At 39.4% G+C, this 72,089-nt stretch overlaps 3 protein-coding genes across 5 annotated transcripts in view; all 3 read right to left on the reverse strand.

Annotated features, from left to right (window-relative positions):
* Window positions 1-16,513: 16,513 nt before the first annotated feature.
* On the reverse strand, window positions 16,514-30,547 carry RBM46 (RNA binding motif protein 46). Its single transcript, XM_064712250.1, has 6 exons — window positions 30,410-30,547; window positions 28,026-28,187; window positions 23,959-24,426; window positions 22,005-22,787; window positions 19,331-19,390; window positions 16,514-17,954 (listed from the first exon to the last, which is right to left on the reverse strand). The coding sequence occupies exons 1-6, from the start codon at window positions 30,438-30,440 to the stop codon at window positions 17,929-17,931; spliced, it is 1,530 nt and encodes a 509-aa protein (XP_064568320.1). The 5' UTR covers window positions 30,441-30,547; the 3' UTR covers window positions 16,514-17,928.
* Window positions 30,548-40,992: 10,445 nt separating this feature from the next.
* Window positions 40,993-46,052, reverse strand: LRAT (lecithin retinol acyltransferase). Its single transcript, XM_064712251.1, has 2 exons — window positions 45,431-46,052; window positions 40,993-44,961 (listed from the first exon to the last, which is right to left on the reverse strand). Exons 1-2 carry the CDS (start codon window positions 45,971-45,973, stop codon window positions 44,809-44,811), a joined length of 696 nt encoding a protein of 231 aa, XP_064568321.1. The 5' UTR covers window positions 45,974-46,052; the 3' UTR covers window positions 40,993-44,808.
* A 4,003-nt stretch (window positions 46,053-50,055) lies between these two features.
* The window catches only part of LOC135446667 (uncharacterized), a 57,458-nt gene continuing 35,424 nt past the window's right edge, over window positions 50,056-72,089 (reverse strand). For 2 of the 3 annotated variants that reach the window (XM_064710806.1, XM_064710805.1), the window contains exons 14-20: window positions 70,909-70,948; window positions 69,867-69,918; window positions 64,297-64,408; window positions 59,512-59,595; window positions 57,855-57,978; window positions 52,919-53,009; window positions 50,056-51,979 (exon numbers count right to left, since the gene is read on the reverse strand). In XM_064710806.1, the coding sequence (XP_064566876.1) occupies window positions 51,905-51,979; window positions 52,919-53,009; window positions 57,855-57,978; window positions 59,512-59,595; window positions 64,297-64,408; window positions 69,867-69,918; window positions 70,909-70,948 (578 nt within the window). In that variant the 3' untranslated portion in view covers window positions 50,056-51,904. Of the gene's footprint in view, window positions 51,980-52,918; window positions 53,010-57,854; window positions 57,979-58,865; window positions 58,906-59,511; window positions 59,596-64,296; window positions 64,409-69,866; window positions 69,919-70,908; window positions 70,949-72,089 lie in introns of those variants that run through there. The other variant, XM_064710807.1, reaches the window with a different exon arrangement.

Consider the following 72,089-nt stretch of genomic DNA (forward strand, 5'->3'; position numbering starts at 1 on the left):
ATCTTATTTTGTGATTCAATTTCTTTCAAATTCTACCATCTGTTTTAAAATTCATGTTTCTCTTAGGACGCTAATAAGTACACGTGGTTTAATGCTGCATGCTAGTCACCAGTAGCTCTTGCTGATTTAAATGAAAATTGTATTTTGCCTGAATCTCGTCTGCTAGATTTGGTCCCTGTTGGAATTAGAGTTTCTGGAAACTGCTGGAGAGAGAAAGATTTATAGCAAGATATGTTTGCATGCCTCTTCTGCTTTATTTGGAAATGGTCTGTCAAAAGTGAGACTGAACTTGGTTATGTTTGAAACTGTGTTTTGGGCCAGGGGACTCATTTATGGTAGGCCAGTGTCTGGCTTTCTTCATTAGCTGCTGCATGGCAGTTTTTGTGATTAAAAGTGGCACTGTTTGGGTATTTGTTTTATAAGTGAAAATTTATCTGGCCATTACTAAACACAAGTCATCCAAAAGGGAAAGACTTGTGTTTAGTAATAGCCAGATAATTAAGTTGTTGAATGTGAAGTTTCTTCCCAAGCAAGGAAGGAAGTCAGTGGTTTTGAACAGTTTTGTGAAGCTTTTCAAAGAGGTGGGGGTGAATGCTTTGCATTCAGGTTTTATACAAAACTTTTAATACCTAAGACCTTCGATGGCTGTGACACAAAACTAGTCTGATGGTGGAAGTTTGCAGCAACATCACACCTCCTCCCTTGAAGCTAAGAGTTTTAAGTTTTCATTTAAGACTTTTCTGCAATAAAAGAGCTTCTGTGAATTTGTGTGTGAAGCATTTATTTAGGCAGCTGTTCAAACTGATGGCAGGGAACAGGAGCAAATATGGGGTCCTCAGCTCAGCCCCACAACAGGAACAGAAATAGAAACTATTTTTTTATAGCCATATGAATGGCCATCACTTTATCTAGAGTCTTCAATAAGCAAAGAATACAGTCAAATGCTGAATTTGGCTGGTTCCTGCAGATCTCTATGACTCACCTCTGCTAAAATTAGTTAATCTTCATTTGTAACTTCTTCTTGTAAACACAATTAAAAACCCTAGAAGACCAATGAACATCAAAGACTTTTTTTTTTCTTGAAAGCAAACTTGAAAATTAATGCCATTTACTGGTGTCTCTGGTAATGCAAAAAGATGGACTGTGGATGAGCAAGCTGCAGTATTTTGTGTCTCTCCCTGGTGTCACCTCAGACTCACTGCTGCTGGGTCATGTGTGAGAAGATAGAAACCCTAAACAGGAAATTTGATGCAGGTTTAAATCCCAGTAGACAGTGCCTTTGTTCTATAGCCAGAGTAAAAATGTAAAAGTTAACATTAACCTTGCCATTTGAACTCATAGTGACAGACATAATCATTATTTAGTTTAACTAAACCAAACAAACTTCAACAAATATATATTTTTAAAGTTTAGGCCTTTCTTTCAGTTGTTTTTCTGTAAAGCCTTTCTCTCTTTGAAGATGATTATTGAGATAACAGTATTTTCATCTGAAATAAACACTGTACCAGCCAAGAGATTTTTGTGCTACAGAAAAATAGACACATCTTCCCAAAACTGTGGATTCTTTTTCCTAAAAGAGTGACCCTTAACTCAATTTTAGCTCAGTTCAATTCATAGTTGGACAGTAATATTAAGCAGCTGAAGAAGATCCCAGGATTTGCATTTTTGTCTTTTTTTAGTACCAAAAAAATCATCATGAATAATTTCATTTTGAATGTAGTAATAAAACTTAATCAGAAATAACTGTCCTTAATTCTGAATACTAGAAATCATATACAAGCCTTACATCTTAAAAAACCTCATTTGCTAAGAGGATTAGATGGGATCTTCTCATTCCATTTAATCTGCTTTACTAATAAAGTATAAATACTCATTTGAATTATGTCAGGCTCACTGTGCACCTCATCCCAAGGGATGCTGAGTGTCTGGGCCCATGTGGACCACCACAGATGTCCTGCTCCAGCATCACTCCTGCTTTCTGAGCTGCCTGCTTTGGCCAGAGCTCTTCTGCTCTCTCTAGTCCTGGCTTTGGTTATATGCAGTCAGTGTTTCTTCCAAGCTGGCCTCCAGCACACTGCAGTTCTTTTGATGTTTGTGCTGGAAAAGGATGCTGCAGCAGATTTCACGGGGCATCAAGGCTGTGTGGGCATGTCTGTACTTGGGTTTCTACTCTGTGTATTCACTTGGGCCTTATAATTCTGTGTTTCAGGAGGCATTGTATAACATGAAGTGAGATAAAAACTGCAGGTGTTTGTGTCCTGCTGGCAGTCATGGGTGGGTAGAACAATCACATGCACAGAAAAATCTGGGATTTCAACACCAGTACTGAGTGAGTCATGCAATGTAACTACAGCAAAAATTTGGCCACTCAAGGTGTCACCAGCCCCCACCATTTGATAATATAAAATGTTGGTGGAAAGGGTGAGAACTCTGCTTTGGCATGTGTCATAGTCAGGGGTTTGCAAATTATGACTAAAAATGATACTGTGAGGTGAGAATTGAAATGGGTGTGGGTGGGGAAACAGAGGAAGAGGACAATGTATTGGGGCACCCAGTGCAAATGGGACAGTGATGACATGAAATTGCTGCTGCTGCCTCTGCAGTGAATTCAGTGAAGTGCACTTTCATCCAGTGATCAGGAGTACAGAAACAAGCTGAAAAGCATATTTTAGGTAGCTCCATCCAAGCAGTTTTCCTTTTAGTGGTTTTTACATCATTACAGTGCAGCACTGTGCCAATAAATGAGATTGATAGCTGGTCTCCTGGAACACAGTGCCTCAGCAATTATCCAGGATAGCTTGCCAGTTTTCCTGGGTCTGCCAGAAATAGGCTCTGAGCCACATGTGGCACCTTTGGAGCAACAGGACACCCTGGAGGCATCTGACTGTACAAACAGAGGGGCACATCCAGTCATGGAGTGGGGAAACTGAGAATGTCATGAAGGAAGAAAACAGCTGGAAATTGTTTGCACTGAAGAAGAGCTCACCTGATATACCATTACCACCAGTCTCCCCTCGAGATTTTCCTTAAGAAAGTGGGAGTCATCGCTTGAGATGAGATGGGCAGCATTGCTGGAGAAAGTCTGCAGCGTCACATTCATATTTTCTGAAAAATCCCTTCGCCCAGGATTTTTCTCCTGGGAAGCTGAGAAGCCTCAGAGAAAATTGAAAACAATTTTATCTCATTTGATTCTTCTGTGTTTTGCTCCTTTGGAATGTGTTTGGAGATTGTTTACCAAGAGGTGGTTGTTTCATTGGTTTCTGGTGTGAGTTGTTTTCACTCATTGGCCAGTCAGTGCCAAGCTGGGTCAGGACTCTGGACAGAGTCACGAGTTTCCATTATCATCTTTTTAGCCTTCTGTAAGTATCCTTTCTGTATTCTTTAGTATAGCTTAGTATTCTTTAATATAATATAGTATCATAAAATAATAAATTAGCCTTCTGAGAACATGGAGTCAGGGACAGGCTGAAGGGAGTCATAGGTTTGGAAAGTCAGAAGCAGTGCCCTTGCTGACTGGGGCAGGTTGAGCCTGGGAACTTCCTCTGTGTTTGTGTGTCTCTGCTGCTACAGATGGCTCTGCTCAGACAACTTGTAAAGACAAATAGAAACAGTCTTGGAAAAGGTGGGAGGAAAACTAAATGGATGAAAAATGCCCAGAGAGTCCTGTGTTCATCAAACCATGCACCTACTGCAATATTACAAACTTCTGAAACACCTCAAATTGCATTAAGATAATATACAGCATGCTTGATGAAATTTTATTTCTCTTCTGGTTTTTGAGATGCCAGAGGCATATTTACAAGTTTCCTTTGTAACTAGTTCAGTAGGAAAACATTCCTTAATTGGTAAGAGAGGTTTTTTTAGCTTCAGTTGCAAAAACTCAAAGCAAACCCCATGAAAAAAGTTTCAACATATTGATAAAAGCTAGTGGTGTTGGGGTTTGCATCAATTATGTATGTATTAGGAAAAAAAAAATTAGCACTTTTTTTTTAGTAAAGGGGGATGGGGGCAAGATTACTGCCTGTGAAACTTCAGTGAATAGACAGCTATGTAAACTGCCTCAGGAAGAGCACAGAGGAGTAAAACTGGCCATAATTAAACCTTGGTTGGAAAGTGTGAGAAAGTCCTAACTCAGAAGCACTCAGCTCTGGGACAAACCCTTGTCATGGTAACTGAGCAGTGGCCAGCAAGAGGAAGGGGACTTGGCTCATGGAGGGAACAGATTTGGGTTCACTCCCTTCACTAGCATCCTTAGAGCTTTGTGGTCTTCCTTGAAAAAAGCAAAGAGCTGTTAAATCAATTCAAAAATATTTTAATTGTCACATTTTATCTCCATAGTAAGAGATTGAAAGTTTCCTTGAGATACAAACCAATAATGATCTATACAGTACTTAACTAGGTATCTAATAAAAGAATTAATTAGTTTTTTAGATTGAGCCTTTTGTTAGCATGTCCCACATCATGCTGGGATGTGATCAGGAGATGTGAAAAAAACCAGAAGAAAAATATTTTTAACCTGTTTAATTGTAGCTTTAATTGTATCTCTGTTGTTGTTCTGTGTTTAAAGCATTAAATACTTCAAAGATTTCTTTTTTTCTGGTCATATCAAACAAATATTCTTTGGTATAGCCTGTGAAAGGAGAAAATGGATTTCAGCTATGCTCTCTAAATGAAGACTTGTACAATCACTTGCTACAAATTTGAGTGTAGTAAATGGAATTAATATTGTGATCTGGCTCAGAAGTGACCTTTCCCAGCCCAGCACACAGGCTTGCTCTCACAAATGTACTGCTCTGAAAAGCTAATGTGTGTGCTGGACACACTAAAATGAAAAATATAAGCTGATTTCTCCTCACCCCAAGCTGTCGCCAAGCTATAACAAGTTATTACAAAAAGTGGTGCAGGTCTTTGAGCCTTCAGGGTTGAGGTGCGCAGCTTGCTGGTGTGCCAGCCTGCTGCAGGGACACTCTTGCAGCTCTTTAGATTGTGTCCTCCACCGGAAAATTCCACACAAATGGCAGCACTTCCATGTTGCCAACTCTGCAGCCCTGGAGCACTTAGTCAGGAATGCAATTTATACCTTTCAGATACATTTGGAGGAGTACACAAATGCTATGTTACATGGTGTCTTGATTTTAAACATTGTGAGACTCATTTTCATTCAAGCCAGATTAAGGTTAAAGCAAACAAATATTTTACTTATGAAGCTCAGAGTTTACAGAGGTTTTGGAAGATGCAGGACAGAAAGGAAACTGCATGCAGTCAAGATGCCACATGAAAAAAACTTTAAAGGTTTCTGTTCCCACAGCCCAGTGAAAAGCAGACTTACTCCACATGCATTGCCAGGACTCCTGCTGTACCGAGCATCCTTTGTCCTTGGGCGGTATCTCCAATGGGGGGCAAAGGGATGCCTGATGGTTTTCCTTCCTGTGGCTTGAACTGAAGGGCAGGATGGAAGGATATCCCTCTGTCTCACACCTTTCACAAATGTTTTTTATTTCCAAACTTTGTTACCCTCTGGAAATGCTGGTGATGCTGGTCATGACCAGCCACTGCCATCCTCCATCTGGATAACCAATGGATTTTGATTGGCTTTTCTTCTGTGTTTGGTTTTTCTTCTGTGTGTCCTCATTCAAGTTAGATGGGAGCTCTGGAGATCTGTAATTCTACCTTTGCTCCAACAGGACCAACATTTAAGTCAAATCAGGCACTTAGGATCTTGTCAAGGGGAGTTATGAGTACCTGCAAGGATAGATTTGACATGTTCCCCAGGCATCCTTTTGCATCCTTAACTGTCTGAAGATGCATACTCTTTATAACAAAAATAGCACTACTTTTAAAAACTCTCCAGTAGGCTTCTCCTGTTTTGTTTTGTTTTTTTTGTTTGTTTGTTTGTTTTTCTCCATAGGAAGTTTAAAACAGTTGCTTGTTTCCTTTTAGGTAGGGGCAAAAAAAAAAAAACCCACCAAAGGGCATATTTCTGACCCAATACCTCTTCAAAAATATTAAAAATAAAATTTCAACATTGAAATACCAACTCACTGAAGTCAATGGCAGCAATTTTCTTGCTGAACTTTTTTACACTCCTTTTCCACTAAAGGGATGAGGCTGAATAAGACAGAAATGTGAGTATGTTGCCTGTGGGGAATTTAGTTTAATTCAGTGAAATCCTTCCCTGCGACAGAATAATGTCTTCCCTCCTCTTTTGAACCCATTTTTCAGCCTATTTCAATTGCATATATGATCTGAGATTATGCAAGTGTGGTATCAGAGAAACACCTCCACAGTGGCAACACTTTGACTACAGGGTGCTTCCATTAATAAACTTGGCTGTCACCACTGGGGTGGTTCTATCAGGCTGGAAGTATCTTTTCCAATTCCTTTAATGAATCAGAGGGGATTGCCTGGAGGTAGAGAAATAGTGCAGGATGGATCCTGCCACAGGAAGCAATCTTCCTCTCTTTCCTTGTTGCTTGCATCCCATGAGTAAACTCCTCCACGCTGTAGCAGTGGCTGTCTTCTGCCACTACTGGATGGACTTCAAGCCTGAGGAGAGCAGGCTGTGGACTGGGGAAAGGAAAAGAGGCAGGGGTAGGCTTTGTCCCTCAGAGTATAACAGCTTGGATAAGTCTTTGGTAACCTATTTACAGCAGACTACACTTGTAGAAGGGGAGGTAAATTATTAAGGGCACAGAGCTATGACTCGCCAATACTACTTACATCTAAAGGCTGAATTTGCAGCATCTGTGCTAAAACTTATCAATCAAATCCTTCTGGCTTGGGTGAACACTCCTGATGAAATCTGAGGGGCAAGAGGCACAGGAGATGGTGCTCATGCTGCAGAGCTATCCCTTGGGAGCTGCTTCCTGCCCCTGACCAGAATAAGCTGGCACTTTGAGCACAGTGGTGTCCTGCCCAGCACCCAGGGCGTGCCTTATTTTTCACATCCCAGGCTACTGCAAAATCACAGTTCATCTGTCTGGGTCAATTAAGTCTGATATTTAGAAGACTGATAGGTTTTTGTTTTGTTTTGTTTTCTTGGTCAGATGAATCTTTTAGCCAAAGAGTTAGAATTACTACTTTTCACATTAATCTTTTAAAAGTTCGTTTTCTGTGCTTGTGTGTTGAGACTTCAGTTCAAAGAAACAGCAGTGTAATAAGTTGTTCCTGCTGGAGAGAAGCCAGGGCAGTTATTCAAAATGTAGTGAGAACTGATAGAATCTGGCTGCCTTAGTGCCTTGAAAGGCAGTCTTAATTTCTTTTAAAATTGGAAGCTAACCAAATCCCTACCTTTTGAGCATTCATTTTGCAGTTGCGAGGTTTTCCATATTTATTGTCCCTGGGACTCTCACTAAGGCAGGAATTTCCATGGAGCTGCCTTTGGCTGCCTTGGAGACCTGGCAATGGCAGCATCCCCAGGCCCTGCTTGGGAGGGCAGCACCCTTCTCTGTGCCCTGGGTTTCACTTGTGGAAGGACATTGCTGGCACTGTTCTTTCCCTTAGCCTTTCCTAGTAAACTCATCTTCAACAGAACAAAAAAAAATTAAAATTATAAAAATTCTTCAAGCAAAGCCTTGTTTCTTTGCCCTTTGCCTGGATATTTCAGGGTATGGAAATATGTCTGAGGTTTATTAGGTGTGCACATTTTTTGAAACCACATGTTATTTTAAACATTTGACATTGAGTTTTGGCTTGGGAGGTGTTCTACTGCATGTAGGCTCTGGTCCATCACAGATGAACAAAGCCATGGCAGACTTAAGACTGATTCTGTCATACTTTAGGATTAGTAAATGATAGACATTGAAACTTGATTCAAAACTTGCTAAAACTGATGAATTAATTGTAGAACAGAGTCTTTGTCCAGTGAAAACCTATTCTGAAATGTTATCCATGTCTTTGATTATTGTCAAAGTAATCAAAGTGTCTTTGATTACTTTGTCAAAAAAAAAAAAAAAAGAAACATGAGCTTATATTCACATGAGTCTGTTTCTTGAAAGCCTCTAAAATTCTTCCTTTAGTATCAGGTATTGCAAAGTTGGAGAGAAAAGTAGCCAGCATTAAAAAAATAGACATCTTTCATTTCATAAAGCTGTATGTTAATTGAAAAATCAGAGCTTTCACGTCTCCCTAATTGAAATTACCATTTGTCATCCTGTCAGCATTGGCTGATATGAGAAATGGCTGTTACATATTGCTCTGCCTGCTACCTTGCAGGTACAAGGATTCATTATGGTTCCATGTTTCAAATCTCACATAACTGCTGCTTTTAGTCCTGCCACTGAGCTTAGCTACCTTCAAAGCCTACCTTGAGCTACTGACTTTTTGCCATGATTTCCATCAGGATTTTTTAAAATAAGAATAGCGTGGTCATATCAGAAATTCAGTTTAATGGTAACAAGGTTTTGAAAGCTATGCTGATGGAAAAAACTAAAAGATGGGCTTTTCCCCTCTCAGGCTTGCACACACATTCTTCTCAGCTGAGGTCTGACATGCTTTTTCAGCACGTGGTGTGAAACTTCTAGTTCCAAAAAAAAAAAAAAATCCAGTAGAAATTTCTGGAAGAACCTAACACAGAAGTCACAAGCAAGCCTGTTTTCTAGGGTTTTTTTCCTCTATGTTATAGGATAATTGCTCAAGACTTTAGGACATGATTCAGATGGGACTTTAGAACTGGCTTTCATGTTTGGATGGGATATGTAAGAAATCAAAATCTTCATTTTGTGCTCCAAAATTTTGATGTGTATCTACTGGAAAAGACAATTGTAGAATTATCACTTTATCTCTTACTAAATTAATGTTTAGGCAAACATTCATGCTTAGCTTTCAAAATCTTTTCTCTAGTCACTCTAGAACTACCACTCCTTTTACACTTTTCTCCAAGCTATATATAAATGTCTTTGTTTTGGATTATTTTTCCTCAGAGATAACATTTTCATATTTTCAGGCCAAGGCATCATGTTACTGACTGTCCTGCAACCTTAAATTTTTCTCATTGATGATTGGAACATTTCCAGGCTGAGGGCATTTTGTAGCCCTAATAATGCCTTTATTTTATCATTTAGGACAGGATTTTAGATGTGTGTTACAAATAAATAAATGTACCAAATATTTACTTCTGCTTTGGGTTGGTGCTTGCTTTAAATCTTGCTTGTTTGCAGCCCTTTTGGTTCTCCACTGCCTAGCAGAACAATTACAGAGGCTGATCTACCTTGAGGGCTGGCAAGGGCTTTGCTGGCCCTCTGTTATCTCTTTCAGCAGGGGATCTGGAATTATCCCATCTCCTTGACACCCTGTTTTTCCTGCAGTCAGATACTTGAAACCTCTCTCTGAACTCCGTGGCGCATCACACACTGTGCTTAACCAGATCTGGGTAGTCCAATGCCTCTGGGCATCAGGAACCATCAGGCTTGTCCAAGAATACTAGAAGCTAAGAAAGAATGAAAATGCAGAGGCAAAACCAAGCATATTTTAGTGTGTATTGAATTCTCAATTCGTACATTAGACATAAAGTCCATCTCTGACTGACTGGACATAATGAAGGAATGGGTGTGAAATAGCTCGGAGATAGAGAGTGTTGCTGCTCTCGCCTGGGCTGAGCAAGAGACCAGCAGAGGCATTTACACTGTGCCAGGGACAGCGCAGGCAGGTGAAGCTCTGCAGGATGGAAGTCTGCAATGAAGGAAAGGAAATCACCACCAAGCTTTCCCTCTTCCATAACCAGGAAAGATCTTGCCCTACTGTCCTAGCCCTGCATCTGCTTTTGAAAAACATCAATTGACTATCACTTAGAGGTTGATTTTATAGGAGTAAAGTTCAGAATATAAAACTAAATGGCAACTTCTTTCTGTTACAAATTCTTTAAAGCCTGACGGTCCTCCATCAAGTTGGTTCTCTGGAGAAGGGATTTCTGTTGTGCAGCAAGAGCTTTTTATTGAGAGCAGCTAACCTGAACATTGTGGAAAACGAGGCGAGTCCTGGGTTAGGGAATGTAGCCTGGGACTGTTAGCAGTGAACTGGACTTGCATGGTCTGTGTCTTTCTGCTTGAAATCTTGAAACAGCTTTATTTCAGAAAGCTGTTCTTCACTTTGGGGATTTTTACCCAATATACCTCTGCCACTTGGAGACCAATTTAATCATGAACTTTCATATACTTCCTCTATACCTTGATTCTAACTTCTTGCAATTACCTACTTCATTTTCAGTAGAGCCTTTGGCTGCCTTTGATCTGATTTTAAGTTTTACATTCCTCCATCCACTCCTTGTATCTTCCAGAACTGTCCAGATAATGAGCACTGAAAGTTCATCAGGTGCTTAATCAATTGTGTTTGCACACTTAAAATAATTCTACAGACACTGTACTACCACAGTACCTGTTTATAACGTACACTAATACAAAATACATGCAAATATCACGTGGGACCATTTTTCCACTTACCAAAGACTTGCAGAAGTGGTAGATGCATTAAGCTCTCCATTTGTAAAACAACATCTGTAAAAATTATTCACCATGAGAACTAGATTACATCCGATATTTTGCAGAAATTTGTAATGAAATCTTCCAACAGCACTCTGTTGCAGACTCTCAAGGATATGAGAAAACATAACAAGCAATAGGCACAGCAGAACTGGCAGGAGCCCATGTGCTAGTGATGCAGAATTCATATTCAAAGATATTCTGGTACCTTATCTCAAAAACACTCTTAAAGATGGACATAGTCTGTTTGAATTAGTCTGAGAGAATATTTAGATATGAAACAGTGTAATTAAGAGACGTTTACACTGGTTTAAGTAAAAGAATCAGAATACATATGCTTGAGGATATGTATACATATGCTGGGGTTTGCTTTTCTTTTTAAAGAAAAAAACAATGTCAGTTGACAAGGGAAAACTATCAAATAGTTTTCACTTAAATACAGTAGTTGAGAGAAGCCCATTGTGAAAGGGTAATTAAGGATCAAGGTCAGGCTGGATGGGGGGCTGAGAAACCTGATCTAACTGAAGATGCTCCGGCTCATTGCAGGGCAGGGTGCACTAGATGACCTTTGAAAGGTCCCTTCTGACCCAAAGCATTCAATGAATCTATGACACAGAAAAATATCTGAGGGGGGCAAAAATGCCAGGAAAGGCCCACAGAATTGTGAATAGCAATGAGGAAAGGAGAATTTAGAGAAAGCTGATCAGAAAGGCAGTTTGGGGTTCAGCCTGCTGAACTGTCTTGGTAATTAGGCCAAAAAGAGAAAACGTGCAATACAGTGAAAAAGCTGATCATAGTTCAATTTTAGAAGCTGTAATATATCCAAGTCTTATCTACACTGACTTAGATTGTTTGGGTAGGCTATTCTCATTTATAGTCAAACATCTGCTTTATCCCAGCATTATGAATCCTAATAATCCAACAGGTTTTCAAATGTTATGAAATAGTTATCCATGTAATGCAATTAAAAAGGCCTAGTGGTACTCTAGATTTTTATCCCTACTTTTCTCATATTCTCTGCAATTCCCCCTCATTCAACAGTAATTAATTTTTTTAATTAACTGTTAAACTACCCAAGAATATGAGTAAACTTTAATTAAAGTGGAATTTTAAAAATGTTTCCCAAAAATAATTCATAACATTTTAAATACCATTCTGACATGAAGTTTCTTTGAGTTACATTGGTTGTCCTCCTCAGGCTGCTAGTACATATATTTTTCCTTGATTAGATGCCTCCCCTATCTCTTCTGATCCCTGTCTGACAAACAGTACACTAGGATGTTAATACACAAAAAAGAAATCTTTTCAGCCTGGCAAACAAAAAGGTTTTTAAATTACTGATGGTTAGCTTTTAATAATGAAATAATGAGGCTGTTAAAACCTTGTGGGATGTCTGATTAGGTTGTCCTCTGTACTGAAGGCTTTCACTATCCAGAATTGTCTGACATCTCCCTATCTCAGTGGGTTCCTGAAAACTTAAAGAATAGCTTAGAAAAAATGAAATCATACCTCATACAGGAGAGTGACTTCTTTTCATTACAAAATGGTGGTATATCAAGCAGTTGAAATGGATTTAACAAGCTCAAATTCAGCATGAAATGGAACAACATACTTTTCTGGCAAAGAATTCTAGGGTAGGACAGCAAAATTCAGCAGACTATTGCAGCAAAAATCTTCTGCTAGCCTTACACCAGCCCTAAAAGCAGCCATGCCTGCTTGATTTTATCAGGTTTTATAATATGGGTGAAGAAAACTGGAAGCTGAGCTTTGAGAAGGCTGCAGCACTAACCCATCAGCCAGCTGTGTACAGAGGCATTTGAGGGTTCACTAAATGCCTGCCCTAACTGGCACAGCATGCACGGTACCTCCCTCACCCCCTGGCATTAGAAGAGCCTAAATAATAATTGTTTGCACAAATGACAATATCTGAACTCTTAAAGAATTCCTCTTCTGCATTAGGATGAAAATATTTAATATTCTTAGATTTTTCTTTAGTACACTAATTTGTCCAGATGCCTTTCTCAGGCAGCCAGGCATTTTGTCCTGTGAATGCCTGTATCCACACTCACCCTGAACCCTCCAGTGAGAGCACCTGGCTGCATTCCTCTCAGAAACCTGAGACCAGTGTTCCCACCAGCAGCTCAGCCCCTGAGGTCTGGTAAATTGGAGGCCACATCCCTCCTTCAGGTGAGAGAAATCAAAATGAGGGGAGCAAGCTCTGCTAACACCCAGCTCTCACCAGCACCAGTTTATGAACTCTGCTGCACAGGTTCACCAGGGCTAAATAGATTTGAACTCTGCTCCATGGCTTGCTGGAGTCCCCCTATGGTGCTATTAAGTTATTCACTAGTTACTTATCTAATATTTTGAGCCACATGTAGTGGTGAAAAGGAAAGAAGGAAAATACAGCTGATAGCTATTACCAGTATGTAGAGCCAGTGGTACTAACAGGTGGTTTAGAAAATTTCTTAAGCTCAAAGCCAGAGTGCACATCAAGAGCTTAGGAAATACCCTCTGAATGCTAGAGAAATCAAGTATTTTTTGCAGTAGTGTGCCTGTTTAAGTTAGGACACCCTGATCCAATTTATATTGCAAGATTCAACTCCTTGTGGACTTTGACGCCTTTCTGGAAGCACTCGGCCGTTACTGAGCTTGCTCCCGGGCTGGATGTGAAATGGGATGGTGTGTTTGGAGTGCTGGACAAACTGGATGATGTGACTGCTTCCTCTGGCCTCATTCTACTGCTTCCATAGCTTAAATTCTTGACTACAATGAATGGATAAAATAAGTATGATTTCATGACAGCTGAAAACCGTACAGATTTTTTAAGGAAAAATATGTAGTGAAAGTTTCATCAAAATAGATGATGCCTTAAAGAATGTTCAGGTAGTTTTCTCTCATGAACACTGCTTTAGATAGCCAAGGTGAGCTTTTTCAGGATGTGGGGGTTGACTTTTTTGCATTTTTGTCTACTTTAAAGAAAAAAACAAACCCTTTCATCAGTGCTCCTATGATCATTGTTTTCACCCTAAGACTTTGAAAGATGCTCACCACCCCTCCTTACAAGGCTAATGCTACAAAACAGCTGTTAAACATTTTCTGACCTATCTCTATCTCTGGCTTAAAAACCTCACATTAAAACCAAACATTTTGGATTCCATGAAGAATATGACCATCCATTTTCTTCAAAAGTTACCTGGAATTTGGCCCTCAGACCTTTTTGTATGGTCCTCCAAATCTGCTGTCATCCTGTAGAGATCCTGAGATGGTTTGCTGTTTTTCACTTGTGCCCAAGGTCTTCTTTGCTATCGAAGTTTCTGAAGCATCTCCTCCTCAGTCAGAATTAATTCCTGGAAGATTGATTGTGATAGCTTCCTGCCCTCAGCCCAGATACACTTTCCCAAGAGATGCTATTCTTCCTTAATTATCCTGAAGTTGCCAATGTTAAATCAGGTACATACAAACAACACAATGTCTGAATCCACCCTCCTACTCCTATCCTTCCTAGGAATGTGCCGCAAATACTAATACCTGCAAAAAGGTATTGGGAAATGTCTTCACCTCCCTTGCTGTCAAAGCTGTAGAGCAGAGACAGAAAGGCCTGCAGGGACCAGTATTTGCATGAATGGTTTTTTCATATACTAGTGAATACTTCCCTCTGCAGGAAGCTTTAAGCTGATAGCAGTCACAGCCTCTGGCAGTGTAGAAAAATATGCTCAAAGCCTGAAACAGGTTCTTATAGAAGATATTTGTGTCCTTATATTCTTGAAATTTCACCCACCTTCAAGCAATACCTAAGATTTTCTCTCCATTCCCATGAGCAGCTACTCGTATTCTAGAATCCTAAAAATTTGACCTTGTTTGACAGTTGTTGCATTGTTAAATGCTTCTCCATGGTAGTTGTGCAGCATCTGTATTTTTGGAAAAGGCTTGTCCCATCTGGGTCATTCCTGATAGCAGGTGCCATCCTACTGGCTTGAGCACTTCTTTCATGGCAGCATAGACCTGGCTCCTGAGGTTAAGGGTTACTGATGCTCTCTTTGATTAAGCCATTCCACTCTTTCTGTCTCTTAAATCTGCCACAAACAGCTTGGAATGACTTCTAGCCATGGGGCTCCTTGTCAGTATGGTGAACGAGTGGCTGGCAGAGAAAGGAGCTCTCAATGGCTGCTTTAAGCCTTTGCCTGGCTGTTTGGGGCCTGTCTTGGCTCTAAATGCAGGAAAGCTGTATTTGAGACTGCTGGATTTTTTTCCTTTCATCTAGGTTGGACACTAAAAACAGTGTGAAGAGATGATAAACTGATCGTTCTTTGTTACACATGGCAACAGCTGTCAAGAAATTTGCTGAAAGAGAGTACTTAAAACAACTGACTTCTTGGGGATTGCTTTTACCTCAAGAGTGGGCATTAACCCAGTATCTTCCAGGTGACTTGCTCTTTAATGCCGTTTCATATTTAGCGTTTTTTAATTTCCATTAATTTATTAACTCTTGTTGATTGTTATATAGGACTCTAACTTTGGTTCCTCCATCCCAAACAAGGTAGTAATAATATTAGAGGGAGGAGGAAAAAAAAAGGCAAACAGATGAAAATGGTAACTGTAAGAATAATGACCTCCTTTTCTTATTTAGGGCAAGATTTTGATGCAGTGGGTGTAGCTCAAAGTAACAGAAATTTGCTTCACCAAAGTCAGTGACCTCTGCTTTCAAAGAGGGGCTTTTAGTTTCTACACCAGTTACAGAACAGGGTCATACACCAATTTACTTTTTACATTATACAAAAGTATGTTAAAAAAAAAAAGGCAACACTGTGTTCTGTCACAACCTTTTTAGAAGAAATACATGGTGGTTTATTTTCCAAAGGTTAATAAGCTCCAGTGAGATTTTTATAAGCATGAAAAAATATGTTTGCAATTTTGCACACTGATTAGAGATTTCTAATGATGTGTTCTATATAAACTTCAAAAAGCCTGAATTACAGCAACTGTGTGCTACTGCTGCTTCAGCTGCTCATTCCTTTCACCACTGTTCTTAGCTGTAGAACAAAGACAAATTCTGCCTGAGGGTTGTATTTGACTGGCATCAACCTAGCACTTATTACACTCAAATACTTGATAATGGTTTAGTACTCACATATGTTGGCAATATTGGAAATAGTTGCCACAATAAATGCTCATGTTAATAATAATGGATGGGATTTCCTAGTTTGTAGCAAAACTGGGGTTTTTTTTTTGTCTCAGTTGGAAATCTGATCAAGAAGGACGTTACACACCTGAAAAATGCAATCCCCTGGCTTTCTACAGTACTGGGCATACCTCCTCTGTTCACTGAGGAGACACTTCTGTTTGCATCTCTCCTTCTGGTATTCACTGGTATTATACAATCTTTGTGCACCTTGGGCCACAGCTCCCTTAATTAGCTAACAGTAACAATTTTACCTTGGTTTGCTGGGTCCAGATTTCCATCAGAAATGCAAAAACCTAAGTCTTCATCAAGACACTTGAAAAATAAAAGGAAGCTTATTTCAGCAGTCTGTAGACTAGAATTCTCAGGCTGCCAGGAAAACACTTTTAAATTACCAACCCTGTATCTTACCAGCCTTATACTATATAATTCTATCTCAAACTGATTTTTCTCTTGGCCTTAGGAACCACTCGATTTTAAACATGGATTAAACAAGTTCCCTGTTGCCTTTCCTCATGAGTTTTTTAGGAAATCCTAACCTTTTAACAACGTTCACACGCGATAAAAGCTAATCAACTAACTTGCCTTCCAATAATTACTTTTCTTTTTTAAGTCCTCACTCAGCCCCTTAATCATCCTTTCTTTTGTTCAGAAAAGCACTGGAGCTCTGGCCAAAGGTTGTTATTACAGAAAGCAAAGTGAATCCTGCAAAGTAAGTTTGTGAAAGTACCATGTGTAAAATAATAATTTATTTTTCTTTTACACACACCAAGTATGAACAGCATAAATTTAATATAAATGTTAATTCGCATACAGAAGTCAAACACATTATTTCAACATTAGAAATTGCAACATGTAAAAGAATTATTAGGTAGCTAATATCAAATGCAAATGAAATGAAACTGCTGTAACTGCATCTAAATTAACAGCAAAAAGGACAATTTAATATGGTGATGAAATACACTGAACCAAAATACATAGTGGACCACAACAGTTGATTGCTTTTAAGAAAAATTATTCAACTTGAAATCTTTCCATTGCATTGTTTTCTGTCTACATAATATTCCTTTCTGACAAACAATTTTCAGATACAACAGCTCACAAACAATACTTGCAGAGGTGAGGCCCTTAGACATTTTAACCACCTGGTCCATTCCTTGTCAATGAACTGAAACTAGGTATAAAATTCCAAAAATAAGAATGGTCTATAGTATTAGTTTCAGATTGTTAAGAAGGTTAAAAAAAAGGTTGGTTTATTTTGTCATTCAATAAATAAAGCATTTGACTGAGAAATGCCAAATAGTCACAATAAAAATAAAGATGGCTCACTCAAAATGAATTACATATATCTGATTTTAAAAATCAAAAACTATTTTCAGTTTAATGCTGAACAAGGTTTTTTAAGAAGAACACGGCCTGATTAGAAAGTGAGCAAGCTGCTGTTCCACATGGCTACCACAGGCAAGCACAGGTGCTGGTTTCAAGGGACAGCCTGGATCAAAGCAAGGCCTTTATGAATATGAAAGCACACGTTTGTCCCAACAGGGAGGTGCTAACAACAGGAAACACAACCTAGTGAGCTGTACATAAAAGCACATGTAATCTCTATCTGTCAAGATTTTTTTTTGCCTGTTTTTGTCTCCAAGAATTAAATAAGGTATTGAACCTTAGTGCTACGACTACAGCAATGTAGCCTGATGGTACAGTCATGTAAAGTCCTTCAAATACCAGTTTTCCATCAATGTACTGCTAGAGCAGATGCAAAAATTTTATTAGACATGTTCTTCCTATCAAATTTTGCATCAAGTTAATGGAAGCAAACTTGCAGATGGTGTTTAAGTCTCATGCAGGTTTATGATTGCTAGAATGGTGTTCATTGTTTTGTTGGTGGGATTTTTTAAGATTTGCTTAAGATTTATTACATACAATAGAAGCTGAAAAAGTTCTGTGTGAAAATACAAGAATAGGAATTGTGGCAAATTGTTTCAACACTAAATATAAATTACTGCTGTATAGGCTATTACAGGTAATAAAAATCTTTTAAACAAATTATATTTCAAAACCCAAATTTAATCAAACTAACCAAAACAATTTAACATTCAATTTCACTAATCTTTAAATTGAAATGCTTAATACACATGCTTTGAAGAATTATTCATCAATAAACATGGAATGTGAATTTCCAGTAATTATGTATCAGTGGGGTGTTCTTTTTCTTTTCATTACAAGATCCAAAGCAATAAATTCCAAACTCCTCTTCTTCAGGGATATTCAAACCAAGTAGGGTGTACAGTTGGCTGTGGAAAGAGAGGGGAGGGGGGGAAAGTGACTTTGATTTCAGCAAACATATTGCATTATCAGTTTCAAGATGGACTTAATAGTTAAGATAAAGGTACAATGAAAGCATTCAGAGTCTTATACCAATCCTGTGCTCTTCCCTTTCCTCTACAGCACTAACACTAACTCAAAATAATTAAGAAACTGTTTAGTCAAACACTCATAGGGTTTTTTTTCCTGAGAGCTTTATAGTTTTAAGAGACCCCATTCTTCAGTAGTGAATGCATTTTCTCCCCATATACACACACACGCACACTTTTAAGTGAACTAAACTAATAACCCTTTGTTTCACCTTCACTGAGTGCAAAATATTAATGCAGACAAGTGCAGATTAGGTCATTGTTCTGAGCTATATTAGCTACATACATTATACATGCCATAGCAGCTGTCATTCATATTGCATATTTACCATATTTAGATCAGAGTCTGCACTCAGCTAAGCACCAAGTTCTGCCTGATGTACTCTGCACAGACAAACCCCAAATTCACTGTGATCATCAGTGGAGTAGAAGAGAACATGTTAATTATATCCTGGTTTGAAGTGACTGACTCTACGGAAGGCAGGGAAGTTATTTCACAGATAAAGTCAGTCCAACATTGTTGTGTCTGTCTAACTTATTCTTTTCCAAGTTCTCTTACACAGACCAAGATTTCCAAAATCTGTCTTCCCTGCCCGCTAGCAGCAGCCGAAAAATAACTGAACCTTTGGGAAATGTTTTGTGTGCCTGGGATTAGAAACTTCCAGCAGTAAAGTTAACACACATCCATTAATCCACATTAAATGGATTTAATGCCATTTTCAAACTGCCTTGTAAGCTTTCAAAAACCATTCTCACAGCACTCCAAAAAAAAAAAAGAGGGACGTCTCAGAAGTGACAGTTATACATACTTAAATTCATCCACAATAGCATATTCAAAAAAAAGTCAGAGGAGACAATAGTCTCTTTTACATGAAACTGTGTACCACTTTTGAACATAAACTTATGTACAGTTTATGTACATAAGTTTATGTACCACTTTTGTTCATAAATTTAAACCCAAGCTGGAAAGGCAAATAATTAAGAAATGACTGAAAAAATAACTCAAGAGTCATTTTAGGAATAAAAGCCATAGCCTTCTTTGTGCTGCACAACCAACAAGAACATCAGACTGCGTGATCCATCAGCAGGTATAGGAGAGGTATGGTCTCCTTTGGAAAAAGCAACAGAGACTCTCTACAAGCCACTTTAGAGCTGTGTCTGTGAGGAAAGTACAACTTCTCTAACAAACAGTGCAGCTAAGACCATGTCTCTCAGAGGGTAAAAAGCCACAATGAACAATCCTGAGGTTTACTCACCTTTACTATCCCACCATGCTGCATTCAGGGACAGCAATGTTATATATGCTTGCTCAGGGGCTGTAAGAAAAACCATTATGTGTAAGTCATCTGATAAATAATTCAGACTTCTAAATTCATACTGTTAAAAAACTTCTTATACTACATTCTGAGCTTTTCTAAAGATCACAAAAAACCTCCAAACCATGAATTACCACTTATTATCTGTATTAAACAAAGCCTGCAACTTCTGTATTCTTTTCAAACATCCTACCATTTGTGGCTGTTGACTGTTCCCTGACAGCACAGTTTTCTGCTGTCAGGGAACAATCATGTTTTCTAAAAACTATCTTTTTCAAAATATTCAGGCGACACCAAGTGGTTAGTTGTTGTAGTGCTGTCTGCTCAGGTCTGCCGTGTACCAGTACTATATAATACTTGGTAAAACTCCAGTATTCTGTAATGTGTGAAAGGAAATACAGAAATACATCCCACAAGAAGAAAAATTTTAAAAAGCCAGAATGCCTTGAGATTATTAATCAAAGCAGCCCTTTCTCATTTACTTACCTTAGAACAGCTATATTCTTTAAAAAGAAAAGTAACAGCAAAACCCAACCTCCTGTACACATCATCAAAAATTAAGTGGCCAAAAAATTAGGCTCCTGTAAGAGAAGTTACTTACCAAAAAGAATTAACCCCTATATCATCTTTGTACACTCATGTTTATAGTAAATTGCTTCCAAGAAACACATCTAGACTTTTCTCAAATCACTGCTAGTTATCAAAAAACCCACCCCAGACAAAAGCCCCAAACCCCAAAGAAAAACCACAACCCACACATCCATCAGCAGCATCATTCAACATTTCCAGGAGAAGAAGGACTCTCACATCTAGCAAATCATCTTTACCTGCAGATATTCTTTCAACACAGAATATATATTGAACTGGAACAGAGACAACTTCTTTAGATTAGATTGGGAAAGGAAATTGTACTTTTAGACTCCCTAAGGCTATGTTTCAGCATCATAACAATGCCAAATCAAAATTTTTTTTAATCAACATGAAAGATGTGTATCTTTCAAAAGTCAGCTTTGTACACATTTGCTTCGAATCAGGGCTCTGCATACTCTTTGCAGGCCCAAATCCTCACAAACCAGAATGCACAGAGGCCATCAAAAGAAAAAGAAAAAGTGTTATTCAAAGATAACATGACAGCACTACTAGCACTAGGCCATTAGGCAGACAGCTGTTAAAAGCAAACCTGGTATTTGGGAATTCTGCTAAATACAAATTCACATTAACTGTGATTGTATGGCACAATCAAATGCTAAAAAGCTTTAGAATTCTATTAATTTAAATCCACTTTAAAACATTTTCCCTACAGTTATAATTTGTAATTATAACTGAGCAGATAAAAATCTCAACACATACTTTCTTCATTTTTTTAAATGGCCTCCATCAGGATTTGCCCACAGCTGTGAATAATCACTCCTAATCTAACTTTAATTGTTCCCTTGATTCTTTCCCACAGAAGTACCGGAGAGAAAATAACTTTAGGTAATGAAAGAAGCAAACTGGGCAGGTACATATGGTCAAGAACAAAACCTGCAACTGTCCTTATTCTTCTTTTAAGAAGAGCCTCACATCACTATTTTTTGTTTAGTACCCTTTTTATCTTGTGTTTAGGATTACATGGGTTATAAAGATGTGGCCCTAATTTTCCAAGCTAGAAAAATATGGAAACAGACACTCAACTAGTCAAATGCTGTATGTACAAAACCTGACACAGATACTTAGTCATTTATTATTCAAAATCACTTTGTCCATCTGAAAGAATCACCTTCTAGAGGTGTCCCAATAATGTAAACCAAGTGCTGCTGAAGTGGACACAATGTATAAGGCTTTGCGCTTCAGAGCTTCTTCTTCCTCTAAGACCTTTTGGCCACACCAAATCCAAACCCAAAGAGAAGAAAGAATGTAAGCAAGAAGAAAAATCTTGTTTACATTTTAGTCATGCATTGCAAAAAAAAGGCATCACAGCCAAGCCTGAAATAAGTCTGCTGTGAACTCATCCAAAGGAGCAAAGGAGAAACCTCACCACAGCCTACGTACATCTCAAGAGACCTGAAGGACAAGTGTTAAGTAGCAGTATTAGGAAGAGAAGAATGGTAACACTATTTTAACAGTGTACTGCAATCACTCTTACAATTCACCAAAATTAGAACAGGTGAGGGAAAAAACCCAACCAAAGAAAAAAAAATCCCACCCCCCTGCCCAATTTTATAATAGAAAATCTTTCCTTTTCTAGTAGTTGCATTCTGATTTTTTAAAAATGCAACACATATAAATGAAGATGCTAGAACACAGACTTTCAAAAAAATTTTCAGCACTGTAATCATCTCACAGATGACCTTAAACCTAAGTTACTTATATGTCATCCAATTCTTCCTTATACATCATTCCAGTAGATGAATGTAAGCAAAAATTACCCTGGCATTGGACTGTTTACATACTTTGAGTGTTTTCTCAGTGCTCTCATCTAATGGTCCAGACTCAACTGACACAAAACCAAGCATTCTGCAAACTACTTTATACAAAACACACATGTGCACCAAGATATGTATGCCAAGAACCATTTAAAAGTAACTTTTCTAGCTCCAGTTCTTCATATATAATCAAAAATATTTATGCTTACCTAGATGTAAAAGTGTGAACTGTGCTGCCAATTCCTTTGCATCTTCTACTGTTGTACAGAGTTTTTCTGGCATGAAATAACTCTGGGAATCGTCTGCAATACTAGAAATAAGCACCTTGTACACCAAGAGTATTTTCCCATCCTGACTTGTGGTTGAATACAAGCAATATTCTGGTGGTGCCCAGCTATTTTTATGGCAAAAATAATCCAGATGCATTACTGCAGAACTGAAGTGACTCAGCTTTAAAGAATACATGCTAATTGGAGTAAGCTTTATTCCTGGAAAAATGGGATATGTACTTCTTTCAACTTCAGGAGGGCTTGGACTGTGCTGACCATTCAGACGAACTGAAAGACTTGCTGGTTTCCCCAAGGATTTTTGAGTACCATCTTCTTTGTTAGGAAACCCTAAGAGGTTTTCAGAGCTGGGACTTATCTGACCATTAAAATGCTGCTTCCAAGAACTTTCTTTGTTAACTGGCTTTGCCAGTGTTACCTCAATGCTAGCTCCATCAATGCACTTTCCATTCATTATAGACATAGCAGCAACTGCATCTTCACGGTGGAAAAAATGAACAAAAGCATAGTCCCTCAACTTCTTCACACGTTCAACTACTCCTGGCTTGAACTTGTTGAATTCAGCTTTGATCTTGTCCTCTGTAGTAGATATCATTAGATTTCTTACATACAAGACTTTGACTCTCTGCATAGTTTCTTCATCAACTACTTTCTCAGGATCTGCCCAGTCTACTTGAATAGTATGACCCCAGGGCTGGAATGTTCCTACAGCAAAGAAGCATTACATAAATAAGAAACATGCAAAGGAAAGCAGAATTATTCTTATCACCTATCTCCACAAAAAGAAAACATGATGCATACCACTAGAAACTGGGTTTTGTTGCCTATATCTACTAAATTTATCTGAAATTGTTAAAGTAAATGAGACTCTGCAAAAATGCCAAGTGCTCTGTTACTTTGGGTTCATTAAACACCATAAGCTGTCAAAACAAAGACTTTGTGACATGCGCATAGAGACACACAAAAGGAGACCAAAAGTAGCGGATTTAAAAAGCTACTGAACACAGCCTCTTCAATAATACTACCACCTCAAAAAGCATGGGCAACACCTGGAAATGGTAATGTAAATGTACAGCTTCAGCACAACCCTTACTCTATGTTGCAGCAGATGCCAGAACCCAAACTAAAAGAAAAAAAAACAAAACCAAATTTGCTTTGTTACTCATGTCAACCCATCATTTCGTGTATCATAGTGGTTTATTTCTCCATTCAGTGATCTGGAGGTATTTCACCCATCACTTTGCAGATATATAGATATATTAAACATACCAATTACATGTTGAATATATTCCATATTATTACAAGTATTATATTGATACTTATTATATATTTTATATTCTGTATATTGTATATACTTTTGAATATTTATTTTCTTTTTCTTTCAAAATTATTTTCTAGTAAAATATTAAAGACCTTTTTTTAAAATATGAAACATTCATGTATTCCATAGTGATGAAAATAACATTACTCATGACAACCCACAGAAAATACGAGGCACATTCAAGGCATTATCCTTTCTGAGCTCACTTTTAAGAGAATTTGAATGCAGAGCCTTGTGCATGTAAATGAAAACCGAATGTGTGCCCATGCAAATACATACTGGCATAAACACCTAAATTATATTAAACTGATGTCTATTTTTTAATTGTCAGAACTACCTAAATTACAGCTTCTTTAAAAAAAAGCTTAAAAAACCCCACAACTACAAAACATAAAAAATAAATTCATCCTTAGCCAAAAGGCAATACTGCAGTTTTGTAACTCTCAAAACACCTTACAGAATAGAAAACAGATATGATCCACCATCTCATCATCCCCCCCAGTATGGAAATAGTTACTCTCCATAAAAACTCAGTTTAATCACAAACAGATTTACCTGGGATTAGTCGTCTTCTAGCCATTGCAGCTGCTCTGTGAGATTCATATTCTACAAAGGCAAAGCCACGATTTTTAGTTTTGTCGGTGGCATTTGGATAAACAATGACATCCACCACTCCTTCTGTAACTTTTTTCATTTCATTCAGTATTTCTTCTTTCTTCTTATCTTTAGGGATTGCTCCAATAAACAGTCTGCAGTTGTCCAAGCTTACGCAGACACCGATGAACTTCCCTGGACGAATTTCATAATTGTTAAGAATCTTGATGGCCAGCTGGGCTTCCTCCTTAGTGGTGTACATGACAAACGCATAGCCTCGGTTCTCCCCGCTGAACTCCATCATCAGTCTGAGCTCGTAGATCTTCCCGGCTCTCTCAAAAACAGGCACCAGTTCATCTTCATACATATCACGCGGAATCTTACCCACAAAAACTTCACAGCCACGAGGTGGTGGAGGACCTTCCCAACCTTAAAATAAATTGTCCAACAGCAGCCTTAGTACAAATGCACATTTCCCCCATATCCACTTTGAATGTGGGAGTTATTTATTTTTGGTCTCAGTAGAAAAAATTCTCAGCACATTCTATTACATCTTATTTATTTTATGTTTAAATTTTTAAAAATGCGAGAAACCTAAAGTTTGCATTTCTTTAAATTCCATCTTCTAGGCTTTTTTCCAATGTAATCTGTATGACAACACACTGAACATGTTTATCAAAAACACTGACAGGTTTACCAAGAGTCTCTATTTCAATAATTTTATGCCACTTACACTTTTATTTCAGATATTAATAAAACTGATATACCTAAGAAAGATACCTAGGTAAGAACTTCAGTTTTATTTTCTACTACAATGCTTTAAAGTTATAAAATGTTTCTCTCCACTTCTTGCCCCATATTTTTATAAATTTTACTAAGGTCCCCATTGCAGCACTTTTTTTTCTTCCTTGACATCATTCAAAAACTCCATTTTTCTCCCACCTTCATTCATCCAATAAAATGAGACTCCCTAAGAAAAGCAGGATACAGAGCCAAACTTTCTACAACAGCCAAAAATATGGAACACTTTTACTCTAGAAACAGACCAGAGTTTTCACAGGCAGTAGTGGATGATAGGAAAAAAAGAAGCAAAAAAAAATTTCCACAGAACAAGTCAGTCTCTGGTTGACACCCAAAAGCTGCAGAACATCTGTGCTTCTCTCCTTAAGCCAAGGACATTTAAATATTCTTTCATATCTCTGCCATATATACTGAAAGATATGTTCAAGAGATAATGTAAAGGTGTATTTATGCATTTAATACTATGGAGCTACGGTCTTCAAATACAGCACTCCATTTTCCCAAAAAAATAATAAAAAATTTTAAAAGTTTGTTTGGCTTTGTTTCTTTTTGTAAATTAGACAAACAACTCCGGTAGAAGGTTCAAAGGCAGACACTCAAATCATGACTAAAAGCTTTTTCTAAAAGTTTGACAAGAAAGGTTTTCTACAGGAAAAAGCAAGGAGTCCAAAGATGGTAGAAAAAACTATACTAGTGTGAAATGACAAGCATAATGAGGCAAGGTGAAAAAATAATTACTCTTGACAAGTTAAGACAAGAAGATAATTAAATAATGTACTTTGGTTTGAAGTTCAGAAAAAATTCATATTTAGATTATTTTGTAATTAACACTTTTTCCTTAATGTATTGTCAGAGAGTCTGTAATTTACTTTTGAAAAAAATTAACAGAATTGAAAGATTTTTGCCTTCTCACAAAATCATGTTTCATCTATAAACTGCACAGAAAGAACTACATGGCACACAGGGAGGCTCCCAAGGCATCAGAATTGACATGCATTTTGGAGTCACATTGCCACGACCTACCTAGGATAAAGCCTGGCTCTGTTCCACACAGCATTCCAGACTTTTATCATTTTCACCTTTATAAATATCTCTGACCACCTGAGCTGAGGTCTGACTGGACATGGCAGCTAACACCATCTGCAGGCCAGTACTGCCATCACTTACATTGTGCCAGTCCCTTCCCACATAAAAACAAAAAAACAACTGTACACCATTTAGGAGCTCCATGACAATGGCAACTGCACACCTCAGTAGAGCAAAAACTGTGCAGGAGTAATGAAATTAAATAACAATCTTTATTTATTTATTAACTAGATAAACTTTTACCATCCTTCTCAGCCCAGTAACTGATTGAATAGTGATTCTCAATAAGCAAAAGCCACTTACCACACAAAAATCCCCCTTTCATTTTCAAGCTGCATACTAACCCAGCAGTACAGCACATTACTGCCAACTGGAATTAGCCTCTGACTCCTGACTTAAAAAACTGGTCTGTGCCACATTTGCCATGAGGGACATGTACTTAGCAGAGCACACATGGAAAGTCAGTCAAAAGCATTCCCACAAGTAGCTGACAGAGCTTCCTTGACCAGGTACTTGATTCGTTGCTGGACAACAGAAAATGGGACTCCTATTTTTGCAGCAGCTCAATCAACATTAGACATAATCCTCCTACTGTTGGTGTCCATGTCATCTTAAACTTCCACGTAATTCTAATGACTCACATGCCTAGTGACATCACTGGGTCCACTGCTTAGATGGCAGCAGACATACAACTATGAAAATTCACTTTCAGCTTTTTTTTTTTAAACACTGTACAGATACATTTTTCAAGTGGCATACACTAAAAAAGAACTGTATCAGGTAAAAACCTGCAAATTTTTAGGGCAATTTTCAGCCACATCTGCTGAGAACAGAGCTGATAGGGAGACTATACTTTGACAGCAACAGAAGCTTATAGAAATCACATCTTAAACAAGGAAAATTCATACTGAAACCCTTCATTTATAAAGATACTGCCATTTCCTACAAGCCATCTCAAACATCTAAGCCTCACCTGGCCCACAGCCATTTATAGTAACTCAGAGTAATTGTGCACTTAAAAAAATGCATTTTCAATGTCCTATGAAAATACATGAAGATTTGAAGAAAATATATATGCCTATATAAGCCTAATGTCAATGATTGATGGAAGAGGTACCTTCTCAAACCCATCTAGTTTCAGACTATATTAATAAAATTAACTTTGCTAAACAAACACACTTAATACTGTCTAATGCTCTAATTAAAAGACATTATTAAGTAGAAGATGTATAATAATTTAAGAACAGGCTGAAGTTAGTGGTGTCCTGCAGTTCTTTTTCCAGTGCCATTTTCAAAAGAGTTTCACAGGGCTTTCTTTTGCTATTTTATATGGGCTTAGTAAAAGTACAGACAAAATGTAAAACAGAAAAACCCAGAGAAATAATTTTGAATTAATTTCCAATTTTAATGCAGCTCTAACTTAAACTCCATACAGCAATGAGTAAATAAAATCCATGCTTATGAGCATAACTTATAAAGACCACAAGTGAGAATGAACTGAAAGAGCAGCACAAAAATTTTCCTTCTTTCTGCTTATCTAAGTGCATAATCTGATTCAGAAAGAAGAGTTATTGTATTCCATATCATACAACCCGGCTTAGTAACAAAATTCTTGTACACTGCTGATATCAGCAACACTGGAAAAATTATTCAAAATAAAAGAAATATTTTATTGTCATCTCTGAAACAAAATGAGTTAATCTTCACTGGTGCTCTGTCAGAGAACAAAAGTTTAAAAAAAAAAAACTGCTTTGGCCAATGCAAGTGGTGAGGTGTAAGAGAGGACAATAAGTAGGTTAGGCCTCTGTCAACAACTTGCTTTTCCCTTCTATGTCCCTAAATGTTTCAAAGCATGTTCTCAGTCATATGGAACACACTTGGCTTTGTGAACTCCACATCTGTTGTGCTACCTGCCAATTTAAGGTAGTTTTAAAGGTGTGATTTTTAAGTCCAACAAAAGCAAATGTTCCACACAGTCTAGCTCAAGAGATCTTAAATTGTTGAAAATTGTAAAACACACCAGGACCCTTCCCATACGTGTTGGGTTTCTTAGACTGCTTCCTTAAGCTTCTCCCACTGGTCACTGTCAAGACACACAACATGAGGCTCCACCAATTTTCAGTCTCAAAAGAAGTGCTTACCTGGTGGAGGACCACCAAATTTTCTTTGCCCATTTTGCTGAACCATGCTGTATCCAGTCTTCTCCATCAGGGCAAGTAAAGCTGCCCCATTTTGAGCACCGCTTCGGATCTTGCCGCATCCATTTGCTGCAGCTTTACTCTCCTCATGCATATCTGCAACAGCTTCAACAGAACAGCACAAATATTCCAATTCAGCAAATGCTAAGTGGTTATGTGCATACAGAAGCTACCAAAATACAGAAAACCGCTCATGCTATACTTGCCTACTCACTGTAACTTTGTTTAGCATGCAGCTTCAATCCTACACCCAGCCACTATCTCCTGGGTACTTGCTCTCAGATCTTTGTTCTGTAGCTGGGATAATCTGGAACTTTACCCAGCTACAGAAATATGTCATGTAATCGATTATTACACGATCTGTGCTCAAACTCTCTTAAGTGCTATCACAGCTAGCACAACATCAGTAGCACAACTATTTTTAAGAACGCTGCCCTTCAAGTAGAAGAATGAATTCTTTTATAAAATCTGTCATCACAGTTGTGTAAGGGACCAAAAAGCTACTCGAGGTGACAAGTTCCAGTTTCTTATTATAAGAATTCTTATTACAAGAATGCCAACTATTTCAAAATTGTATTTTAGTATTGATACACTGGAGGAACGCCTCAAATCCATGCCAAGTCACTATAAAGAAGTAAAAGAACTCATGAACATAAATAATTCTGTTAATACCAATATAAAATAAAACTAGGCAGAACAGTCTGGCAAAACTAAAGATTTGAAATAATCCTGACTCTGGGATCCCTGTTTTCATGGCTTTATCCATTTTCACAATTTCAAAAACTAAACCTTATCAATATGGTTGCTGCTGCCCTATCTCCAATTTCTCTGGTATGCCAAGATCCCACCCAACAGCTTTAGGTTTCTGTCACCCAAGTGATGAAAACAATCACACCACTTGGCAATTACTAATTTTACTAGTCAAGCCAATAAAAAAATCTCAAGTCAGATGTTTCTTTCATTGCCTCTTTTAACTTCTTATTTACTCTTTTCCCAAAATTGTCTGCCCTAAGGTCTGGTTAGGCAAGCAATCTTTTTCATCACGTCAACCCTTTGTTCAAATGCAATTTCCAAGGGCTATGCCACTTCTCGAGAAATGCTGCCCAAAAAATCATCACCAGAAAAATAAAGGTTCCACTGTCTGTTCTTCAGTGCCCCTTACACTTTCAGCTTTCTTTATCTGCAGGCTCAGGCTCCAAAAGACAATGTCCTGAGATATCAGCAGTTTAGATTTTATAAGAAAAAAAATTAAAAATAGCTTAAAGCTCACACAGACATTTTTTAACAACCCACTACTACTTGCTCAACAAAACTGAAGTTTTTAAATATATTGTAGACAAAATTTATAGAGTGATGAAGTGTCTGTTCCCCTACTACATTTATGGATGTTATGCAATGATATTACTATTGAGGTGGGGCTGCAGCTTATTCTCCCCCTCATGCCCCAGCTTTAACATTTCAAATATGCTTTAAATCAATGTCATTACTTTTAAGTGGATTTTTTCATAACAGCCTTCACACGACAGACCTCACAAATCCTTCAATTAGAACAGTGTTAACAGTTATTTTTCCCACCCTAGGAAAAAAATACTTTTGGTAGGGATATAATTTTTTGTCTTTTCATCAAGCTAGTATTCACTTCGGGGAAGGAATCCAAGCAAGTAACCACTCTCAAGAAGTTTAAATTGTATCTGTCACAGGGCACTAAAAAAGCCAAATTTTTAACAAAACTCCTGGCTTCATCAAAAGTAGATTCCAGAAAGCAGCAGGGTAGAGCACAAAAAAAAAAAAAAAAAAAAAAAAATTTAAAAATCCCCCACAAGCTCAAGCAAAAAACAGTGTCCCATCTCCTTTCAGCAAGTGAATTACACTTACTGTGTTTCACAGCCTACAAGCTGCACAGTGATTCCGTAATTAGGAAATCTTTCGGCAGCTTCAGGCCTAACAAGGTATGGAGATGACAACGAAGCCGGAGCGAGGGGGAGGCAAACTGATTTACTGATTTTCCCTTTGTCGTCGTTATGTGCAAGGGCAGCACGGCGGGAGCTCAAAGGAGCCAAGCGGCCCTGAGGAGCAGCAAGAGGCCCATAAAGAAGCAAACCAACCTCGGGCACGCCTGGGGCACAAACGCCAAGGACGCGAGGAGGCACGGCTGCATGTGGGACACTAACGGAAGACAATAAACTCAAAACACACACGCACACCCCACAATCCCCCCCCGGAATCTCTCTGCGCTACTCCCGCCGACTCGCACTTTCTCTACACCGCTTCACCCTCATCACGCTGCCTCCGCCTTTCCCCACGGCACGGCAAGGACCCGAACCCACCACTATCGCCAGGCAGACGAGGCCAGGGCATGACTCCCCGCTGTCCCGTCGGGAGCCGAACGCCACAGAGCGCTGCCCGGCTGCCGGCGCTGTCACCGCCTCATGCGCCCGGCCCCGCGGGCACGCATGGGGTTTCCCTCGCTCTCAACCCGTCCGGCCAATCAGCGGGCGCGGAGGGCGGGCACGGACACAATTGACAGGCGGCGCCAGCCAATAGTATTGGGGCAAACGTGCCCGGCACGCGAGAGCTCTTTAAAGCGGGCGACGGTTGGGCGAAGAGGGGGGTGGTGTGTCCCCCGCGCGCGCGCCGCAGCCGCCGCTGGAGCCGTTGGGACGGCGCGCGCAGCTCCCGCCCTCAGGGCGGGCACGCGGCGCCGCCTCACGGCCCGGCGTGCCATTCCCGCTCCATGGCAAATGGGGGCCGGGTCGTGAGCGCGCCCTTAACGTTTTCAGTACCTAGCTGGTATATCTTTTTTTGTGTCCTGAGGATTTTATCTACTCCGAAGTGGCATATTTGGGCCTTTAGGATGTGATCTGGCATGCACTCGTTCTTTAGGGAGTGTTTAGTCTTGTTCACATCCGTGTTGATAATTAATACCAAAGTGAAGTATCACTGAATTAAAAAAGAAAGAGACCTCTGGAAAAGCCAAATCTAGCCTTGGAAAAGACCTCTGGAAAAGCCACATCTAGCCTATGAACCAGCACCATCATGTCCACTTGACTGTGGCACTAAGTGCTGCATCCTGTCTTGCACAGGCAGCGTGTTGATGACCTCCCTGGACATTTTATTCCATTCCAATGTTTGATCCCTTCTGTGAGGAAATCCTTCCTAATATCCAACCTAAATCTCCCCTGGGTGCAGCTTGAGGCTGCATTCTCTCGTCCTGTCTCCGGTTGCCTGGGAGAAGACATGTCTGGTTGCAATCCCTGTTGGCTCAGTAATGTTTCAGTCTCTTGGAAATGAGCCCCATGAGCCTCACAAAACCTGCAGCCGCTCCAAGCCAGTTGGGTTGGAGGCCCTGCAGTTCTGGCCCTGCTCTTGAACTCCCATCACAACTCTTTAGGGCTCACGTAGCAGGGCACACATCAAATGTACCAGGGTTAATATGGTTTGTGGGATTAGCTTGCAAGTTCTTCAAGTTGTTATCATAATGTTGTGGCCTCTTTCCCCTATTTAGCAAATGAAAGTCTTTAAAAACCAATATGCTTTCACCAAAAACTTCTCCCCCTCCCTTTTCCTAAGGTTTACATGCTCAACTACACTTAGTAATAAGGCAGAGAATCCCTGACATTTTACCTTCAGGACATGCAAATTCATCTTTATTATGAATATGTTCTGGAGCTTTTAGCAATCTCACTTTAAACCTGAACTGCCACAGAATTGCCGCATTGTCATATTTGACATTTAGTCATTCGAGTTTGCTTAATTTTCAAAGAGAATGCATGTTGTGCTTTTATTAATAATGGCATGTTACACTCATTGTGTAATTTACATATGGTATGTCTCCATTTAAAAGTTCTGAATGGCCAACATACCAAAGGTATTACCTTCAAGATTAAATTTCACCACCTTTTCATTTGAGGTGCCTGTTTGGTTATTTTCTCCCCCTACATCTAAATCAGCCACAAAGCCTCTCTTAGGAATCAGTTTGGAGTATATTAAGTCAAATGTCAAATTTGTGACATTTTGACTGCAGCTATGTGTCCCTGTTACCTTAGAGACTGCTCAATCCCTGACTGAAAACTCCATGTGTCTCAGCTGTTATTGGTGGTGGGAAATACTGACGGAATGCAGGCAATCTCTTTTAGATGAAAAAAAAGAAAAACACCAAACCCACGATTCCTCAGCATTTTCTTTGTATTTCATAGAGGTGACACCTTACTGAATAAGTTGCCATGTACAGCCATTTCTGGAGTACAGCAGAAAGCCTCAAGGAAAACACACAAATTTGCAATCTGGTTTTTCACTTTATGGCATGAATAAAAGAGAATGTAAAAATCACTGAAAAGTATTCCATGTTTATAATCTCTTGTCAAACATCAAAGGTGAACATAGGAGCTAAAGACCCCTCCCTTTCTGAAAGAAATTCATGATCCTTTTCTTCCTCTGTTCCCCATGTGCTAGTTGGGTAACAGAGTTCTCAGTGCACCCTTGCCCACAGGTGTGAGCTGCTTTTCTTTGATGATCTGACTGTTCACTATAATTAGGCTTTACTAAGGACAACTGTTTATAACCTGTATTTTTCTTGGATTTTGCTGTGACTCATAATAAAATCTGAGCTGAATATTTGAACTCTTTTTCCTAGTAAGACATAATTTACAGGGAAATGTAATATTTTTATTAAATTAAAAACTGTATCGGATAACATCAGGTCTTCAGAAGAGATTTTACACAACTGAAAGTTTTATTCACTTGCTTTTCCTTTTATGAAAGGATGGGGAAAAAAGAACCAGGCCCAAAACATGTTTTAGTATTTATCACAGCATTTTTTTATTGCTTTATAGAATCAGTACCTTAGGACATAGCTGTTTAACTTTCAAACCTGATAAACAGAAACTTACTGTAGGATTATTGTACAAGAATTACAGCATAATTTACCATTATATTATTATTGCAAGTAATATACTGTTTGCCCCAAAGCTTTATACAGTTCCTTTTAACACTGAGTTTGTTTCCTCACTAATGTCTAGTTGAAACCCTCACGAATCTGATGGATGAGGAATAAGGGCAGAGTCTTGCCAAGATTATGACATAGATTCCTTTGGCTAGATTTGAAAATGTGAAAGCGGTCTTTTTCTTACACATTTTATTTTATAGCGCTGCACCAGACAGTGCTTTTCCTTCTAAGTTATTTTAGGTAGTTGTAACACAGAAATCCTTGATATTTAACTTCTATTTTATTGGAATGCTAGCAAGTCCCACCATATATATTCCTGGAGTGGGTTATTACTGCTGTTGTAATATACTTTAATAGAAGCATTAGATTTTTTTTTTTTTGTCAGAGTAAATTTTACTATGGCCTGGAGCAGAAAAAGAGGGTATGTAGTATTTCTCTGCACTCTGACAGGTTTGATATGTAGGTAGGAGAAAAGGAACCAGACATCCTTTGAAGTTTAGACAAAGGTCTCTGTAGAAAACCTAGACATAATATGATTGTAAATCTAATTATAGTAAGCTGTCTGGAAAGACTTCATTTCAGTCAATCAGTCCATTTTATTTTGGGTTTCACTTTATCAAGCACTGCAGTGCTTGTTTATTAGGATCCTCCTAACAAGGCATCCTAGTGCCTAAAGGGTCTTTTTTCTTGAAAAACACGTTTTGTTCTCATTCAGTTTTCTGCCTTAAAAAGTTGGAATATTTTTTAATAATAAAATTACAAGATCTAATATTGCTGAAATGAGCATCTGGAGGGGGGAAAAGAATATCAATTGTAGAAAAAAAGTAATACAGATTTCCTTTTTTGGTAAACCACTTCAAGACACATGCCACATGATTTTAACATGCAGTGTTAAAGGATATACAATGAAGATGAAAAAATGGATCCTGGAGCAAGTTCTTTCTTCACTTTGATAAGTACAAATGTCAACAATTGCACTGATGTAAACTGAATTAAATCAACTTTAACCAATATTGCTGAGTGTGGAGTGATGTAAAATGTGCATTAACAAAGTGTATCAAATCTCTTGTCTTGTTTTTCCCCTCAATATGTCCAGAACCATTGCTTTCTGTTTTCTCTAAACACTTGGGCCCTTCACAACAAAAGCCATGCCTTTGTCACTGAGCAAAATGGCACTTTTCTAGCAATACAGCTAAGCCTGAGAGGGAAGGAGCAGAAGGGAACTGCTGAAAAACTAACCACAAAGAGTTGGTAGAAAAAGTGGTGAATGTCAGGAAAGTGAAGTGAGGAAAGGACAGGAAGCAGGGAAGGGCTAAGGGAGACACAGAAAATCCTGTCCTACAGCGCTGTGGTCTTTTGATGTTGCACCATCACAGAATGCTTTCCAGTCTGCTTTTTAAGCAGATGTTTCAAAAGCATTCTGAAACAAAGATATATCCTCTTCACCTCTGTGGAGGAGGAATTGAAGAGGATTGTCAAGGAAATGGCTGCTGCCTCAACAAGCTTGAAACCAGAGTTTTCTTCAGAGAAAGATGTGAAACACAAAGAACTACAAAGCAGGCTTCCTTCTTCACACCACTGGTGTCTCAGTCCTCACCGAAGGGATTGGAAAGTTCAGACACAGTTCCCTGCTCAATGTTTTATTTCTCTGAAAATATTGCTAAAAATACTTGAATTCATGGCAGTTTCTGTGAAAATCTTAGAGCACATCTCATCACTGAAATTAAATAGGTGTTAAACTGTAAAGTCTTTGGTCATACTGGATCTAACCTAGACATTAGGTGGAAGTTTATCAGGGAGTCTGAAGACTTTTATATCACATTAGCTTTTGAATACTAAATAATTATGGAAATAAATTACATTGAGTGCAACAGTGGACAACAAGATTTCATTGTACTTTTCCTAAATTTAAATATTTAAAATATCTCTTGACTAATTTGAAAAGTGGGAAGAGTTCAGCGTTTCTTTAGGTTGCTCATACTTGGCTTTGAATTCCTGCTTATACTGAGAATCCTAAAAGGCATTGATATATCCAATTCACATTTTCTAAATTTGCAGTCCAGCTGCTGTGAGCTGCTAGGTAGTTTTTAAGTCAGGAAACTCTGGATTGCCAATACCAATTGTAGTTGAACAACTTACAGTGCTTCTGTGTAATTTTCTTTGTTAGAGATACAGTGGTCTGCTTGGAGACACAATTAAGAAAGCCTGAAGCAATGTTAGCTGTCATTTTGGGTGTTTCTTTCATTTATATATATACACATTTTTATATATTTGTCTCCTACACACACACAGAATACCACCATTTCTCTTTAAGGTTTCTTATGGTATTAAGTAGAGCTAACAGAATGATTTTTAAATGCTTTTCTGTATCTAGCTATTGCCTGTCCTACAAAACCTAGTGACTCAACCAAAACTGCTGTGAAAAACCCTAAGAATAACTAACTACATCGTGGGCTATTATATACTATAGTAATAACTATAGTACTTACTATAAAATCAGTGTTATGCAACTTAACTGTTCCTTCCTGATTTCTGGTTAGATGGTACACCAGTGAAATAGGAATTCAAAACCAACGTTCCTAGACCTACTGAGAAGTTATACCGACTTAGTAAATATCTCTGTTACTCGTTCTTTAAATGCGGGTTCCGCAGTTAACTTCTCAATTTGCTGGAGACGGTGCATTTTCCTGATTCCTAAGAGAGCCACTAGGTGGGAGTGTGTTATCTCAAAAGGCGCTTGGTCAGCCGCGGCAGTTGTCCTTTTGGAGGAGCTCCACTCCTCTTTCCCTGGCAGCCGGGAGATGCTGCGACTCTCTTCACACCTCTTCAACTTGGTGGTGATCAATTTGCCATTTTTCGACGCTCGTCTCCACACTGGACGCTGGGGAGACGCTGCCTGCCTCGCTGCACCTCTGGCCCGGCAAAGGCAGGCAAGGCAATGAGCTGGGGCAAGCAAAGGCAAAGATTTCATAGAATCACAGAGAATCCTGAGTTGGAAGGGACCCACAAGGATCATTGATGCCAACTCCTGGCCCTGCACAGGATACCCCAAGAGTCACACCATGGGCCTGAGAGCATCATCCAAACACCTCTTGAACTCTGCCAGGTTTGGTGCTGTGACCACTTCCCTGGGGAGCTGTTCCAGTGCCCAACCACCCTCTGGTGAAGAACCTTTTCCCAATGCCCAACCCAAACCTCCCCTGACACAGCTTCAGGCCATTCCCTCAGGTCCCGTCACTGGTCACCACAGAGGAGAGATCAGTGCCTGCCCCACCTTGTCCACTCACAATGAAGCTGTAGATCACAGTGAGATCTCCCCTCAGTCTCTTCTTTAGGCCAGCCTAAGTGACCTCAGCCGCTCCTTATATGACTTCCCCTCCAGATCCTTCACCATCTTCCTGGCCCTTCTTTGGACACTCTCTAATAATACTACAAGTGCCATGCTTCAAAAAATCTGTCTCATATCCAGACAAAGAACACAAGCTAATTATGTAGAAAACCCCAAGGACCCTGGGGAAAATAGATTCAGAGGATCACCTCACTAACATAAAAGCTAATAATAACAATTTTTAAAAAAACCTTTGTTAAAATATATTAAAAGCTAGGCATTTGACAGAGATGGAACTGAAAGGTAAAGAAAAGGTCTTTTGAGGAATTAGGCTATAGGAAAAAAAAAGGTTGTAGCAATATTCAACACAAAAGTGATAGAGCAGTTTTCAAAGTAGGCTAGTTCTTTTTTAAAAAGAACAGAGCCTCCCATTAGTTCTAAACTTAAAATACAATAAAAGGTACTTTAGAACAGATGAGTAAATTCCAAGTAATGACTGAAGGATGTGTGTGTTCAACTCTAAAGATCCAGGATGATACTGTTGGACTAAGAAGTGTAATGGGGAGTAAATTTTGGAGGGCAGCCATGGTACTAGAAAGATGGTGCCAAATGAGCTGTTTCCCAAAGTACAACTTTGTGGAAACAGCAAAAACTCTGATTTTCACATCAGGAATATCTGAGCTGTAAGACTGTAAGTGGAAAAATGTACTGCAAATGATTATTTATTGTTCCCTGTAGTACAAGAAGGGGAGGGACAACAAATTTTTTAAAAAGTGCTTTTTCATATATCATAATTTGCCTTGCCATAGAGCCTTTCAAAGGTCAGGCTGATAAAATAAAAATGAAGTAAGGTACATTCACACAGGGTAAGTGTATTAAACGTGATGAAATGAATGAAAGCTCTAAAGCTGGAAGTTTGCAAATTGTAAACCTCTGAGAAAATATCAAGAATCCATCTGTACCTGTACCCTGTCCTCAAGTGTTCACTGTTACTCGTCCGTGGAGAATGATACTTTGCTGAACTGACTTCCACATGTTGCCAAGATCATTCCCAGTTTCTTCTGAGGGTAAAAATCTGGTCCTCATCTATAAGCTCGAGGTGCTCAAAGGTAGCAAAGTTATTAACAGTGTCTGCTTGTCTTGCTGCAGCTTTGGATTGAAAGTCCAGTTTTCCTAAATAATAATGGGAGTAGGTTTGCTCACAGAAAAAAATCTCAGAAGCCACATGAAGGGAGCATTGCCTAGACCAACAGAACATTTGGTAGAAATAATGGTGGCAGTGCAAAACCATCTGTAGACAGCTGCCTGTAAAGATGTGAAAAACTACAAAGAAAAAAAACAAAGCTGCAAAGTTTTTGATGTGTATAATTCTTCAAATCATAATTCTGTGTAAAGTTCATTATTACTAGGGGTTCATTTCTGACCACCAGTATTAAATTTTCACAGATTTTGAAGAAGTTAGGGAATTGGTGGCAATATTTCATATTTAATTTTGCTCTCTATGAAGACAGTAACAAAGCTCCTATTGGTTTTAGCTGGAGGAAACATAACCCAGTGATGCTGTTGTAGTAAGCCTGTAGTCCTACTTAATTATAAATGTAATGCTATAACTTTTAACTGTGCAGTCCTAATAATGCAACTTTTCTTAAGGAATTTCTCTCATGATTTTTTTTAATTAGGGTCAAATATTTTTGTATAAATAGATATCTTGTTCACATCCCATATATATATATATATATATATATATATATATATATATATACTGAGCTCACAATTAATGTCACAACTCCACTGTCTTTCCCATAAGAACAGACTGTTGCAAGCACAGATTTGTATTTAATTGCAGCATTAAGTACTGTCTGTTAGAGAACTTTCAATGCAAACATTCCACAAAATGAAAAATGCAAACTAGAAAATTACTGAGGGAAAGTAACTTCTATAACTGGTTTGGGTGGATATTTTCAGCTTGCTAGTAAAAATCTCTTTGCAAGTCATAAAAACCTCATTATAATTTTGAAATACATTTCATGACTATGCACCAGCTCTACTGCCTGTGCAGTTCTCAATGCTTTAACAGTCTTAGTTACTGGAATTGCTCAAAGACATCAGAAATAGAAATGCTCTGTTCCTTGCTGGAATTTCAGTTTATCAGCCAAGCAGAATTACTGCTTTCTCCAGGCAAGTTTTTGAAAAGACATTATACCGTGTCTACACCCTGTCTGTCAATACATGATGAAGTTGTCATTCTAAAATAGTTTCTTGTACACTGGAATGGCTCTTTCTTGCATACAGTGCAACCAAACATTCGTGCTGCCAGAAACTGAGAGTAGTAACTAAAAGAATACAAACAGCTGTCTTTACCATGCAGTCATCCCTGATAAATGACTGAGGTACTGGATGAAGAAATGTTATTTTTACCTATTTGTCAAGGTCATGTCCTAGTTTATTACACATTTGGATTTCCAGAGGAGCTGAGGTTTGTTTTCATCCCAAGGTTGATGAAAAGATGGGTTGTAGTAACATGACTGTGGATATCACAGGCTACATTTTCATGTATACTTCAGGCCATTGCAACCTTCCACACTCGACAGTCTGAGATGATCTGCAGCCCTATGTGAGACCTTCAGGCTCCTCTTCCAAAATTTGAAATACTTTGAAAGGGACTCCTGAGATGTTGTCAGAGCTGCAACCTGTGTAACTCACCCAGGAATAAAATGAGGCTTGGGATGGAATTGAAACAGTCTGAAGTGTATCTGCATGATTCAGATCTCTTGCTTCAGATGAGCAGGTATGACTGCAATGCAGGACAGGGTCATGAAATGTTCTCTGCTCAGGCTCCAAAAGAGACAGAGCTGGGATAGATGGTGCTGTACTGAACAGTTCCCTCCCCCTAGGGCTAAATGCACTGTTCCTTTTTTCACAGCCATGCTGTTTCTGGTTCTGGAGGCAACCAAGTCATCCTTGGCTCCAGGCTACGTACACAGTGCATTATCATGTCATTTAGACACTAAATAAAGCGGTTGAAACCAGGTGCCTCCCTTCTCCTTAATATTTACTTGGAGCTACCTACAATCCAGTCTGCAAATACAAATAGCAAGTTACTCTGTTTAATATCTAACCCTAATATTTCCAGCAGGAGTCTGGGAAACTCCTCATTATCTTCACACCCACATTTCTTCATTTTTGATTAGAACTAATTATTAATTTTTTCCTTCCATGTAGTAGTAGCAGACCCACCCCTCCCTCTGTTTATGTGCAGTACTAAATGGCATTGTGCAGGTACTTTCTGCAAAACTACAGGGAACAGGGGTGCAAATCTCAGCCTATGCACAAGCAGAAGGTGGCTTGGCAAGTTAAGCAGAGCATTACCTTTCATTTGAATGTATTCTTAATTCCATACTATAGTATGCCTTCTTAGCCTCACAGAGCTCTGGTTTCACAAGCACAGAAGATGCCTTGTGGGGAGGAACCATGCATTTTATTTATTAGGTATGTCCAATGCAAAAAAACCTACAACTTTATGCAAATATCAACCAAGTCCTGGAAGCAGCCAGAAATCAGAGATTATTATTTTCATGGTTATAGAAATAGGAAATAGTTTAAAAAGAGGCACTGTAGCCAATAGTTTGGGAGGTACAGCAGGTTATCTGCTTTAATTAAGAGGATTTGTTACAATGAAAACAACAGCGCAGTAAAGAAGCAGACCTCTGATCTAACATAATAGTCTCTCCCTTATTTTTACCTGAAAATGTTATGATTGACTTCCAGAAACGTCCCAGGCTTAGCAGTTTCTGACTGCATCTAGAGATCTGTTTCCCATTCTGAACATCACGGGGGCCAATAGAGAAGTGACACCCTCCTTTGGAGATCCCACAGGAGCCTGTTCCAACACAGAGTGGACAAAGAACCATTTTGCCCTTCTAACTCAAAGTCACAGGGGTTGCCTGAGTTGATTTTAAAAAGAAAAAAAAAATCAGTAATCACTGTTCTAACGATGAGACCAAAAATTTAAAAAAGTGAAGGGTAGCCACCCCATTTTAAGGCAAGGTAAGTTAATCCTTTTAATCTCTGTTCTACCATGCAACCCCCATGCAAACCTTCTAAACTCCAGCTGGGCACAGGAAGGCAGAGACAACAATGTGCCCTGCATCTGAGTCTTCAGGCACGCGCTTCTGCATTCACCACACTTAAAATGCCCTGCCCTTGCAAGTAAAATAAACCTGCATTATCTGCCTGTCACATTCCCACTGCTCTGATCAGACCAGGCACCAAGCTGTAGGTGTTGTGATATAGTTGTAGGGGACTGTGCAGCTGATTTGCTCCGAATCACACTAGCACAGAGCAGTCACCAACAGTTTTGCAGTTTACAGACACACAATACAGAAGAGGCAACTTCTGAAACAAAAGCTACACAGCTAAACAAAGTTCTCTTATTTAAAGGGAAAACTTAAAAACACTACAGAAAGTCTAACAGAAAGTTTTCTACCCTGTGAGATACAGAAACAGTAACTCCAAATCCCCAGTTTTGTGACGGACAGAACTGTGGCACTGGAATCAATGTAATTCTGACTTAAGCCTCCTAAAGGTTTCCCAACTTGCCCCCCTTCTCCCAGAGTCTCTCAATTCAGGACCATATCCTAAATGTTTTCTTGACTTCCAAGCTGAAGCTACATCGCACAACACACCAGAATATTTTTTTTAAGAAATTATGCCTTTAAAAGCTTTCAAATACTTTTAGTGTTCCATTCCTGCAGGAGAGGAGATTGTTTATTCTACCAGCACAATGCTCTGAAAGATTTTTGTAAGGCTGACAAGAAACTGGAATGCACTACAGCAAAGAGCTTCAAAACTACTAAGTGTTTCTATCTTCACTTCTCATTGGAAAGCTCATTCATGACAGTTAAGTACTCAGGTGAATCAAGTCCAAAGCTATTACAAAGCATAATGAGTAAATGCTCCGAGTCACCCGAGAACTTTAATTTCAGTGGATAAAGGAGATGCTAACTAATGACTGTCTAACATAGTTCTGTATCATCCAGTGGTGTGTGATGCTTTATTTAATGTGAGAACATGCAACAAGTAATACAGCACCATATAATTTCTAGAGATCACAGTTCTGATGTTTCTTGTTGCTGCATTTTGCATTCTAAAACTTGTCTGGACCATGTCAAGTCACACACAAGTTTAATTCCCTCTTCCCTACCCCCTCAGCCTTTAACAAGTATTACTATGATTTTGTTTTCATTAAAAGCCTCAACAGTATTTATATGTAGCATTCTCCTTCAGCACAGGAGAATGCAGAGTGAAATCAAGCAGCAGATGACTGTTCACCACAAAATGAGTAATCATTTATGTTCCAAACTAAAATAAATGTAACAGAAAACCAGAAAGCATAATGTTCTAATGTCTTCATTTAGTAACTTACCTTTTTCGTTTATTTCTTTTAAACAAGGATTTTCTAAAAACATTTTGAACCTTACTCATTTTATTTTTGTTTTCCTTGGAAAGCCTGAAGTGAAACATCTATCCTTTAACCCTGATGTCTTCACTACTTGCCTTTTCCAGTGGCACAGAAATACTCCTTCACTCCTTACACTCCTTCATTACATATTCTGGTTTAACCACACAGCTTTTCAAAACAGTCTCGACTATAATGAGCTGTGGCTCTGGATTTACACTCCCCATCACCATCACTTACAGTTACCGATGAACAATTTCACTTCTAAGCACACACATTTCCCCAACAGCTGAACTGCTCCACAGTTTTCTGTGTTTTTCTTATTATAACTAGCTCCTTCATTTCAATGGCATCACAGTTGAGCTCAAGTCTGAAATGTAATGCTCCAGCTAGTGCTTATTTTTACTCAAGTAATTACAGAAAAAAAAGTTGACACTGACATTTACCAAAATATTTCAGAGCACAAACACCACCCGCTGAGCTGAACACGAAAATTCATGCCTGTTAGTCTTGTTTTTCTCCTCAGAGTGTGACTGATTTGACTCATGCCTGACTTTAACAAAATTTCCAGATCTTTGCTAGAGCTACAGTTGGTAGGAAAGATGCCTAAACATGCAGCTGAATTTCTGCTCCTATGCCATTATTACTTGTCTTTGATGAAAGGATGCAGCAAGACATTCTAGACCGTTTCATAAGTTTAAAACTTTATATGCTGAAGGAAAATTCTCTACTAAAACATGTGAAAGCCTGCAAGGAACTGCTTTCATTTCTTTTGTAGACACCTATGAAAATCCCAGTTTAGTCAATCTGGATGCATTTTTCTCCACAGTGTTAGCAGTGCAGGAGGACAGGTCCTTTGATACCGAAGCTAGAGCAGGAACATTTCTCTGCCTTCCAAGAGTCCCATGCTGTGATTCGGTTACTGGTCATGACCCTGTTGTTTATTGTATATGTGGATTGTAAGAATTACTGGAATTCTTATAAATCTCAATTAAATAAAAGGTAAAAGAAAAGCCCACCTGTAATCAGACACCATGTAACTGCATGTTAATGGCTTGTTCAGTGCCCTACTGGGATACCTTAGAGTAATGCTACAGCATTATACTCAATTTCAAGAGGTCAGTAGACATTTTTAAATGAATAAAATTTATATAATTACAGTTATGACTACAGCTCATGCCTTATTCACAGCAAGTAAAAAAACCACATTGGGGTTTATGTAAATATTACTAATGCATGTGCTATGAAAAAGTAACTCATGTTAATTAAAAAACACCTTAATTTCAAAAGTTTACCAGAAACAGTTACACTGAGCATTGCAATCTTTCAAAGCAGAATAGAAGTTGTTTACAAGGATCCAGCAGTAATTGATATCCAGCTGCTCGGAGCTGGGCTGCTGACTGAACATATGAAAGCTGGGCTGAAATCCCCTATTTGATGGCAGCAGGAGTCATGCTGCTCTTTCCTATGAGCTGGAATTTCACCCCAGTCTTTACATTCTTTGTCGAGAATGCTGGTGGAGCAGCCAGAAGATGATGATTAGAGAGTAGCTAAGTACACTCTCAGTTCTAAAAATCCAACCTTCAAGCATCTGCAAGGTCTGGGGGAAGGAGGAGTGGGTTTATAGCACAGTTAAAAGGAGTCCCTCTAAAAATGGGCAAGTGGCCATTTCAGCAACACAGGTGATGGCAGGACACTGCACACCATTAGAAGTAAATCTGGGGTTGAGTCTTTAGTGAAGACACCATCATATTGCCCTTTAACTAGGAAGGAAGGCAAGCACAGCATGTGAACAAGTAAGCACACGTATGCACACAAGGCATTCCAGGAGCTGAACAATTTCTCTGCATACATAAAAGACCTTGCTAAGAAAAAAAAAGTAGCAAAGGCTTTTAGCATTTAAATAGTTGCCTACATGAACTCGATTTCAAATCCAACTTTACACATTCTTGATAAACTGAAAGGCCTCAGCATTGAAGATGAAATGTTTCTAGCACCAGCTACTGCCTTGAAAGTGAATACTTACAAGAGATGAGTACAGGAAGACATGTTGTCTTTCACTGAGAAAGTGTTTTAAGGCAATATCCAAAATGACAATACAGCCACCATAGAAACTGCTCCAAATGATCCCTGATACTTTACAGCACCTACACAGGTTCCACTGCTGAGGCAAGATCGGAACTAAATTGGTGCCTGCTGGAAATGTCCCAACATCTGTACATCACTAGCTGACATAAAGCAAGCAAATTTCTTCCTATAGCTCCTAAATCCCTCAGTAGCCATTTATATTAGCCACTATCACTGGCAGGGAAACTGGTGAGGAATTGCCCTCTTTCCTTATCACTAACCCAATTAAAAAGTTGCTCAATAAGGTAGCAAGTGTTTACACAATTAATGCAAATGACAGATTTCTGAACATTTCCCCAAAGGGAAACTAACTGGTCTGGCCAAATGTGCTCCTGCAGCACCCAGCTCAGGGTTGGTTTTTCTTCTTTGCTCTCAGTAAAGAGTCAATTTACTTGCATTTCCACCAAGGAGCATTTTAGGAATGGAGACAGTAATTTCTGAATATACACTATATCTATAAAAGGAAGAGGTAAGCAGTTTGTTCTCCATTTCCATAATTTTGTGGAACTCCATCATCCATTTTTATTAATAGTTATGGCACCCAGGTATGCAGCTAAACAACTGAAGAACATGAAGGATGTTATTAGAATCATTTTTGGCTAATGATAAGGAGCAGAACTGCATCGCAACCCTACTTTTTCCATGATTTAAAGGTGTGTTAAAATGTACCAAGATTTTCAGGAAATCTGTTATTTGGCTTACACAGTAAGCTATGCCTTATGCACCATGTTCTAGACAAAGTTGTATTTTAAAATGGTGCACAAAGTTAAGAAACTTTACATGATGCCAGTGAGTAATGTGTGCTTTCATAAATACAGTAGTATACATCCTATTTACAGACGCTGGATGGAAGACTCCAGGAAGGCTGTTAGCCAGCCATCCACAGAAAGAAGGGAATGAAGATGGTGGGGAGTGTGGTGGAGGGTGCCACACCTAGGCAGACTATTGACGCTAGTCCCACAAGCACCGACGCGAGGACGCTCCTCTGGTCCCGAATAATCATCTTCACGGTCTCACAGAACTGGGGGAAAAAAAAAAAGGGCAAAAGATGAGATTGAAAGAGGAAAGCTTTGGCTGCAGAGCTGTCGATGCCCACTCTCTTGGGACAGAGCAGCCTCGCTCTCACACAGGTTCCCCGGAGGGAGGGGAAGAGCTGGACTGGCACCGCATCACCCCCAGCATCAGCCCCGGTACTGCCTGTGGCTCCGGCTAGAACCTGTAGCTTCAGAGCATTTTAGAAGCGTATTAATTGTTCTACTAATTCAGCTTCGCTTTCCTCGCCGCTTGAAGCCAGCTGAGGCCAGGCTCGCCGCCGTCCCGAGCAGCTCGGCGCCGGCGGCACTGCCCGCTGCGGGCAGAGCGGCATCAGCGGCGGCCGGGCCGGCGGGCGGGACCGGCACCCCCGCCCGGGGCCCGCGGCCGCGGCCGGGCCGGCTGCGGGGAGCGGGGCCGCCTGGGGAAGGGCAGCGCCGCCGCTGGCCGGGCCGTACCTTGTCGGTCTGGAAGCTGACGGGGGCTCCGTATCGGCAGTAGGTGACGAAGTGCTCGCAGTTGTTCCAGAGCAGGCTGTAGGCCGTGGCGCCCACCAGCTTCTCCGCCCGGCGGGCCGCCTCCTCGCTGCCCAGCACCTGGTCCTCGAAGAGCCGGTCCATGTGGTTGACCAGGATGCTGCCGCCGTAGGCGAAGTCCTCCACCGTGTCCACCCGGACGCTGGCCGTCCTGGCGATGACGCCCAGGATAAGCCGCTTGTTGGTCACCACCTGCTGGATCTGCCGACGGTCGCCGGTGATAGAGGGCAGGATGTCGGGCATCAAGTGGGCGACGCGGTTCTCGCCCAGGTAAATGCCGAAGTGGATGAAGAGGGTGCGGGGCACCTCCAGCAGGTCTCCTCGCTTGAAGCAGCTGGTGTCGTAGTAGCCGGGTACAGGCGGTGGCGTTTCCCCGCCGGAGCCCGCGGGCAATGGACGGATGTGGACAAGGAGCATCAGCTTCTCCAGCAGCAGCGAGGCCGCTTGTGGCACCGGGTTCTTCATGGTCGGCGGGGAAACCCTCGGTGCCTCCGAGCAGCTCCTGGCCCCCGGCACCGCTTTTCTAGGCTACCGGCGGGGCGGGGCGGGCACCCGGGCCGGCCCACCGGGAGAGGGGCGTGTGGGGAGCGCCCGCCCCGAGGATCGGCCGGGCTTCACTGGGGGGCGCGGCGGGCACCCTCAGCCGGCCCGGCGTCCCTCGGTCCGGCCACGGCGGCGGCTCGGCCCTGGGGATGGCGCGGTGCCCGCAGCCTGGAGCCACCCGCAGCTCCGCCCCGTCTACGGCCCGCGCTGCCCAGGTAGAAGTGCACGGAAAAGTGCGGGTAAAGCCCTTCACCCGCTCCGGGGAGAGCAGCGAGGGGCTCCCGGGACCACAGCCGCTCCGTGCACCCCGCCGGCGGGACCTGAGGGGCTCCGGGTGCCTGTCCCGGCCGTCGCGGGGGACAAGCGGCCCGGATCGGATCGGGGGGGCCGGGAGGGCGGCCACGGTGCTCGCACGACGGCGGGACGGGGGAGGGAGCGTCTGCCTTGTCTGAAAGGAAACAGGTCTCCGAGGATAGCGGCAAGTCACATTTATAAATGAACTCGCCCCAAAGGTCCGCCAGCTAAGAAGGAGTGGGAAACGGCGGAGCGGCATTCCCGTGCGTTCAGTTTCATGCTAATCCATTATGTAAATGGGTAAATCCTGGCAACGGAGCGCACAAAAGAGCAGCCCTGTCAGGTCAACAATGCCGCCCGAGCGGGGCTCGGAAGTTTCAGTAACCAAGCAGGTTCCCGCCCCCTCGGGGATGGCGGGATGATGGATGGGACAGACATTCATTTTACCTGGAAGATGACAGGCGCGGAGAGTGGCAGGGGAGGCGGCCGTGGCTGCAGCCTTTCACCGAGTCCCCGCCGCCGCGGCCCGGCCCGCTGCCATGGATCTTTGTTCGTGCCGCAGCCGCTCCGGCTGCAGGGGGGAGCTTTCGCCTCTGAGAAACGCGGAACGGGTGGAGGGAGGGGGAAAGAGAATATGTGTGTAAGAATGCTGGAGAAGTTTGGCGGAGCACCTTCCTTTAAACTCGGGCAAACACTGCAACCTCAGGATGCCAAATACGAAACGGGGAAGCGGGAAGAGGAGCGATGGTGTGTAACAGCTTGGCAGCTCTCCACAGGCAAACCGCGTTGAAACAGTAGGTTATTTTTCTCTCCTCAGTCACTTCAAACTCTATGGAACACGAACGAGACCTCTAGACCACCCCAGAGATGTACAAGCCCTTTGGTCACACCAGCAAAAAAGAGAAAGTGTTCACTATACCTTTTCTTTCCATTAGCAAACAACTCTGGTATGATTTGGAAGGCAAAGGGGATACAAAAGACCCAGCAGGTGAGAGCCTTCTACCCTCTCAGATTCTGAACCCAGGTTCAGGATCTTATAAAAGTTTATTGATGAATCAAAAGCAAGTTTTCCCACTTCCTCAGTAAAGAAAATATTTCAGGGGAGGGGGTTACCTCATTACTTGTCAACAAAAGACAATGGCTGGTGCCCTTCTGTTTCCTCCTGCTTGGAGCAGAGAGCAGCTCCCTGGGAAGCTAAGACTACCCTCACCTTGCTTCATCTGCAAAGAAAGAGCCCCCTCACAAGCTCTTGTTCACAGGCCACAGTCCCAGCACTACTAACAGTGTGATCAGGCCTTTGGGATTTTCTCTGGAGTCTCAGCCAAATTTTTATGCAAGAGGCTTACCCCTCTCAAGTCCCTTACTTCAAATCACATCACTTACAAAAGAGAAAATACCTTTTAGATGTAGCTTATGATGCCTGTACATGAACCCTGCAGATTAGCCACCAGACACACAATTATATAATTAAACCAGAGTATTTTCAAATCCAGCTGTTAAAAAACATTATTTTGAAGGTTTGAGGCTTTTGCTACTAGTAAATAAAAGTGGGGGGAGGAGAAGGAGGAACTTCTCATTTTTAACTAGTGCATTTTTTTTAATGGGTGAGGGGAAAAGAAATTTAAACACCTCATTTTCATAAAGGGTCTCACCGATTTGGTGATGGTCACAGCAGGTGGCCCAGAGCTGGAGGCGCAGAAGGTTGTCAGACTCCACAAAACGTCCCGGCACAGAAATATTCCTGTTTCCCTCCTGTGTGGATGAGCACCATTCCTGCCCTGCACTGCTGTCTCAAGACTCCCCCTCTCCCCTTCCTTAAAGCTGTCTAGGGAGTGTCTGGATGGTATTTGCTGAAACAGGCAGTAGAGATGCTTCAGTCCTACAGCTCAGGTTTCTCTTCCCTGTCCAAAGGTAGGTAGAGGAATTCAATTAACTCCCTGGCAGATACAGACACTTCCCAGTGGGATCTTTCACATGGAGGCAACCTTTGTTTGTTTTCTTCATACCAGTTAGCCTTAATCCCAAAATCACCAGGGTCCATTTCAAGTAAATCCAGAAAGGAAAGCAGGATGAAACTGAAGAAGAGGAATTGCCATGAGAAGCAGACTCAAAGCCTTACCTACTGCATGGGAGGGCTTCAAAGCAGTAAGGTGAAAGGTGTGACACTTCTGCTGTGTAATTTCCTCATACCGCAGGGACTGAAGAGCTTCCTCTCTCCCTCCCCCCAGCCACTCACTCACTCACTGGCCCAGAAACCCCAGTGAACAAGCCCAAAAGGCATTACAGAACAGATGGGTCTGTGGAATCCACCCAGGTAATGAAAGCTTCGCGCTACCCTCCAACTGTTGTGAGCATTACTGTGTGCAAAGCACTTAGTACAACACATCACAGTAATTCCCGAATTAAACCATTCAAATTCTTAAAAAGCAACCTGCAACCCAGCATTTTCTGCTTTCAAACCCAAGGGGCTGCACTTCTATTACTGTTAAACTTCTACAGTGCAATGTAAAGTATACTTACCATAATTTTGCATCTGAAAGGGGAAGAAAACAAGAAAACACATACTTTAATGGAAAAACATCTCTACTGGAGATGCCAAACTAAAAATACACATTGTGCATCAAACACTGGCACATATTCTTAGGTGACTTTTGTATAATAGCTTTTGTACTTTAGTACACAAATTTAAGTGGGAAAATACTCTGGAATATTAAATATAAACCCCAAAACACTGAGGAAGTATTTGTTTGGACTGTTAAGTGTCATGGAATAATTTAATGATAAAGGCTATGCTTTATTTTGAGAGTTAGGCTGAGATGCAGTAAGGGAGCTGTGAGAGGTAAGAATGCAGCCTTTGTTTAGTAGTGCAGATGAGCCAAAGTACAAAAACTTCAGTAAGAGGTGCAAGCCAGTTTCCATTACACTGAAACTCCTGTATTAGAAGGAACCTTATTTTATGCACTAGACATGACTATTTCCATCCTGCTCTCACAGCTAACACAGTAGGGAAAAGGCAGGAAAGGCGGGGAGTTGGAAGGGTATGTTCTTGCCTATATGAGGAACAGACCTGGTCTAACGAGCAGGCAAAATGAATTTTTTAACTTACTGAAGTTAGACCAATGCTGACTGCATAAATGCTCACCTTTATGTGTATTTTACCAAACCTCTCTCAATTAGCTTTACTTTCAGCAAGCTTTACTTTCAGATCATCTGGGACTGCTGAAATAAGCAGAGGTTCATGAATTCAAAACATGTTAAGATACTGAAGGAGAGTAACATCTTTGAATAGGGGTTTTTGGAGGACATAATTTGCAAGAAAAGTATCTGAAGAGCAAAGCCATTTGGTTTAAGCTGGTGTGCCGAAAGAAATAATGGACAGAAAACATGTTTGTGAAGGATAGTTTAATAACATCCAAAAGGGCTACTCCAGAGATAAAAAAATAACACCTTTGTTTTCCAATATCCAATCCATTTGAACACTACCATTCCTTTCAGCAAATTACAGCTTCCATTACAGAGCTGTAAGTGACCAGCTCTCCAGTAAATGGTATTATTTACTTTTTTGGTTTTTATATTTGACAAAGATTAGGGACAGAACAGAAAAAATCTGAACCAAGAAGGGAACCAGCAAGACAATGCATGAAATTGCAGGCAAGTGAAACAACTCCAAACAAAGAATTTCTAAACTAAGTATCACTCTCTTCCAGAAGAAGAAACCACATAAACAAGTAAAACAAATTTATACTTTATTAATGTTGACTTTTATTCAGAAACTTACTGCATACACATTTCCAGAGTCACTTAAGCAGCATATTGAGTGAACTGCAAAAATTTACTGTAGCCTTTTTATCCTTCTAGGTTTGCTACTGAGGTCTATCACTTTTTCTTTTTTACTTCTCTCAGTATGCTTCCAAATTATTAAGGAGAGTTTTCTAACAAACAATGACTGTAAACATCATAAAACCTGCATGCCATTTTCCCTTTGAAGTTATTAACTTGGCCTTTTTTCTGCAATGAAGTAATGACTTATTTTTTACAACCTGACAATCATGTTCTACACATGGACGGTACCTATGACTAACTCAGGCAATAATCGTTTAGATGGATAAAGCATTCATTTATGATGCTTTCAATTCAAATGAACAAAACCACAGAAAACGTGGGAACAATTCACTGCATAGTCCTCATTAGCAAGCAAGAGGCTAGGAAATTATTAACAGTGATATACAGCACTGGAAATTTAGGAACTAACAGATAGGTTAGGTGACAATTAAAAAAGTACTTATTTCCATAGTTTTTTCTGCTATTAGTAATGTCTCATTTTGTCAGCACTAAGCAATTAATACAATCTCTTCAAAATAAACACACAGATTAATTTCTGAATATAAAATGCCTGAACACATGGAGTAGTATTTTTACAGCTTCTGCAGAGAAAATACATTTATCAGAATTTCCACCGTGCTATTGTCCCAGGAAATTTGATACAGATTTTTAAATCTTTTCTTAATGAGATGAAGAACTTCAGAAGTATCCCAATTTGAACATGCTAATCATATTGTGCAGGAAGGGAGATGGAGAGGTGATAACTGGGAGTCAGAATAAAGACAGAGTACATACATTTAACTATGTTAAATGCATTTAACATAGTTTTTTTCTTCACAGCAGAAGACACCTTTTTGTGGGAAGGGCAATGCAAATGACAGTCAAATAAACTTAATCCAGGCATTACTCTGCTGCACAAATCAAGGATTTAATAGCCCTGGAACAAAACCACCCAGCCCTGCTTCACCCCTGCCAGGATTACACCACCACAAGAAGGAGTGAGCAGGCAGACTCTCCTTTCCTCATCTTCAAATTTATTACCAAATTAAGATCTGCAATTTACTACTACTCAGTGCTTTCAACTGAAGGATTAATTAGTAAAAGATATTGGAAAATGCAATAAAAAAGTCTGTCATTAACCAGACAAAGTGCTGGAAGTTTGGTGGATCACCACCAAAGGTCAGCATTTATGACCAGTCACTGTATAACAGTACCAATTATTACTTGTCTTTATTGCCCAGCAGGGAGAACTGTTCCCCAGTACCAGTCAGTGCTGCCTTCCCAGCCGTGCAGAGCAGGCTACCCAGCCTCACTCACTGCACAGGACACACACACAGCTGACAGGACAGCAGTCCCAGTGGTTTCCAAATAAAGGACGAGAGAAGGAAAAGAGAGATGGACAGAACAGGAGGTAATTTCCATCTTGAAATAAAGATTATCTTGCCTTGTAATTAAATGTTATGTTGCAATTTGATTAATTCTATTTTTCAGGAAATAAACTGATTCTTCATCCACTGTATTATCTAGACAGGAAATGTTATCAGACACAGACAAAGCTATTAGTCTGGTATTACTCAAAACATTTGCCAGTCTGTGCCATATAGCTAAACCTGTGAGAAATAACTGTCAAATTTCTACTTTTTAACCTTAAAAAAAATTCTCATTCAAGAAGCCAGTTCTTGTTCATAACATGCTTTTATACCACTTAGTGTTAAAAGCATATCTATTAAACACTTGTTATTCTATGAGTGATTTTAAATCAGGAACATTTTTAATCTGGAAATCCAACAGCATTTGTCCAAGTGCTTTACCCTGTAAGAAAAAAGAAACAAACCAATATTTTATTTTACTATCTAAACATACTATCTTTTAAAAGTTGTTTTTTTCCTAATGGTTTCATATGAGTGTTTTTCCTATAATCAGGCTGAGAATTCATTCTAAGTTTCTTGAGTTTTCAAGCATCCAAATTTGAATAGACTGAACAGTTTCTTCCATTTATTTGCTACCTACTGCTAAAATCAATTAATTTGGGGTTCAATTCTATCTATTCATACATAGCATCACCTCACTTTGTGAGCAGTCTTCTTGACTATGCTGAGATTATACACACATGAGCATTTCTGAGCCTATGAGACAGCTATGTAAACCATAGCATTGCTCAGGATCTCATCTTCAGGTTTAGATATTTTAAATATTTAATACTCAGATTGTACATTTGCAAAACAAATTCTTACTTTCAGATTCACATGGAATCATCAATACAAAATACCTCATATCCATCTGCTTTTCATGTTTATACACATTATTTATCAGTATTTTAACTATACAAGGGATAGGCTAAATGAGTTGTCCTACAGCATGGTTCCTGTACATACTTGGAAACAATCAGAACTGTCTAGTAAATCTGCATTTTTCAAAATGAGAAATAAGTTTCTGATATTAAATTCTGCAATTAGTTTATGATAAACTAATTTTGCTGGTGCATTAAAAAACTTGTGGTCTTTAAATCAGTATTGCTCTTTATGATGTGCTATCTTATTACGGCACATCTTTTTCACCAAATATTCCAAATCTACTTTCCTATGTTGTTTTCAAACCTTACAAAATTAAATAAATAGTATCTATTAGCAGGAAATTAAAAGGAAGTAGAATCAAACCCAAACCTCACAGTTCCAGCACAAAAGCTGGTTATGAAGACACACATAAAAGATGACTTAAAGATGACATTAAAATGATGGCTTTGATACATGCCTGAGGGTCACTTCTTAGGGATGCTATACCACCACCACCAAGAGAATTCTTCAGAACAAAATTTAATCCATGGATTCCTGGTAACTCATATCTGTAAAATAAAAACTGCACATTATTTGTCAGCAGATTTTGGAAGAAACACATGTAGAGAACAAAAAAAAAAAAAACAGCATACAAAATTTTCATGCTTCTGATCACATCCCACTGCTGAGTCAAAGTCCAAAAAGTAACAAGATTAACACAAGGCCTTACTTGCCTTCTTGTTCCTTTCTCTTACTCCAAATTACTAGCCCTTAATAGTTTTAAAGCTGGACCATAAGGTAATCATTCTCCTCTATTCAAAAATCACCAATTTCTAATAGGGTTGTTCCTAGAGTTCTTTCTTTCTGTGAGTTAAAGTTGGTATCTGAAAGCCAGAGGTTGAAGATCCAATGTGAACTTGGATAACACAAGGGGCAAAAGAAAATATTTGTATTAGCTCCTAGTTCTGATACTGAAAGGTACAATCACTTAATTCCTGGAACTCACTTTTGCTAACAAATGCTGCCAGCTAATTGCAAAGACACCCTCTTCGTTACTGAGAAACCTCTGTGAGTCACTACATCAGCTCTTACGACAAACAGATAACTTTATGGCAAATTCAAATCAGAGCTTTCCTGGAGCCATGCACTTTGTTCAGATAAAACTTTATTTTAGTGTGACAGACCTATGTTTCTGTTCCATCGCCACTGTAAGCATTTTTCCATCCTTGCTTTTGACTGGTGCAGTTCCAATTTGGAAACTTCCGTAGCAGTTTGGCAAATGGCTCTGTGGTTTCCTATTGTTTCAAATTCCATAAATAGGTCTACAGTATATTTCCATTTGCCTCTCCTTGCAGTGTTTTGCCATCTTCTTTCTATTGTTGGTTTTCTTTGGTTTTGCTTTCCTTCAATATTTTCTTCATCCAAGTCCCTGATAGCTTTGCTTTAATTCCATAGGAAAGAATTTAAATCAGAACATCAACAAGCCATGAGGAATTAACAAAGATGATATCCAATTTAAATCCTGCTTCCTCCAACATCACTTACTTTGCTTTAGTCACCTACCCGATCTTCATTTGTTTGGGACAGATTCTTTATATCTTTCCCCTAAAAGAGGTGCAATTTCTTGCAGTGCTCTTACACTGCTGCTTTTATCACTTTGAGGTTTATCTCTTTCAGCTCCTTTTGAGCACTGTGAAAACCATGGCTGTTGCTGGGGCTCACAGCCCTGTCTGCCCTTTTATCTTGGGCATATGACCTAAACCTCTCATGGAAAGAGATGATTCTGCTGAGCAGCCTGGCCATCACTTCAGTTCTTGTTTGTAGAAAGCAAGAAGTCATCGGAGTGTCCATGTCTGTCTCCCAGGCAAAAAGTTTCAATGAGTTCCTTCAACTTTGTCATTACCCCACTCTTCTTTAGTGTTAGTATTATTAGTTATTATTAAGAAAAAAAAATTGGTGTTGGTGTTCTGTTACCCTTTCTCAAAAGCTAGTTGACAGGCACCATTATCATGCTTAAAGACAAATCCACTGGGAAGGCAGGAAAGTAGATTAATCTATCAGTGCTCATTTAGACAACAAGAATATGAAGAATAAAGCAATTCTACAAGAAGTTACCTACCTAATTTACTAAATTTAATACCATAATCAACTATATGGCACAACCCCATCAAATTTTCTGAAAAACTAAATAAAAATTTCCAATCACCACATACCACAAAAGCCAGAGATCTACCAAAGTAAAGCACTACACTATGAATTTTACTCTGAAAAGCTGGCAAAGATTTCCAGGCAGCAAAGAATTTCACAACTGGAAGAGGTCTTCTCAAGAACTAGACTGATGGAATTTTGATTCCTAATAGCTCATTTCTCAAGTGTCATGAAAATCAATCAGGAAAAACAAATCAAGAGAGAAAGTTCAGAGCATATAAATGCAGATACATGTAAGTGGAAGAATTTCATTTCACTTTCTGCAGTAGTTTTGGCAGAGGAAATATGCAATACAAGCAACAAATCTTAATTTGGAACACTATTACATGGCATATTCATTCTATTTACTTTAAGAAACTATTTACAGTAGAGTAATGTAGCTAAAATGAGAATTACAAAATAATATATGATGGCCAACATCTTCACTATTTTAAGGCTTGTCTGTAGCATATGAGCATTTAAAATATTTCCACAAAGACTATAAACTTGCACAATAAAAGGAAGAAAAACCACTATAACAATTATAATAGTCTTAAGTAGCAACAATACATTGACCAAAATGCTGGCAGGCATTTACTCAGCATAATTAAACAATTTAAGCTTAATTATCTGAGATCTAAAGGAAAAAAAAATCTAATTGTACAACTTAATTAAATGTTTTAAGAGCTGCTTTTAAAAACACAGAAAACAAATAAACCTTTCAAAGAATACTGTATCTGTGACAAAAACCAGTAAGACAAGGAGTATTCACTGTTCTAGCGGAATTCCTATGCTTAGGCACAACGGAGTGCCTGATTAACTACTTTCTTTAAAGTGCTGTCCATAGAATTCAGAGAAGTAAGGTCTTCTGGTCAATCTCCCATTAAAAAGCATGGAAATAATAATGATATAAAATTATTTAATCCATTTAAATCAAGGAAAAGACATTATTCTTTTCATCACCAGAAAGCAGGTACCAAGTCCATAGGCTTAAAGAAGTGTTTGCATATGAGAGATACTGTAGAGAAATACTTATTTTTCCTAACAAATGTATGTAAGAAAAAGCAGGATCAGCATCCACATTTCTTGTTCTTCAGCTCCTGGTGAAAACATCGCATAGGAAGAAATCAGCTGTCAATTTATAGTATTTCTGAGCATTGAAATGTTTTCAAAACATTACATATAACATATTTCAGAAGATGAAAATAGAAAAATCTTACAGGATAGTTTTACTCTCCTTCTTAAATTACTGACCTAGTACCACTGCATAGAAAGTTTCTCGTTCTGTACCTTAAGATACTTGGATCTGTTAAGAATGTACAGCAGCACTCTACTGTGGGAAGCAATCACCTGAGGATTGAAAAACCATTTTTTTCTATTATTTTACCTGCAGATCTGGAAATTCATGAGCTTTCAGTGTCCTCTACCAAAATAATCCCATTTTTTCTCTGTTTAGTACACCTATTTAATACCTCTAGTGAGAAAGCATGAAAGGCAGCTGGTTAATAGACTGTTCTGTAGTGAGTAAGAGCCATGGTTGGTATGTTTATAGTAGCAAAGCTAATACATAGTTTTTAACTACTCACTATTTAAATAAAAGAAATGAAGGAAAATCAGACAGTGAGACAACTCTTTTTTAATGACAGTTAAAACTAAAAAATAAACAAGTAATTAAAAAAGAAACTACACAATCTGAAGCACATGAGCATAATCCTTATAATCCTAAATATTTCCACAAAAGGTTTTATTCTTTTTCCCCAGTAGCTTTCCAATTTACTCACAGAGCTCCATTATCACATCATTAAAGGAAGCCAAAACCACAACCAGATAATCTAATTAATCAAATTAATTTGGCTACATCCAAAGAGAGAAAATTTCTACTTCTATTTATGAACATAAACAGCATTAAGGAATGACAATGAATCCACTTCTACTATCATTAGGAGGAATGACATTGTTTATTTCTTCTTGTCTCTGCTCTGCTTCCAAGGAAATTAAATTACAATTCTTAGTATCACAATTTATTAGATACATAGATTTGTTAGCACTTATGAAACAGTGGGTGAGATCTGCACTGAGCTGCTTATGAAGACAAAACCAGCACTTACAATTCAAAGATCAGGGGTTAATATAACTCCAAGCTCTCTCTGAGCTTTGAGCTGTACCTTTCTGATTCAAGCTTTCTGAACAAACAAAAAGACAGGCAACAGTTTATCCACTACCCATGGAAATACATAAAGGATTTTAGCAAAATCTCCTTATATGCAACAGAACTGACTTTGTATCAAAACATGTTTTAGAAGACTGAATCTTTAGTGGCAGTATTCAGCTTTTACTTGTTTTCAAAGAGATAAAAAAATTTAAAATCTGTTGACTATTCTACTGGACATCCTCAGGAGAGCGAGCTTCATTACCTCACGCTACAGCAAGAGCAGTCTATGTTTCATTCAGTCCCCAGGAAGGGCCCTGAGCATCAGTCAGAACACAAAAATAAGAATGTTATCTGCTGGCAGAGAATATTCTTTAGTAGGTGACTATCACATAAGTGTCCTGTTTAGGATGTATTCTCTTTCAGATTTTAAGAGAAATTAGCTATGTTTTTTCTTTAAATTCTGGCATGGTATAGATGGCACAAAAGTGGGTGAGAGTGAAGTACTAGAAGGAATATATTAAAATGCTTTGCAGAAACAGGGACAGTATGAGGCCCATTTCTGATGGATCATCAGGTAAATTTGGGCTCCAGACCACAGTGGCTGTGTGAATGTCTTTCAGGGAGTGTTTTACAGATTTCTAACTCTCAGTTCAGCACTGCCTCACAGGCTTGGGAAGCTTCAGTTTTTAAGGCTCCTGCAGTTCCCAAATGGTGCAAAACCAGTGGAAAGATAAATTTCTCAAAGGGCATTGGAAGCTATTTCTAGTTGGTAAAAACATTCTGTACTGGCACAAAACAAAGGAACAGCCCCAACACTACTATGCTAATTCTGAGAATTTAAATGCCTTCACTAAACGGATTCATGGCCTTTGTCCAGCTTCGAGAGAGGCCCAACTTCATGCTCTCACAGTGACTATGCTCATGTTGTTATTTAAAAAGGCAAAGGAAGATACATTAAAAAACCCAAAGAGAATACATATAAACTCACAATATTTATATTAACATATTTTAAGATAACCTCTGATACCATCATGTATCTACCATACAACTGTGGGATGCACAGCGAGCTACTCACCTTGTTACTAGTTCTTCTTCTGGTTTCTCATGCTCTAAAAGGTGTTGAAAGTAATTCTGCAGGGCTTGAGCAGTTAAAGTTTTCTTTAAGTATGGATAGTAGAGGGGATGCCGTGCTATTACACCTGTTAGGCATTAAGTGGCATTAGATGAAATAGGAACTGTTAAAACCAATTTGTATTTATCCTTTCAAAACCAATTTGAGGTCCTCCGCTTAACTGAAACTGTACATATGGATCCCCTTTAATGAGCTCCTGAATAAAAAACACAACAGTATGACAGCTCTCCCTCTGTCAGTAGAGATGTAGCATGGAGCATGACACCAAAGAATGCTAAGTTACCACTAAGTGATCACTGGATTTTTTTCTGCTGCAAACAGTCCCTGCCACTGAAAAGACACCTAAAGAACAACAACATCACAACAAACAACCCACAGGCAATTCTCTTCCCTTAAATGGTTTGCAAGACTTAGATATTTAAGTAATCACAATTAACCACAACAAGGAATGATCAGTGACCAAAGGTTTGGTCCGTGCCCCACCTCTTGCATGGGATTCTGACATAAGTATGACAAATCGCAATTACATTTTTACTTCTGTAAACATGCTTTATAAGCTTCAGCTAATTTTATGCTGAAGCTGAGGTTCCAGAGCAGGATCAGGAAAACAGCTTTGTATCACTGGGACCTTTCTAGCTGGACTTAAATTAGAGGTTAAGTTTGTTGTTGTTAGTGTTGTTCCTTAGAAAAGCTGCAGTGTCCTTGTATCTAAAGCAGTCTATTACATATACTTCATTCATGACTTGGCAATGCTACACTGCGACAGTGATCAATCATGGAGAAAGAAAAAGAAAAAATAGGAAAAAGAAAAAAAAAATCAACACTGTTTCATTCTTCAACCCAAAAAAACTAGTTTCACAAACAAGGACAAGAAAACTATATTCCTGAATACAAATGAACAAAATTCATCAGTTTTAGCATGACAGCTAATAGCAAATCAAATCCCAAACGCACCTTTAATTCATACTGAGCTTTGAACACCACACGCTCTCATCTTCCAACAAGTAAGAGAGCCAATTGTTGCATGCAGAAGTAAGGAATAGAAGGAATTATTAAACAATGCAAGAAGCAGCACAATCAATGCAAAGAGACTGCACACTGAAATATACCATTTGCATTAGCAATATAATAAAAACATTCTTGTATGCATGAGAACAACTTTAGTGTTTCCTACTAATGTCAATGTTTTAGCCATAGACATGTTACAAAATTAATATATGAAAATATTATACATGATCAGACAATCAAGAAATTATATGATCTAACATCCACACATGAAGGACTAGCAAGTGATGTGTAAAAGAAACTTTAAAAAGGCATTTCTTAACTTCTGGGAGCTCAACTTTCCAACCCAAAACAAAAACCTTTCTTTTTAGTATGACATGCTAGTATTTTTTCTTAGTACCTCAGATTACAACAGCTGCTAATCAGACTACAGAGATTTCATCAGTAAATCCATATTCAATACACATTCTCATTTGTTTCAGCACAATTATAAAAAAGGTCAGGTGATGTTTAAACAAATTAAGACTAGCACTTGATATGTAACTTTTATGTGAAAATGTTTCATCACTTCAGAAAGCAAAAGAAAGAAAAATACCTATGTTTGCAGAATTGCCTTTATCTCCACTTCTAGTATAGGCAAGATCTTCTAAGCGGTAAGTGTGTGGACCACTTGGCAGATCTGTACAACAAAAAAATCAATTCATTTTAATGGTGCTACAAATAATTGCACATTTTGAAGGAGTAACCGTCAGTTTAGGTGCATGTTTTTTGCATTGTTTGCAGTACTCTGAAAACATTTCCAGTCCTTCTTCTCACAGGAGCACCTAGAGAAAAAAAGGCAAGACTGAGGGGCCAACATTAGGAAGTTGATCCCTCCTGCTCCATCTCCCAAATCCCTTTTACTTTTTTACAGCCAAATGCATCCCCTTTTCCATGACCCTTCAATATGACTTCCATCTTGGCCTTAGCAATGCAGGACCTCTGAAAGAGGGACAGCAGCTGCTTGTCTTTTCTTGGCTAGCCAGTAGCTTTTGTCCCCTTAAGACACAGATCCCTGCCTCCAGTGCAGGCGGAAAACACCTGCAGTTGCTCCTGTCCTGACTGAACAGACATTACAGAATTATCTGCTAATACCTGTAGAAAAGAGTAACAAATTCCTTTTCAAGACAATGCATCTCTCATTTGCATTTGCAATATACAGCTTCTAACCCACCTGTATAGAAGAAACCTAAGATTTCTTTTTCAAGTTACTACTTTTGTAAATATCTTTCTAAGAAAATGTATGCTTTCTAGGAAGCCAGTCTCAATTGTCAATGTCTGAGTATTGGATGTTCAAAGAACATGGAGGGTGTTGCACTTCACTGAATGAAGTTGATACGAAATAAATTATTCATCTATGCATCAAAAAGCAAACCCAGTCCTGTCCAAATCCAGCATTTAATATTGTGGGATTCTCACAGTATATACCCGAGGTTTCATGGTTGTTACACAGCACAGACCTCCTGCAATTGTTGATTATGTGTAGTAGGCTGTCACCATCTCCCTCCTGTTCTCTAAAGTGAGAGATGAAGCACCCACTTTGCTAATGAGTTTGAGCTATTCATTGATCACAGCATAACACTGCAACTTGAAACATGGGCTATATGCAAGCTTTAGGCAGCAAGAATCGAGTAATTTTCAGTCAGTTCTGCTTCTGATCCAACTTTCCTACGGCCGTATGAACTCTCCTTGACTTTTCAACCTCACCATCAAATAACAGACTGACCTCCACTCCTGACTCGCAGTAAACTTCTCATCCCTCAGTCCTTCTCTCCTCTGTCCCCTTCCTGTGTTTTTTTCCATCCTTCTGGACACAAGTAGCAGTTCTCCCCCTCTCTCTGCTCCTTAGAGACCCGTAGGGGGAATATGCAGGGCAGGGAAGTAACAGCCTTCCTGCTTTGTGGCAGCTTTGGTGCAACTGCTGCTGATGGCAGCCAGAAGCAGCAAGTCACAAACGTCCTGAATTTAAAGGCATTGATACAAGGTCTTGTAAATCAATTATGCTGGACTAACTTCATGTTGCAAGGCACAATGCAATGTGAAAATACATCAGTCTGTCCCTTTTGTACTATATTGCTTCTGCTGAGAATACCAACCTATTTGGGTTGATTTTTTTTTTCCTTTTTAAATTTTGATTTAATTTTAGGCAGTAAGAGACCCAGTATTAAAGATCTTATGCTCCAAATGCTGGTCTGAGGGATCACTTAGAGCTTAGTGCACCTACCATGCAGGCACGAGTAGGTATGTACTCTGTGAACTGCATCAGGTGATCAGGTAAACCCAGCCCTAGCCTAATCATCCTAACCTTCAACTGCTTCCTGCCCACAGGAAATTGCTAACAAAGACTGAACCAGGTGAGCCAGGCTGACCTGGGTAAGAGAGAAACTATGTCCAAGTCCTACTGGCTGCAATTTTCACTGACCCTGTCTGTGGCAGTGGCAGCTGCACAGATCCCCCAAATCCATTTGGGTATGGGGTAGGAGATATACTGGATAACAAAAATGGCTCAGTAGGGCATGACACATAATTTGTACAGTGTATCTGTGTTTGGTTGAAGGAGATCAGTCAACACCCACAGGAGGAGCTCTGCTGGCACATGTGAGTGGCAACAACAAGAAAAACATAATGAAGAACTAGGGGCTCACCACAGCAACCTCTTCTACTGGCACACTTGCATCACAAAATCTTCCCACAATCTGCCCAACAACTTATCACCACTGAACTGCTTTAATTAAGACCTAGAGTTTTATAATATATATTGGGTCCCGTGAAAGGTGAGCTGAAAGAGTGATTACAGTCCAGTCTGGCACATCAGCTCCTCAGTGGTAAAACTCACAGTAACATGAAATTTGAAGAAGTTAAAGCATACAGTGAGAAAGAGGAACACAACATGCTTGTTTTGAGCTTGAAGCTCACAATTTTTTCCACATTCACTCACTAGCAGAAATGTACCTTGAAATGTGGCAGAAAATATTTAAGGGTGTATTTATTTAATTGAGGAATATTTTTTGTGATTAAACATCTCCACTGAGAGTGGATCTGAAAATTCACCTAAAGCTCATTGCTCATTTTGGACAAGACTACCACACTTCCTACACTAGAGAAATCACATTAATTTTAATAATTTCATTCAATATACCATTCAAGACAAAATGTGGTGCTTTATCACAGGCTGAAATTTGACAATATCTAAATTGCATAAGCTACAGAAATCTTTTCTCCATCAGATGTTTTACACAGTCAGTCTCTGACAATCTCCCTTTAAACAAAACCAGTTTAAGTCAGTGTTTCTGGTATTCTCATTTATTATTACCCTAATTGATTTATCTTTCATGATCTGTTTATCAGGAAATTGTTTTCATTTAATAAACATCTTAAACAAATCTACAAGAGAATTCCCTTCAAAGCTAGGGAAAATGGTAAATACAAATTCCACCCTCTCAGAAGCACATCTAGCACATATTTTAAATCCATTTTCACATATTTCTCTTATCTATTCAATGACAACTAACAGTCCCTCACCCTTGAGATAACCATGAAACTAAGAAAAATACTTTCCTCTCTAAATGCTTACAGAAAATGCTTTAGCAGAGGCTATTCCTTTTACAGTCTAACCCATTTGTCTTTCTCATCCATGCTGTCCTACATTAAGCCACAAAAGTAGGTAAGTATTTAGTCACATGCAGAAACCATTTATATTTACAACCAAGGGCAAAAGTTTAGAGATGCTTCTCAGGGAAAACAACCAGAGAAATTCTGCTGTCTCTCAAAAGTGGAATTTTGCCTGAAAAAAGGCCTGAAGAATTCAGTAGCTAACTGCGGGTGTCAGGCACCTCTGAAAGTTTTCTCAAGTTATAAGAAGACAGTAGGGAATCCAACAGCTTTTTGTTTCTCCCATATTTAGCACTGTAGTCACCCTGAAAAAAACCCCAAACCCAGGACTTTTGCTAACCCTTTCATTAAGCCAAACAATTACTTCCTATTCCTTAACTTGCCCAGTCTGATGGTGCAAATACCACTCTGCCCTCCTGAGAACTCCCAGGGAGCTGAGAGATGCTGCTAAGACATCAGATTTCCAATAGATATAAGAGCTGAAACCTACTTAAGACTTTAAATTGTTTCCACACAGCACAAATCATTCTATTGAAGAGATCTTTGAATAGATGGGGAAAATAAACACATGCATGGCAATCAGGCATCCACTATCAGTCGCTTTCAAATGGCAATAAACACAAAGTCATGTACATATTTCAAAATTTCTCTATGTGATACAAACATTCGTTACTAACTCATATTGATTGTTACACTGTTCTACTGCTAGCTTTGAGAAAACACTGCTCACCTTTATCTGGAATCCAGAGTAAACCTTAACGTATAAATGCCTTAATAGCATTAATTTTTTTAAGTATACACAGACTTTAATACCTGAATTACTCTTTCACCATCAGTATTATTTTCAGAAAATTTTCCAACTTGTAATTTTTAGGCAGAGTCATCTGACTGAGATTTTCAAATACCTAGCCACAGCTTTGAACTAATTCTCCCAGTTCTCTGGTAAGCAAAAATAAGATAATGAAGACTGTTTGGACCAAAAGGGAATGATGGAGCATGCTATACTTTAAGAAATACTGTAAATAGTTCAGCCATTAGCAATAACAAAAATTTTCAGATGTCCAGCGCTTTCAATAATTGCTTGTATGAGCAACTCTGATTTAACATTTCCTTTTCATTGCAGACATCCTGATCTGCTCCATTCAGCTCACTGGTTAGCCCTTCTCAAGGTTTTTTTTCTTCTCAGAGAATTTGGTTAGACAAATCTAGCAGCAGCACAGCAACTACACAATCACACTGGATTATTACCCCAGTATAGTTTCTTTTAAAGTCAACAGTTCCAGGCTGATCCCATTCTTGTTGATTTTGTCAAAGCTGCCATATGGAACAGGAGCGAATTTTAATTACCTAAGTCCTGTGAGTCCATAAATCATTCTGTTCATTTGTCCTCTATTCTGAACACTATTTTGATGTAAGATAAACCCAACTATTCACAGGACTCACAAAAGCTAACATTACAGTATACTTTGAAATCACATTTCAATTTCAAGCCAGCTTTACATGATCTTCGGTTGTGTTTAAGGCTTAGAGGTTTTTAATAAAATGTACTTCCCTACTTCTTATAGTCTCAAATACTACACGACACTTCCAAGAAAACAGTTTACATTTGCAACAGCCATAAAAATGTATCACATAAGGAGGCAAAATGTATTTCAGAGACAAAATCCAACACCATTTACAAGGATGAAGATAGCAGATGATAAATTCACAAGTACATAGATGAACATACCTTTCAATTCACTGCTAATCTTAGGTGGATCAAATGAAACCACCTCATCTGATGTAAACGTGAGATCCTCCTCAAATATCTCAACATGCTGCCCATTTAAAAATAGGTTGATCTGTACAAAGAACACATTTTCAAACAGTCAAATCAGAAATCTATTACAATGTGAATAAATAAAGCACATTCCTAATTAAGTACTGATCTAGTAGACTTCCAGTAATAGCTTTACATATAAGGCTCTGTTGCTCCCTTTTAAAAGGTCACAATACAATAATGATTCATTATAAACCTAAAAGAAATCTTTGTTTAGGGAAAAAATGGTATAAAAAACCCCAAAGGAATTCTTTGTCCAGCTTGGTATTTTTTAAAGGAAGACAAATCTCCATCTCACTCTATATACGGCAACATTGCATGTCACAACTCTTGACAGCTGAATCCCAAAACTTGAACATTTCCACCTTTTCCATGATGCAACCCTCTTCTTAATATTGCTGTCTGTATTATAGACAAACTTCTCACTGCATTCTGTGTTTATCTTCAAATATATTTTGTGAAAGCTGCTAAAAAAATACATCAATACAGGAATTTTGGGCTTGCTTGTTGCTCAGTAGCAACACTTAGTAGACTCTAAGTCAAGGACTTTCCAGTTTCCCATGCTCTGCCAGCAAGCAGGTGCACAGAGAGCTGGGAGGGACCACGGCCAGGACAGCTGACCTGAACTGGCCAGAGGATATTCCACACCAAAGGGCATCATGCCCTTTACATAAACGGGGAGAGTGGGGAGTTGGCTGGGAGCTACCGATCGCTGCTGGGGGATAGGCTGGACATTGGTCAGTGGGTGGAGGGACACTCTACAGGTGTGTCCCTTTCTTGGGTTTTATTCCCCTCTTACTTTTTTGTCACATCCCTTTTTTAATAATACAAACAACTACTACTTTGTTTTAATTATTAAACTGTTCCTATCCCAACTTGTGTAGCTTAATTTTTACCATTTTTCCAATTCTTCTCCCTATTACACTGGGGAGGGGGGAGGTGAGAGAGTGGCTGAGTGGCACTTAATTGCCAGCTGGAAATAAACCCCGACAGACCTTTTTCACGCCCAGCACAGGGGTTAATGGGTTGAGATAACAATAGATCTGAGTAGACTATATTAGAACAAATTTCTTACAAGCATTTGTTGCATTAGTTTAATAGCAACTGGCCACAATGACTTATTCGCTCACCAAGTCGATGTGTTTGTTCCTTAAGTTCAATTAGGTACCGCCTTACTTGCAGTATGTGTTCTCTGTTACAATGTTTATCACCCATGGAAACTGGGCTGAGGTTATCAAGCTGTACTTTGTAACACTGGCTAATGATATGATATAATTGCTGGTTGTGAAACTAATCTGGTATTTGCACTCAGCATTGCTGTCATCCCTGTACTTGGGAGTCATCTAGCAACAACCATTGATAATTACACCTTTTACCTTTTCTCTTTGGAAACTCAGACCATGAAGGGGACACACTTCCCTTCCTCTTCCCCTTATCCTCCAGCCTAATTACAATAGATTTTGAGAATTTTAAATATCCTGGGATGTTCAAAGTAGCATGTTCCTATCATTATGTCTCCACAGAATCAATTAGATTGGGAAAGATCTCTGAGATCATAGAGTCCAACCTATGATCCAACACCACCATGTCAACTTGACCTAAGTGCCACATTAAGTCTTTCCTAAACATCTCCAGGTATGGTGACTCCACCTCCTCTGAGGCAGCTGTAGTGTGTGATAAGGTCTGCCCTGAACCTCCTATTCCCCAGGCTAAACAACCACCGCTCCCTCAGCTGCTCCTTGTGAGACTTGTGCTCCAGATCCTTCACTAGCTTTGCCAGCTTCTTTCGATGTGCTCCTGCACCTCAAAGTCCCTCCTAAGTTGAGGGGCCCAGAACTGGACACATGACTCAAGATGTGGCCTCACCGGTGCTGAGCACAGGGGGACAATCACTGCCCTGCTCCTGCTGGCCACACTATTGCTGACACAGGCCAGGATGGCATTGGCCTTCCTGGCCACCTGGGCACACTGTTGGCTCATGTCTTGTGAATGTGTTCCAGGTCTTGTTTAAAGTTTAAACAGATATTTAAGACCATTTCTCAGAGATCAGCTCTGCAGAGAAAGACTTGGGGGTGATGGCTGATGGAAAACTCAACCTGACAGTGTACATTCACAGCCCAGAAAGTCAACCCAATACTGAGCTGCATCAAAAGGAGTGTGGCCAGTCAGCTGCAGGAGGTGATTCTCCCCCTCTATTCTGTTCTTGTGACACCCCACCTGGAGGATTGTGTACAGTGCTGGTGTCCCCAAAATACGAAGGACACAGATCTGCTGGAGCAAGTCCAGAGGAGACCATGAAGTTCATAAAAGGACTGGAGCAGCTTCCCTACAAAGACAGACTGAGGGAGCCTGGAGAAGAGAAGGTTGTGTGGAGATCTCACAGCAGCTCACCAGGATCTGAAGGGGCCTACATGGAAGCTGGAGAGCAGCTCTTTGTCAAGAGCAGTAGTCAAGAGACAGGACAAAGGTAATGTGTACAAATTGAAAAAGGGGAAATTTAGTTTAGATATTAGGAGGAAATTTTTCACTCTGAGGGTGGTGAAACATTGGAACAATCTGCCCAGGGAAGTTAAGGATGTTCTATCCCTGAGGTATTCAAAGCCAGGTTGGTTAAGGCCTTGAACAACCTGGTATCCCCGCCCATGACAGTGAAGGTTGGGATCAGATGATCTGAAAAAAAGCATCTCTTCAAGGAAAATGCTGTATGCCACCCAGATAAGAGCACCACAATACAGGGAAGAATTCAGTTCTTGAAAGAAGAAGAATTAGCCATGCTAGTAATGATTTATTGTGACCTAACTAATGTGCAATTAGTCAGGTCAGATCCAGATGAAACCCAATTCCAGTGACCCACAGGGCAGCAATTTGTGTGCAGCACATCATCACTGTATCCCAAGTGACTGGCAGCAATGACCTGAGAAAGACAGAGGCACCAGCCATGGATCAAGTGGCTCAACACCTCCAACAAGATAGGGAAAAAGTCTTGCTCCCTGATATATATATATGGAGCAGTACCTCAGCTTTTAACAGTAATCATCCTTCTGATCAAGAGGAAGGATGTAGAAAGTACACACACAGCAGGCTACCCTTCAGTTTTACCTGTGGGACCACAGATAGGACATGAAGAAGTGGGATAGAAGTGAATAATGGCATTCATTACATCTGCATTGGAGGACTCCCAGTATGAAAGATTCAGACACAGTCAGGTTAAACTTCCAGAACAAAACAATATAAATGAACTTAGCTGCAGCAGCTATTAGTGCTCAGTTGACAGAAAATGCAAAATAACTCTACTCAGCACTCTTTCTTAAGATTGACCTTAAAGAATAACTAATAACAACTTGCCTTTAGTAGGTTTGCTGCAATTTCTCCCTATGTAAAAGTTTTAGGTTACCTTCAAAGCACACATGGAAAACAACTACTATTTGAACTGGTGAACTGAAATCACTGATGATCTATGATAAAATCAGTACAATTGCATAAAAGCAGTGGAAACAACAAACAAGACATTGAATCCAAACTGACATCCAGTAAGAAAGCTGTTACCTAACAAAAAAGAAAAGAACCCACTGTGGCAATGTTAACATAACTCATAATCCGCTTATGGAATTTTTTTTTGTTTTAGGTCAAATGCTGATCTAAACAAACTAGACTCTTTGTAACTGAACTTCTAATTTAGAAAATCAGTTAATTCATGCCATACTCACTCTGTAATCTCTTACTGAGCAATATTTTTTAAAATTCAGCTAGAATTTTGAATCAAGGACTTGAATCACACCCCGTTTTTACCCTCAATATTACTGCAGGACAACAGCGATAGGACACACTGCATTTTGCTGACAGCATAGCAGTGCCTCTACCAGATTAGTTACACAGAGCAAGGACTTTGATATTCTGTATTGAGAAGAGTAAATGAGACACTTTCCTTGTTAAATTAGGTTACTGTTTAATCTCAACAGCATTTTACCAAGTCTGGAACACAGTGCTAATTAAGTTAGTTAATACTGAATTTGAACAAGACATTGGTAGACTAAACTTCTATAAAGATAATAATGTCACACTAAACTTGGCAAAGACAAGCCATTTGTATAAGGCAACACATAAGTGATGATGAAAGTAAGTAATTCAACTTTAAACAACAAGAAAGGTGGGAGTTTCTTTGATGTTATTCCACTGTGAAGAGTTTGTAATTAACTTAGATTTAATAACTAAATTGCATCCTCTGTATAAAGCTGTGAAATGAAAATATTTTCCTTTAATGAAGAATACTACTTAAAGAATAGGGCTGGTTGTGCTAAGTACTGTATGAATGTTTCTGATCATGTTGTTTTGTTTGCTCCCCCCTGCTCACTTTTTCACTTGCTGCCTGTGCTTCCAAAGCTTCCCAGAGCCACCCTAAGCAGAAGCCTGCTGACCAACCTGTAACCTGTTAGGTCACAATACCTGTGGCCTAGCATAGACCAACATTCCAGCCTTGGGCCACTTTCTTGACAGAGGATGGGTGAGAAGGCTTTTACTGAGTATTAGGATGGCTTGGCATGAGAGGGATGCAGTAGGTACAAGCTACTTGAAAAAGAAAGGCATATATCCAGTTTTGTCTGCAGTTTCCAAATGCTAAATTCCATACCTGACAGAAGAACAGAGACACTGTTTATAAATGCAAGCACTTTATGGTTCCAGCAAAAGCAATTTCTTCAAGTTTATCTTGAAATCTTTGAACTAGACAGGGGTATCTGCATCACAGAAAAGAAGTAGGCCTGAGATGAACATGTCATCTTACACTGCAATGTCTCACCTAGGCCACCTATACATCTGAACTGTAAATTCTTGGACTGAAAGAAACTATTGCTGAGAACTAAACAGGGGCAGAGAGTCACAGGCTCCTCCATGACAGCACAACAGTAGCACAGGCTTTCATAATTTGACAGGTTTTGTAATACAGGCAAGAATAGAAATTACTACTTCTATTTTTATAGACCTGTTATAAACCTGTCCAATCAGAGGAAATGCAATGATTTTAGTATTTATTTCCAGTAGTATACACAAAATACACCACACCACAAAAACTCACAAGTATCCAAGTTCACAAGATTAATGTTCCATTCTGTGAACACCCAACTGCTTACTCCTTAAAGATACTCCATTAACCTCTAAAAAAAGTCTACCATTTTCTTGAGCACTCTTTGCAAATGCAGTAAAAATAATTCAAACCTACAGCTCCAGGAACCTGAAAAGAGAAGCTCAGTTTTGATGTAAGATATATCAAAATTTGCAGTAATTAAAATGGAAGGTTGGCACGTTCAACTGTTGCAAAACATTCTGTGTGACTAACATTAGTCTCTCAGGAAATATTTTTTCATCAGTCACCAGACTACTTTGCAGTTTTTTTACTGAAAGTCACCAAAAAATGCCAGAATCAGCAGGATTTTTCAAATTACTTCCAAGAAAGCAGAACTCAGACTTTAGGCAGTAGGTCTTACCTGAACATTGCTTTTGGGATAATAGAAGAAAAATGGCTTCAAAACTGGAGACCTAGACACACAAAACAACAAGCATAAATGCATTTACCTAGAAATTAATGAAACTTGCAGATCATACACCTTCGGACTATTCATACACCAAACACATGGGAAATTAAATCCATTCAACCATGTCTAGTAATGGTTTTTCAACAAACTTTGGAAAGCCTGAAGAATGTAAAAACTCCTTAAATTCCATTATTAGGAATGTAAGATTTTGTTTCAAAAACTGAAGAAAATTTTACTGAGGGAAAGTAGGCGAAACAGCAAAAATATTTTCTTGACAAAGGATGTTCTTCTTGACATTGAAGTCTACTACACTGCCATTAGCCCCACACTGATACCTAGGCCAGCTACACAGGGCTACTGGAAATACAGCCACAGGTTCTTCTCCCACCTTCATGTGCAGTATTTGCTAAATGACAGGAAAGTTTTAGATGAATAAGCATCAAAAGGTGAGGCTATAAATCAGCACAAGATTTTAGCCATATCTAGAAAGAAAGTGAATCAAGCCAATTTTTCTAAACATGTTCAATATTGCTGTGTTCAGTTCAGTCATGAAATTGTTTCATGCTAAAATTTTGTGGGATATTTTTGCATTTGACCTTACATTTCTAGGTGAAGTGAACTCATACAAATGTAAATTTGGTGGGCCCATATTCCAAACTACCAACTACAAGAGAAAACTGGTCCAGAAATTTGCATGTATTAATGTGATTGAGCTAGTGCCTTGCCACAAAGACACATTTCAAGCTTTCCCTACAGCTCATTAAGCAAAGACATTGCTATGAGCTGATCAGAAACCTAAGTAACTCACATTTAATTCAATAAAGAATTTTACTATTTTCATACATATCCTGTTATCAGTTATTAAGCACAGTGACACAGAAGGATTTAGTTGCTTCTGTGGCTGCTGTCCCAAGCTGGGGAAGCTTGTGATGGTGACTGGTAGGAACATTATAATCACACATTACAACAAGTTAATGGTCAGGAGTTAACTTACACTCTGGGGCGCCCTCCAACAATTGCAGTGAGGCCAGGGGCTGGAAAAGGAAATTAAATTCACAAAAGAATGGTTAAAGCCTTCTTCAAAACATCAGAGCTTGCAGCTTACCATAGCTTGAATTGATCCATTTTTAATAATTGCAGGGAAATCTCTGCATTTATTACATACATTCCCATAAATTGATAAAACTGAACATTTTATACAAGTTAAAAGGCAAAACACGTAACTGTGAATTTTAACAAAAAAAAATTTAAATGTGCAAAGTGTGAACTAAACCTTTAGAATCTTCTTCCAAATACTTTGTATAAAAATGCCAGGGAGGTAACACATTTGATAAAAAAGAACTTTGCCTTAGTTTTTTTGTCATTCTTGTTTTATTTACTTTCAAAGAAAGCAGAGAAAAAAATCTGATGAACCATGGTTTCTTTTAGTATTTAATGACTTTGCTCATGTAGATTAACTGTTAAATTTGAATCACTCTCTCTAGCCTTTAAACTAATTTTGCTTTTTTAAGGTGCTGAGTAGTGCAGATCCCATTCTCTCTCTGTGGTACAGAGGCAATTCAGGAGTTCAAGGCACGAGCCCAGATCTGTGGTAAGTCAGCACTGTATTATCAGGTTGCCAGGCTCTGTCATTAAACCCATCTGCCCAGCTCAGTATTTCTGAAAGAAACAGTTCTGCTCTCCTCATCCTGAGTATAGCTGCTCACCCTTCTGTCTGGCATGGACAGCAGGAACACACGATGCATCAGAGCTCCAAACAGGAGGGGAAAGAAACAGTAAAACGCATACATTACATCAGCCTAGGAATTAATTAACAACTATGTTAAGCAGTCCCTTTAAAAGAAGTGCTGTGGAAAGCTGTCCACATGGTATATCTGGCCAAGTTAATTCTGGCTAAAAAGGGCTTCAGACTTTCTGCAGGTGTGAATGCTCTCAGTTAGTGCTCCAAGCAAGCTAAAGGCCAGGTAACTGTGCTTTTGTGATACTAGAGCTAACAGTGATGAGCTGTACTCCACAGCAGGCTGCTTTAGCTTGGATTCAGTGCCTTGTCAATGTGGACACATACTAGTGGCATCACAGATTACACAGCCTTGCCATACTCATGCTCATCAGAAGCGACTTCCCCTAAAAAGTCTATAATGTTTTACAGTACACAGAAAAAAAAAACCTTCAAAA

Source organism: Zonotrichia leucophrys, chromosome 4, assembly GCF_028769735.1.
Source record: "Zonotrichia leucophrys gambelii isolate GWCS_2022_RI chromosome 4, RI_Zleu_2.0, whole genome shotgun sequence".
NCBI lineage: Eukaryota > Metazoa > Chordata > Aves > Passeriformes > Passerellidae > Zonotrichia > Zonotrichia leucophrys.

Excerpts from the sequence above, each read along its gene's own strand:
- RBM46 (XM_064712250.1), bottom strand. The coding sequence starts at position 30,440 with ATGCCCTGGCCTCGTCTGCCTGGCGATAGTG. Across the intron at positions 28,188-30,409 it reads TCGTCTGCCTGGCGATAGTG|CTGTTGCAGATATGCATGAG; the intron begins GTGGGTTCGGGT and ends GTTCTGTTGAAG. Across the intron at positions 22,788-23,958 it reads TAGAAGACGACTAATCCCAG|GAACATTCCAGCCCTGGGGT; the intron begins GTAAATCTGTTT and ends TCTTTGCTGTAG.
- LRAT (XM_064712251.1), bottom strand. The coding sequence starts at position 45,973 with ATGAAGAACCCGGTGCCACAAGCGGCCTCGCTGCTGCTGGAGAAGCTG. Across the intron at positions 44,962-45,430 it reads TCAGCTTCCAGACCGACAAG|TTCTGTGAGACCGTGAAGAT; the intron begins GTACGGCCCGGC and ends TTTTTCCCCCAG.